Source organism: Acomys russatus, chromosome 14, assembly GCF_903995435.1.
Source record: "Acomys russatus chromosome 14, mAcoRus1.1, whole genome shotgun sequence".
Classification (NCBI taxonomy): domain Eukaryota; kingdom Metazoa; phylum Chordata; class Mammalia; order Rodentia; family Muridae; genus Acomys; species Acomys russatus.
In genome coordinates this window covers 51,929,430-52,001,145 of record NC_067150.1, presented here as the reverse complement: position 1 = coordinate 52,001,145, position 71,716 = coordinate 51,929,430, and the positions used below count along the sequence as shown (strand labels likewise).

The following is a 71,716-nucleotide window of genomic DNA, read 5'->3' as shown; positions in this document are numbered from 1 at the left end:
TGTGTGGATCACAGAGGCTGAACCTGGGCCCCCAGGCTGTCAGCAAACTCCTTTACCTGCTGAGTTTTCTCACCAGCCAACCTACAGTCTTTTGTCACTTAAATTAAAAGCCTAGCCAGTGGAGGCCTCCAAGTGGAGAATTTATATAAATATTAAAAAAGTGACATCACAAATAGCACTCTCCTAAATAGAATTAGGCCATGTGAGAATGTATGGCCAAAAAAAAAAAAAAAAAATGTATTCATGAACTCAAGAAACACTTACCGAGGTCTTATTCCGAGTCAAGTACCGTTTGAAACACTTGAGATTTGCCACAGCATCCAAAGGAGAAGGGGATTTCCCTGGCCCTTCTCAGGCTCTTCAAATATTCCCTTTTCATTGAGTCCCACTTTGACCTGTTCTGTGTTCCCATCCTTGCCTCGACCTCACCAGAGGCCCCGAAGTGGTACCCAGAGTACTGATATGCCTTCTTCTGACACGACACCTAAGCACATTCAGTAGAGCACAAAAAATAAGCCTTGCCAGTGTAACTGCAGCAGAATAAGTGTGGTGGAGGAGGCAGCCTTGAGAGGTATGGGGTAGGGGTGGGGTGGGGTGGAGTAGGGGTTGGGGTAGGGGTGGGGTGGGGGTGAGGGGCAGGCATCTAAATCACACAAAGTCTGCCTGGTAGGATATGGTATGGGCTTGGGGCTTTACTTGGCCGACATCAGGACTTTGTAAGGTGCAATGGTGACTAGATTAATGTGTTGCCCAGACTTTTTTTGCCAACTTGACCCATGCTACAATCATTGTGGAAGAAGAAACCTTGACTGAGAAAATTCCCCACCAGACTGGTTTCTGGGCAAACCTCTGCGACATTTTCTTGAGTAATGACTGATGTGAGAGGGCCCAAGGCCATTTTGCACAGTGCCATCTCTAGGCCTGTGGTCCTGAATTGTCCAAGGGCTTGGAGAGATGGCTCAGTAGTTAAGAGCATTGATTGCTCTTCCAGAGGACCGGGGTTCAATTCCCTGCACCCACATGGGGAATCTGGCGCGCGCGCACACACACACACACACACACACACACACACACACACAGAGAGAGAGAGAGAGACACTAAACAAACAAACAAACAAACAAAAAAAAACCCGCACAAATATCTACACCTGAATAAGCCTTGATAATACATAAATTCTCCAAGATGGAGATTTTGTTTTATTCATTCTGATAGGCTAACTTGAAGCATTCAATTTTCTAGCACAGCTAAGTAAATTACCAAATATTTAGTGGCCCAAAATAACTCAGCGCTATAAATCAGAAGTTTCACCCAGCTGAATTCAAGATGTGGCAAAATGCTCAATTTTCCCAGTTTCTGGAGGTAGGCTCATGCTCCTTAGCTTATGGTCTCTTCCATCCTCAAAAACCAGCTCATGTCATAGCTCCCTCTGGTTCTGATCTCAATCATAAAGATTCTTTGTTTCAAGGGTCATCTCTTCACGACAAGGTCTCAAATTTAGTCACATTTATAAAGGCTTTTTTTCCCCGTCACACAAGGTCACGTCTTCCTAGGTGGGTCATCAATCTGCCTATCACACGCAATGACTGATATGTAAACATGTTTGGAACACAAATCCTATATGGTTTCATTATGGCATTTACAGGTGTTTCCCTTTATTTCACTGTTTTCACAGGAGGGAAGAGCATAAAGGCAGCACACAATAAATACCAGTTGAACAGCTGAAGACAAGCCTAGCCTTCCATGTGAACTGCCTCAGCAGAAATCTCTCTGTAAGTTCATCAGACAATGCCTGCCCCAAATGAGGCTCCCTTGCTAGGAGCACGGTCCGTCTCTCTTGTCAACTTCCGTAGCTGACTCTACCTTTACTTAACTCATCTCTTCCTTCCAGTACCCAGTGAGTTCATGTCACATGCTATGTGAAACTATTCATGACATCCCCACCAGAAGGATGGGTGTTTAATTTTTTAAATAATCTGAGAGTTAGTGAGATGGCTCCAGGGGCAAAGGTGCTTGCTGCTAAGCCTGACTGCCTGAGTTCAATCCCTGAGGTCCACACAACGGAAGGCTAAAACTGATGCTCATAAGTGGTCCTCCAGCCGCCACACTTATGCCATGTGCTCTCCCTCACACCAATGAGTAAATAAATGTAAAGACATTAAACACAAAATAATTGAAAGAGATAATACGCATCTCTAATTTGAATATGCAATACATACATTGAAAAGCAAGTTGGCCTTAACGGTTTATTTCCTTGGCTTTTGAATTGGGGAGAAGGGACTATAATCTAATAGGAATGCTCTGCAAATGCATTTTTAACTGTTTTAGAGAAAAAATGGAATCGTCTTTTGGCAGACGTTTCTGTGGCTTTCATTTTACTTAGCAACAGCTGCTTGGCAAACAAATGAAGACGGTACCTGGCAGGCCGGAAATGCATCACTGAAATGACTAGAGGGAACCACCTCGAGGATGTTGGGGCAAACTCAGTGGCCAGAGGAAGGAATCCCAGGCCAGTGAGGCAGCAGGACTGGGCACCTGGAGAGCTCTCCGTGTGTGCCCGCTGGTCCTATCCAGAGGCTCTCCCAGGAGCGCCTCCATTGTGACAGGTGTTTCCTCTGTCAGCTTGGAGCCTCCGCAGCACATTCCAAGGCTTTTGCTCATATCCTCCAGCTCCCTCAGTTGTTATCTGAAGCCTTTGCCTTTCTGAACTCTCTCCTCCCCAAGCACGAGGGTCACCGTGGCTCTTGGGAGCTCCTGTTGCCTCTCTAGACTTTCTTCACTCATTTTTCTGCATCCCTCCTACACGGGCTAGCTACAGCTGCCATAATGGTAGTTCCACAACCAATGTGTAAGCAATAACTGCCTCCAAGACCAAAGGTCTGACCTTCAGGTGGTGGCAAGACTGCACTCCCTCTTCAAGCCACAGAGGGGACCCCGCCAAGGCTCTCAGAGCTGCCAATGTTCCCCGGACATTCTGTGGAGATGTGCCTCTGGGGCCTCCCCCACGTCATCCCTTGCCTGCCTTCTTCCTTTAGGTCTTCACACAGTCAGTTTACTAAACACATCTGCACATCTCCTCCTTAAGACACCAGTCAGAGTGAGCTGTGCACTCACCCTGCTCAAATGTGACCTCATCCTAAGTAGTTACATCCACAATGACCCTGTTTCCACACAAGGGCACATTCACAGATTCCAAGGCTTAGAACACACAGCTCCTGCCTCCCCCGCCCCCCTCCCCTGGTGTGTGTGTGTGTGCCTGGATATTGAGGCCAGATGACAACCTTGGGTGTGGTTCCCCAGAAACCATCCATTTTGTTTCTTGAGAGCTGAGCTGGTAGACGAGGAGTCCTAAGAACTCTCCAGAACAGGGGCAGCCCTATTCTGGGATTACAAGTGTACCATCATGCCTGGCTCTTGTTCTTAAAAGATGGGCTTTGGGAAACAAACTATGATCCCCATGCTTGCAATGGAAGCACTTTGTCAACTGAGCCTAGTTTTAGGGGACAAACTAAGGGACTAGTGGTCTACAAAGTAAAGTAAGGCTCCTTCAGAGTCTCTGGGACAATCCTTTGTGGAAAGGGAAGAAAATACTAAAGTTTCTATTTCTACTTAATTTGTACTTTTTTTTAATCCTACAGAAGAGAAATGAATTCAGTTTTATTACTATTTAATGTGTGGCTTGATACTGATGACTGCCTTATTGCAGGCTACTTGTTAGAGCCCCATGACACAATCTACTGAAAATTGGGGTCTGGGGGGGACACCAGGCTCTCCTAAAAACACCAGAACCAGAATTTGAGGTTGCACTTTGTTTTACAAAATCTTCAATTTTCCAATTTTGTTAGTCTTTTTTGCGGGGGAGGGGGGTGGTTTCGAGACAGGATTTTTCTGTGTAACAGCCCTTGGCTGTCCTAGACTTGCTTTGTAGACCAGACTGGCTTTAAACTCAGAGATCCGCCTGCCTCTGCCTCCTGAGTGCTGGGACTAAAGGCATGCACCACCATGCCCAGCTTTGTTAGTCTTTTTTATGTTGACACATGAGAAGTGTTCTACTGTGTACTCAGCCTAAGACCAGTTAAAAGGCTGTAGTCATGCTGGTTAAAGGTTATGTCATAGAAACTCAGGTAGAGACGGGCTTACGAGACTCTGCAGTGTAATTGATAGACTCTGATGGCCTATGAGTAGCTTAAGTTTGACTGTCAACTTGACACAGTCTAGACTCACCTGGGAAGAGAACCTCAACTGAGGAATTTTCTAGATCAGGTTGGCCCATTGGCGTGCCTGTGGGAGACTATCTTGGTCTAGATCAGGTTGGCCCATTGGCCAGTGGGAGACTGTCTTGGTTATTGGCTGCTATCAGAAGACCTAGCCCACTGTGGGTGGCACCATTCTCTAGGCAGAGGTTCCTTAACAGTATAAAAGGAGCTACAGCTGGATGAGAGCTGTGTTTACACTCTCTCTCTCTCTCTCTCTCTCTCTCTGTCTCTCTCTCCTCTCTCTCTCCCCCTCGACTGCGGATGTGACACTTTACGTTCCTGCCTTGATTTCCCTGTAATAATGAACTATAACTTAAAACTATAAGCCAAACAAGCCCTTTCTCCTCTAAGTTGCTTGTTGTCGGGATAGTTTATCACAGCAATGGAAATTAAATTAGAACAGCCCATCCAGATACAGTAGCTGAAGATGCAAAGTCAAGGCTGACTTGCCAGTTTTAAACGTGAATACATGAATGAGTAATCTCATGGGGCTTTGTTTTTATTGTTAGAGCACTGGCGATGGAGCCCAGGCTCCCAGACAGGCTGGGCAAGTTCCCTACCACTGAACTACACCCCTAGTGATAGTGTTCTTTGACTAAAAGTGGACACTCACAGAGAAATGAGTTTGTCGGATAGGAAAGGTTTTGTTTGGGCTGTTAGACTAGAGAAACCTGAACCACATCCGGCATCCAGGAAGATGCTTAGTTCTGGAGCTGAAGATAAAAGATTAGATATCAACAGAAGAAGGAATGGCAGGCCATAGGAATCACAGGCAAGCTCAGGAAGTGTGCAGAGACACACAAGCCTAGGACAGAGACTTAAGAGCAGCAGAGAGAGGAAGAGGGAAAACCAACAACTCCAAGGTCACGGAGGCCAAATGGCAGTTAATACGAAACGCAAGTCATCTGGACAGAAGTCAATGGTCACTTTCCTTCTGTCAGCCTCAGATAGTTCTGCTCCTCCAAATGGCCAACAGCACTTCCCAGGCTATTGTCTGCTGGCTCTTCATCTGTGAGAGAGCAAAGATGCCTGAGGCGCCTTTCACAGTGTGTCTGCTGGTTTGCAGACTTGATTGTAGTTATTTGGGATATCTATTTGTTCTGTTTTAAATTAGATTCATTCATTCATTTATTGTGTGCATATGTGTGCTCAAAAGACAGAGACAGAGGGGCGCTGGAGAGATGGCTCAGTGGTTAAGAGCCCTGTCTGCTCTTCCAAAGGTCCTGAGTTCAATTCCTAGCAACCACATGGCGGCTCACAACCACTTATACTGAGATCTGGACCCTCTTCTGGTGTGCAAGCTCACAATGCAGGCAGAACACTGTATAAATAATAAATAAATAAATCTAAAAAAAAAAAAAAGAAAGACAGAGGAGGGTTGGGGGAAGAGAGAGAAAGAGAGAGACAGAGACAGAGAGAGACAGAAACTTGTGTGGAAGTTATTATAACTTTCAGAGGAAGAGCACCCACACTCCTGGAAGTAACCCCTCACCTATGCTACTTAAAGAACCCTAGTAAACATGTTAAGTCAGAGAACATCTGTGGGACTTAAATCCTCTCTTTCTTCCACTAGGTGGGTTCCTGGGGATTGAACTCAAATCATTAGACTTGAGAGTGAGCTCCTTTTACCCTTGGACCCATCTGACTGGCTGTTTTTTTCTTTGTTTGTTCGTTGGTTGGTTGGTTTTTGTTTTCTTATGTCTTGATTCTTAAAAGTTTGACCTAGACAACAAGCAGAAAAGAAGCTGAATGTCACAGCAACAAATCCTCTACCTGACCAAGTACTCAACTCACTGATGGGAGAAGCAAAGATTTATCTAAAGGATCTAGGAGTTTGCATAATGATGTTCACCAAAGAAGCCTAGAGGGACCCTGAGACTCTCAAAGATCATCCGTGCTGATCTCCCTGACAGATATTCTTTCTGGACCCATCTGGGACCAAGGGACCAGGACCTGTTTCCCACGCTGCATGCCACCTGTTCTCTGCTCACCCCTGGAACCTCTGGCCATTGCCATTCCTTGATGCCATCATGAAGCTTTCCTTGGTCATTGTGACGTGTGTCTCTTTTTCCTCCCAGAAGCTTTTGGCACATGCTTTCTGCCAATCACCTGGTCCTTGGTACATGGTGATTTGAATGAAAATGAACCCTATCGTCTCATGTGTCTGAATACTCCATCCCCAATTAGTGGAACTGCTTGGGAAGGATTAGGAGGTGTGGTCTTACTGAAAGGGCTGGACTTTGAGGTTCAAAAGCCCATGCCAGGCTGATTCTCTCTCTCTCTCTCTCTCTCTCTCTCTCTCTCTCTCTCTCTCTCTATTGCTCTAGCACCATGCCTGACTGTTTCCCATCATGATGATTACTGACTAACCTTCTAAAGCTGTAAGCACGCCCCAAATTAAATGCTTTCATTTATGAGTTGCCTTGGTCATGGTGTCTCTTCACAGCACTAGATGTGGTACTATGGAGGCTGATAATTAATGCCACTTGCTCTCATTTCTCCACTTCTGTGGTTTGTCTCCCTAAAGCTGTGTGTGCTGGGAGCTTGGTCCCCACTGTGGTACTGAGGTGAGAGAACCTTTGAAAGGTCAGGACTAGTCAGTCATGACTGAGTCTTTAGGGTTAATCCTGGGTCTTTTCCTGGATCTTGAGTGTGGGTTGTAACAAGAGAACATGACACCTCCCCCACATCTCAGCTACTTCCTTCCTTGTATACATGGCCCTTTCATGAATAGCCATTTTCTTTTCTCTTTCTTTACCATGTTGTGACAACCAAGAAGGCCCTCACCATGTTGGTGGCACACTGCTGAGACCCTGTGGTTACAAGTCCTTTGTGCATTGCCCAGCATCAGATGTTGTGTTGTAACAACACAAAACAGAAACAGAAGGCGTTCTTCAAGACAGCTGCTGTCACAGGGAGAATGTTGAAATCCTTGACATCTTTTGTTCAGACCTTTGGAAACAGTAATCTCTGTCGTTGGTGTAGGATTTGTTATGTAATGGATTTCTAATCATATAATAAGATACAAAACACTGGCATGTAAAGATGATTAAGGCATGTTTAAAGTGTGAAGATGAAAGGCCATCCTAACTAATGAATTTATTCTGAAGCAATTCTTTTTTTTTTTTTTTAAGATTTTTTAAAATTTTATTTTGTGTGCATATGAATGCTTTGCCTACATGTAAATATGTGCCACATGTATGCAGGGTCCTCAGAGACCAGAATAGAACTGGCACACTGGAGACCAGAAGAGGACAATAGATACCTCTGGAACTGCAGTTACAGATGCTTGTGAGCCGTCATGTGGATACTGGGAACTGAAGCTGGGTCCTCGGCAAGAGCAGGAGACAAAGCCAATTTAAAATATTTTAAAAGAGGGTTTCAGTCTATAAATGAAAGCTGCTCTGCCAGAAGCTTTCCAGTTCAGTACGGTTAGCTTTCTTTTCACTTCCTATTGTGAGTGACTGTCTTCCAAGCCATACAGTCATCATCTTGGGGAGTCCAACCATACCCCTTTCAAAAGGACCATCCCAGCTGGTCTTGATGATTCTTTATATCTTCTCATGGAGGGTGAGAGGGCCGTGAGACCCTCACGTGACTACCCAGCCACTTCCTACCACCTGGCATAGGCAACACTGCTTTACTAGTGTGTGGCCTCAAGGAGGAAGACTGGAGTACATAGGCCAGGAAACCTGGGGGGTTGCGGGGGCTTCATCTATGCAACTACAGGGAAACCCTCATCACCACTGGCTGAAGGCTTTCCAAGTGTGGGTGGCTGGGGAGAAGAGCACCCATGCTCCTGTAAGTAACCCCTTACCTACGTTCTGTAAGGAAGCCCAATAAACAACTTGTTTCTTCAGAATGAACTTTGAAGAATAGTGGCTTGGCTTGCTGCTCAGACCTCAAAAGAAGGGGCAGATGTCACTTATGTTTCCATCCTCTAGGAAAAATAATTTTAGCAACATTGCCCATAGCAGTTAGTGCCCATCTAACTCATTTGAAATTAATCTCATTTCTTCTCTTCTGCTATAGAGGCTATCTATCAGATTTTTGTTAAACCCTGTAAATGTGCTTTGTTCCTTTCAAGACCCTGCCAGGTGCCTATAACTAGACCATGATATATGGAAGGTAGCCACTCAATAAGCTCTTTGTATCTCCCCAGGGTCTAGTACTGTGTACTGCACGTGACTGTCTAGTGCTTGGTGCCCAGTTATGGTCCTTAATTGATCAGTCCATTGGCGCTGAATGTACAAACACACAGAAGCAAGTTGGGAGTGGTGACTCACTCTACAGGAGGCCAAGATTTTCCTATAGTATAAAACTTGTCTCAAAAACACCCATCCCCAACTATCAAAGCATATACGGGTATATCCCAGCTCTCAGGAGAGACTCAGTATGACTGGATGAAAAGATCTCACTTGAAGGATTAAGTGCCAACACAAGCAACATCACAAAATCTGTGCTTCATTGTAAATAAATGCAGAAGGACTCTGGTTCCCAATCTTTGAACTGTGGGTCTCTTGTAATTTATGTCAGGTGTCATTACACACACACACACACACACACACACACACACACACACACACACACAGAGGGGGGAGACAGAGACAGAGAGACAGAGAGACAAACAGGGCAACACAGAGAGAGACAGAGAACAGGAGAAAGGCCTCCAACTTCACATCTATAAGCTACAGTTCTCTCCCCTATAGATCACAATACTTCAGGATGAGGGACCACACAGACAGCGTGGAGCCCAGGTGGGCTGAGACCTCCAGTTAACTGACTGCTTTTGAGAGCATCCAGAAAATTAGTAAAGAGAAGAGAAACAGTTCACCCTGGTAATGCATACCAGAGAGGCAGGAACCAAAGCCTTCTAAGTGCCTAAGTGCTGTAGGCAGCTGAGCTGCCCCAGCCACACCCTTGACACTTTGCAAGGGCATATGACACAGAATCGTGTCTAAAAGGATTGCACCTTCAAATTAAACCCAGTCCTTTTTCATTTATCATCACACAAGAATGGAGAGGGAGACACAACCTCCCCGTGAGTCACTTCTCAGACAAGTCGCTTCACTTCTGGATGCTTTGTTGTGAACTCAGCTAAAGGAGCCTAAAGATGCCGTGCTCCTAGTGTGGTGACTGTGGTTAAGGAGAGCCATCTTACCTTAAGGGCTTACTGGGACAACTGCCCCAGTCCTGTGTCCTCAGAAAAGTAGACAAGAGTTGGCTGCCCAGGAAGGGGGGAGCAGGAGAAAGAGTGACCTTCCCACTAGATCTGGGAGAAGCCCCAACAGGCTGGCGTTCCCATAACCCCGTCCTCTGCAGGGGGCAGAGCCTCATACCCCTCCCTTCTGACTTTTCCCTTTAGATCACAATTCTCCAGTCATCTCAGTTTATTTTCCATCTTTGAACTTGAGTTCACTCACATCAAGAATGCTACTTGTCCACTCCTCAAAGCCCCAGGAAGAAAGCATGTACAATGTCTCAAGCTCTTTCGGAAAATATTTTTATATAAAACACCATAGTGCTTATAGTCATTGCCTTTTTTTTTTTTTTTTTTTTTTTTTTAAACCACATAATCGGTCCTATATCCAGTAACCAATCTTTAATATTTTAGTTTAATCCAGATTGGCCTCAAAGGATGAATTTACGCTTTTAAAAATATTCTATTATATTTAGTGTGTGTGTGCACGTGTGAGTGTGTCCATGTGTATCTGATGTGCACGTAGAGAGGTCGGGAGACAATTTTCAGGAGTTGGTTCTCTCCTCCAGTCGTGTAGGGCTCAGGCATGGGGCTCAGTTGCTCAGGGTTGGTGACAAGTACCCTTACATGCTAAGTCATCTTGCAGGGCTCACTTTGAACATTTGGTCTTCCTGCCCCCTGAGTGCTGGAAGCACAGGGGTGTGCAGCACAAATAGTTTATGTGGTGCTGGGGGTTGAGGCCCTTGGTTCAGGGATCCTAGGCAAGCACTCTATCAACTGAGCTACATCCCGGGCCCAACACACATCAATCTTAAGTCATTCTAAATGTAGTCTAAAAGGGTAAGAATGCACACCACTGAGTTACATAATTTGGGGGCTGGGGTGGGGGGTGGGGTGGATGGGGCAAGGGGTGGGGTGGATCGGGGGGGGGGGGGGGGGGGCATCTAATCCTGCTAGTCTAAACATCCACAACAGAGGAACGGCCATAATAGAAATGATGGAACATTGTGCTGAGAAATGACAGAAACAGTTTGGAATTGAAATGTGATGACTATTTCCCAAAATAAGTGAGGGGAGTGGGAGAGACAGACAGACAGACAGACAGCGACTTTATTGTATGGCATGATTTCAACTCAGTAGACAAAACAAGAAATAAATAGAAAAAAAGATACTGAAAAGAAACCTAGTAATGTATGATTTTAGGATATCTCTTGTTCATGTTCATCTAATGTTTTTATTGGTAAGCTTTTATTGCTGTCAGAATTAAATACAGTATTCAAATACAAATATATAGAAGCCTGGATAAAAAAACATCAGTAGTGAACCCTTCTAGAGAGGGCGTAAGGATGTTATTTATTCTCATACAGACATAGGTAGATAGAGGGGTGTACATTTTCCCAATTGAATATTATTTATAGAATCAATGAAAACAATTTAAAAAGCCTGCAGGAAGATCATTGTCACAGCCCCTGCTCAGCTTCCCTGTGAGGGAATGCATGCTTGCTCCTTAGCAGCGAGATGGCCTGCCAAAGTGCTAGTCACTAAGTTTAGACTACAGGTGGCAGGAAGGACACTGGGGGAAGGATTAAAGCTCCAAGGGGGTGGCCTCTCAGGAAGTCTCAAGAACCTAAATCCGGGCTGTGCTGTTGAATAGAAACATCAGCTTCCAAACACCTCAGCCAGCTGCTGCTGCACTGTTGGTCCTGGGGTTGGGAGGCGAGGCCACTCATCTCCATAACAGCCAAGGCCTGTGAATCCTCAGCAGGGCTCAGCTGAGAGTAGGACCCAAGGATGCAGGTGACCACACTCAAGACATTGGGGCTTCCTCTGTTTGCTCCCAAGGCTGGCAGAGCCCACCTGCTGGGAAGTCAGACCCTAGGGACAACATTTGCAGGCAGTGGGAAGAAAACCCCGGAAACACCTGGGCAGTCATCTGTCTTCGCAAACATCTGGTGTCCAGTTAGAGAGCAAAAGCCCTGAAGTGTGAGTCACATAGGCTTTTCTAGCGTCTTACACTTCCTAGTAGGAGATGCTGGGGACACTGATCTGTGCCTCTGTTTCCCCCACTTAACACATCGGATCCAGCACATCTCTGATGCATGGTAAATAAGATTGTATGGTTGACAAGGAGCTGGGCAAGTTGGACCTAGGAAGGCTCACAGGAACACCTCCTTGGAAGAGACAGGGTGGCATTCCCTGTCCTTACTCACCCCCCAACCCTCTCCCATAAACAACCATCTTCCACGGATGTTAAAGGAAATCCACTTTTGCTCATTTAGGCACTTTGCTGACTTTCTCCAAGTAGGCAGGTCCCGATCCATGGTCCAGTCCACTGTTAGCCTTACGCAGCCTGGAAGGGTGTCAGGTGTTGGAGTGGGAAAAAGCAGATCCCTAGTCCCCGGTTGGTGGTTGGTGGGATCTCTGTTTTTCTCTGTGTCTCACAGCCACACTTCCTCTGAAGTACTTCTATCTCAACCTCGACCATGTTATTATATTATCTTTTAAAATGTGAAAAGGCCCCTTCTCCCCAATTCCCACCAGCCTTACCCTCCTCTTCTACCTCTGGTCACAGGCAGAGAGGAGTCCATACTTGGACTCTTACCAACTCCAAGAGTTAGGGGAACCCCAGGAGAGCTCAACATAAAAGGAAAAATAACAGCCTAATCAAGGCATTTCCCAGGGGCCAGCCAACAGAACATGGAAGCCCACACAAACTGCTGAGAGCAGAGAAGGGTGGGAGAGTTTCCTGTGTAGGGGTGTCCTGAGAGGAAAGATAAACAGAAGAGAAGAGAAAACCAGCTTTCAAAGAGGAGGGCACGTGACAGTGGAATCTCCCTCCCAGTGCTGAGTCCTTACCAGCATACCGTGTTGACCCAGAGCCTTGGTTCGCACTGCATCTCTGGGATCTCTGAATACACACGAATATTTGGTGCTTGACAAAGCTGACGGAGAGCCAAGCCCAGTGATCACTCCACAGTGAGAATTCAAGAAAGGGACAGGATACATCATCAATTGCTGCCTGGCTCCCGGGGACTGGTGGTGGGAGAGTTCGCCTTATAGCTGACGAAGCTCATCAGCAGACACTGCGCCATTTGCTGGGTAACCAGCGGGTTTCTTCCCAGGCCAATTTAAGTCATCTGTCTGTTGGAACTAAGTTAAAATGGAATTTTTGTAGGATTCTTATGTGAGAGCTGTGGTTATAGAGAAATTCCTTTGAAATGAAGTCGAGATAAGGCCAGGAAGGAGTGGGGAGGACGAGCAGGAAGCGAGGGCATTTTCGGGGAGCACACCCGCTACGCTGACAGTCCACAGGTTCCTTCTCCTGCTGTGGCTGCAGGGCTGCCTCTGCTCTCCTCCAGCCCACTGGTGCCCGGAAGAGGACTGCCCTTGCAGAAAGCTTGAGCTTGACTGAGTTCTAATGAGCACATCCAGTCTCTTCTTTTTCAAAACGTTTTGTAAGATTGCTTCTTCTCCATGATAGTATTGATCGATGGCATAGGATGAAGAAAATTTTAAAAGTTAAACATAAAAAGGTTCTTGGCCGGAGGGATGGCTCAGAGGTTAGGAGCCCTGACTGTTCTCCCAAAGGTCCTCAGTTCAATTCCCAGCAATCACATGGTGGCTCACAACCATCCATAATGTGATCTGATGCCCTCTTCTGGTGTGCAGGCAGAATATAGTATAAATAGTAAATAAATACATCTTTTTTTTTTTTTTAAAAAGCAGTTTCTTAGAAAGTGCTACTGCTCATTCCAGAAAATGCACGTGAGTGAAAGGAGAAATGTTCAAATGCCCATAACCTCGCTTACTTTAAACAATCATGGCCAATACCATGCTAGATCATCAGAATACTCTATTCAATTTCTAAAATATCTATCTATCTATCTATCTATCTATCTATCTATCTATCTATCTATACACAGACACACACACATGCACAAATGTGTTTGTCTATGTATAATACAAAATGCACACAAGCGTACATTTTCCAAGCAAAACCAGGTTTATCCTGTAATGATGTTTTTGCAATTTTCCCTCTTTGGCTGACCAGTTCCTGTTGCTATGGATACATTTCTCAGTACCACCCTGACAGCTTTCCAGTGGCCCATCACTTGAAGTACTGTACATTGGTATAATGAGCCCTGCCTTTGATAGGCACGATGTGGCAACTTTTTCTCTAAATGTTGTAATCGTGGCTGAGGAGATGGCTCAGTCAGCAGAGTGTCTTGCAAGCATGAGAACCTGAGTTCGGTCCCCAGCACCACATAAAAGGTGAGACATGGTGGTGTGGTGTTTGCAATCCCAGGCCTGGCAATGTGGAGACAGACAGCTGCCTGGTATTCATTGGCCAGCTAGCCTCGACTGACCATTCAGTCTCAAAATTGCTGAAGCTTTTTCATCTCCCGTTAGGAAATTTCAAGCCAATGATCAGCTTAAAGAAGGGCATAAACATTAAAAGGTGGAGGTGGGGGAGGCGATAGAGGGCCTGGACCAATGGACTCCACATAAGTACAGTGTTGTTTTGCCCCATCCAAGGTAAGGGAGGAGGCTCTGTGCCCTCATGTGACAACCAGAAACCCCATCAGTGGGCCTGGGAGCTGCAGCGATAGCTCAGCAACCTGGAAGTGCGGGGCTTCTGGCTGACAGCCCTTGGTGGGAGGGAACCACTCATCTGCTGGAGCCTTGGGTCTGAGACGTTCATGGGATGTGTGCAACAGTATCTTCCACCTGTTGGCACTCACTCAGCATCAGCATCAGCTGGAAAAATAGCTCAGGAGTTAGGAACGCTTGATCCAGGCCTCCCGTCTCGTCCAGGGCTTCAGGTGGATTGGGATATAAAGGAATGCGACTTTGCAGACTCATCCTGACACAAGACTACTTTTCACCTAACATCTCTGCTCTGAGGGTATTTGGGGGGAGGGGAGCAATCTAACGGCCTTAGACAGAAGCACAACTTATCGTATTTATTAGAAAGCAAGCAGGGAACCCCCCAACACCACCTTAGCAGCTCAATTTAAATTGAGACATCTGGGGGCTGGAAAGATGGCTCAGGAGTTAAGAGCGCTCGATGTTCTTGCAGAGGATCAGAGTTTGATTCTTTATGCTTTGTGCCTCACAAAAGCTTATAACACCAGGGGGACTGACACCATCTTCCATCCTCTGAAGGCCCCTGGACACATATGTGCACATACAGAGACATACACAATATGTGTAATTAATAATACAATAAATCTTTTTTAAAAATTAAATTGAGACACTTGGTCGCTAAATCTATAAGCTAATTGTCCTTCCTAAGGAGAGAGTTTCCGGAGTGGCCACCATTGCAGGGCGGGAAGCAGGTTGGTAGGGATGCATTGAGGTGTAGAAGAAACAAGAAGGAATTCAGTGAAACTGAAAAAGAGCCGGCCTGGGCGGGGAGGGGGTGTAGGCTTGCAGTTCTGCCAGTACAGGCTGCAGGGCTTTGAGGAAGCTGCTTTCCTTCTCTCATGCCAGTTTTTAACACTTAAAGAAGAGCCACCACCATCTTTCTCTGGCTTCTCTGTTGCTTCCTCACTCATTCTATAAAATGCTCCCAGTGTGGTTCTCAGAATTCTTTTGTGATTTTTTTTCACAGTGTTTAATGAGTGCAGAATCTTATTGACAGATTCCCAGCGACTGGCCCATGTTAATGCTCTGGGGTGATGGCTAATTGAGCTGTGACCTTCACAGTTGTTAAAATGGGAAACATAAAGGTACACACTAAAAGTCCCGGAGGCAAGGTAGAAGGGTCGCTGGGACTTGCTGGCCTGCCTGCCTAGCCTAGTCAGTAAGCGCTGGCTTCAGTGAGATAGCCCATTTCAAAAAGGAATGCAGAAAGAGCTTGAGGAAGATACCTGATGTTGCCTTTTGAATGCATGCGCGCGCGCGCGCGCGCACACACACACACACACACACATATACACCCATACAAAATAAATAAATGAGCAATGGCCCTGGTCCCCTACTACCAGCACAAAGGCAAGATGGTCAGATCCTGGACTTCCACAGAGTGCATTCTTTCCTGGTTTGATGGCTCACTCATCCAATGCGTCCTTCAATGGTGCTTTGAACTGCTGGCTCACATTTTCTTTGAGTAACGTTGAGCCTTTCTCTTCCGACACAGAGAAGATGGCTGGATTATTCACAGGCTGGAAGTTGACCCTGCACAGAGAATGCACCCTTGTCTGGAGAGAATGGGCTGAAAACGCAGCTCCTGAGATGTTTGATGTGTCCCCATTCACGTGATGACACAGGAAAGCAGGCATAGAAGCGGTTGTCAGTGGAAGTACGAGGTGGAGAGTGGAAAACTCAGGAAGAGCTCGAAGGCAGCCTTCCTGGACTTGTGGATAGCATGCATTCCTGTTCGTGGTGAGCCAGGACCCGGAATCAGAAAGCCAGAGTTCTGCTTCCAACCTTGTCACCACTGAGGAAGCAAATCCTCATCTGGGCCTCAGCTTTCTCTGTTACATTCTGCCCAGCCACAGGCTAGGGCCAGTGGGGTGGTGGGGGTGGGAGGGGGTGATCTGATAAGGGGGTGAGCACGCTTCACCAGAAGGCCCAAGACCAGCATTAGCCGGAGTCGTGGCTGTTTATTCCCTGAGTGAGCTGTCTCTCTGTCATCACGCTAGAGAGGCTTTTGGGTCGTAAGTATTTGACCTCTGAACTTTCGCTCTGGACTGGAGCAGCTGTGGGTGGCAGGAATGTGGGGAGGGAGGAAATGTCAGAGTCAGCAAGCATGGGCCTCCATCTCAGGGTTGGCCAGGCTTCCAGAAGGCCTGGCTCAAGTAGTTCTTTGTGGTCACTGAGCAGACACTCCTCTGATTGTTTTTAGTGTCTTAGAGTCTGAAGAAAAGCCTGGAAGGACTCTTATCACCAGGGAAGCAACGGGAGCTTACTGAGCTTCAACTGCATGCAGCAACATGGTGAGGTCAGGAGACTTTGTCTAAATAACTCCATAGCCTTTGCCTAGCAGACACATAGACAAAGATGCACAGACATAGCAGGATCATTTTATCTGTTGTCTCCGGACAGGGGTCTCAGTGTATTGGGGGAGTCCTTTTCCAGGGTTCTTCCCAATTACTTGATTTTCTTGTGCTCACCATCAAGCTGGATCTGGCTCCTATTAAACACCCAGGGCATTTTGGATATGCCAAATACCACCCTGAATGGGGTGTATTGTTACATCACAGCTGCCAATGAGCCATGCCTTTCTGAATCCCTGTTCTTGTGTTATCCTTTACATATTGGTGCTGGTCTTTGTCACATGATTCACTTTGGCCAGTGGGACCTTTGTACACACACACACACACACACACAAAGCAGAATCTAGAAAAGCATTTATCCACTGGGATATCCCTGTGAAGATGCCTAAGGAGCTGTTAGAGTCAACTGGCCCAGTCAACAGTCTAAAGACCATGTGAGAGACCATTTGACATCCTCCAGTCTCTATACAGATGCCTGATACTTGGGGCCAGGCCGTGCCAGCAGGAGCATGGCTTAGCCCAACAATAGGCTTCCCTTAGAATCATGAGCAAACCAGCCAGCTTGAAACACTTGTAGGCTAAGGCAGGAAGACTGTGAGTAGAAGGCTAGCATGGGCTACAAAAACCAATTTTGACTAAAAAACAATCAAACAAAAAGTTGTTGCTAACTTTTAAGTCAAGAATAAGGAAATATGTCACATTCCATCTACCAATTTTGGTTGGTAGTGCTTTCTTGGAGGGCTTTCTTTTTATTGAGATTGTACGTGTGTGTGTGTGTGTGTGTGTGTGTGTGTGTGTGTGTGTGTGTGTGTGTGCTCAGAGCCCATAGGAGCCAGAAGATGTCATGGGATCCCAGGAGGTGGAGTTACAGGTGCTTGTGAGCATGGGTGCTGGTATCTAAACTTGGGTCTTCTTTTAAGAACAGCAAAAGTTAGCCAGGTGGTGGTGGCACACGTCTTTATTGCCAGCACTTGGGAGGCAGAGGCAGGTGGATCTTCATAAATTCAAGGCCATCCTGGTCTACAAAGTGAGTTCCAGGACAGCCAGAGCAATACAGAGAAACCCTGCCTTGAAAAAAAAAAAAAAAAAAAAAAAAGGACAGCAAATGTTATTAACCATGGAGGCATCTCTCTACCCCCGTGAAGTGCTTCCTTGAGAAGAGCGTATAGGCCAAATAATGGGGAAGAAAGCCACGATTCACCAGATGTGTGCTCAAGCAAGGTAGCCTGAAATAGTGGCGGTGTGCATGCTACAGCTTTCTCATCTGTGTTCCATGTGACCAAGTAGACAGAAGCCAGTTCCTAAGGCAAGCAAAATCATTAACGGAAGAGGGATGACTGGGCAGAGATGAGTGAGTGAGGCCATGCTTCCCAGGAGCAATGGTGATGAAAGCAGAGCTCCATAAGAAGACTTTGTTTATGTCACTGGGAAAACACGGCTACATGTTGAGATTCCTCCCCGAGTCTGTTATTCAGCTTGGCTCTTTGGGATGCCTAGAGACTGCATGAGTTGATTCCCATGGTAAACGATCCAGTCCTCATCCTTATAGATCCGGAGGGTCTACCTTGTGTTGGTACATCTTGAACTGCTATTAGGAAGAGACTCCCTGGAGTCACTCTCCTAACAGCAAAATCAAAGAGAGCCCTATCGTTCTTATCTGATACTCAGAATAAGTGACTCCTCAAAAATGCTAGGTCTCTCAAAGAGGGTGGAACAAGAAGGAAATAGAAAGAGTCCAAGGGAATGTTCCTTCTAGTCAGAAAATCCGCATGCAACATCTCTGCCCTACTGCAGAGTCATCTCCAGCCATGGGAAATCTCTGGCTCCACCCAGAGCCTCTCTCCTCTGCGCATGACTGAGCCACCCTGACCTCGGGAGGACCTTGACTCTACTGCTGTCCCTGCTGCCCCATGCCTTCTGGGAGACATGCGGCCTTAGTTAGGGTTACTGTTGCTGTGATAAACACCACGACCAAAGCCACTTGGGGAGGAAAGGGTTTATTTGGCTTTCTCTTCCACATCTTAGTTCATAATCAAAGTAAGTCAGGACTGGAGCTCACACAGGGCAGGAACTTGGAGGCAGGAGCTGATGCAGAGGCCATGGCAGGGTGTTGCTTACTGGTTGCTTCTCATGGCTTGCTTAGCCTGACCACCAGCCCAAGGATGATGGCACCACCCACAATGGGCTATCCCCTATCAATCAGTAATTAAGAAATGCCCTACAGCTGAATTTGATAGAGGACTCCCCTCAATTGGAGTTCCTTCCTTTCAGATAACTCTACCTTCTGTCAGGTTGACATAAAGCTAGCCAGTATGCATGCTTTCCCAGACATGTTGCCACTTTTCTGTTCAGAAACACTTTGTAGAGAATCTACAATAACCAGAGTTTCATTTTCCAAGTTCCTGATTACCCATCTCCTCCTTGATTCCTAAGGCGTGTTACCTCTTTGGGGATTGACACAACGTGTTTGATTTGATCTATCAGAGGTAAGTAGTTTGCAAGATTAACTTAGGAATCCAGTATTCTCACCTGCTTTGAGCTATGTACAAACACCCCTTGACAAATGAAGCAACATATCACCTCACCCTAGCAACCCTAGTAACTCCCTAGCAATCCCCTTTCTGTGGTCAAATCCACCCAGGGACTAGGGAACTGTGCCTATGCAACCTGGCACTGGTTTAGGCCACATGCATAGTAAACTGTGTCCTCTGAGTTAAAATTTAAGGGAAAATCCCTACCTACCATCTTATATATGTCTCTGAATGATCACAAATCAGATACATGATGGGAAAGGCCATACCCAGTGAGCACAGACTTACATAACCCAAGTCCATCCATCAAAACACAAAACCACCCCTAGGAATCGACCCCGTATCCTCCTGGACCCACAAAGTGGAGCCAGAGATGTAAGCAGAGGCTCTTGAACTACCTTGCCAGAGCACACTGTTCCCTGGGGTTGTAGCTAGCATGTGCTTTCACCTTGCCTTTGAATAAAGTCCCTTGCTGCTATGATGTTTGGTTGCATCTTAATCGCCTCATGTTGCTGTGATCAAATACCCCAACAAAGAAGGAAGAGGTTATTTGGCTCCCAATTCTTGGTTGTAGTTCATCACTGGTGGAGAAGACAAGGTGGCAGAAACTTAAAACAGCTAGTCAAGAGCAGAGAGAAAGGAGTCGGTGCACAAGCACTAGTGCTCAGTGAAATGCCACTGTCACACAGTTCACCTGCCACCTGTAGCGGGGCAGATCTTCCCATCTCAATTAGCATAACCCCCAACAGATGTGTCCACAGGATAAATGTATCTACAGCAATGGTTCTCAACCTGTGGGTTGTGACCCCTTTGGAGATTGAAAGACCCTTTCGAAGGGGGTGCCATATCAACTATCCTGCGTATCAGACATTTACCTTGCAAATCATAACAGTAACAAAATTACAGTTATGAAGTATCAGTGAAAATAATTATGGTTGGGAGAGGGTAGGTCACCACAACATGAGGAACTATATTAAAGGGTTGCAGCATCAGGAAGGTTAAGAACAACTGATCTTGACAATCCCTCATGGGGATTCTTTTTTTTTTTCAAGATGATTCTAGATTCTGTTGACAATTAACAGAGACTATCCTGGACATTTCTTCAGCTGAATAAGATGCTTAGAACCAGGAAACACCTAGTCCAGTGACTACTGGTAATCCATCCAGCCATTCATCCGTCCATCCAAAAATTACTCATCCTGTGTCATCTATTTCGTCAGTCAGTCTTGATTTGCACTCAGCTTTTAAGAGTCTCAAAGGTGACAAAAGCTTCAGGAATCCAGGTAAGAGACTAGAACCTAGGAGAGCAGAGGTGAAACGGGAAGAGAGGCAATTTTGATGCTTTCAAGAGTCTCGAGGATGATAAGGGATTCAGGAATCCAGGTGAGAGACCAGACCTAGACTAAGAAATGAGGATTGGCAGAGCAGAGGTGAGAGGGAAGGAGGGATTGGTTGCAGAGAAGAAGGGATGTTGAAGATAGAAAAATGGATTCGGTGGCTACCTTGTTGGTGGACAACGGAGGAGGAAGAGACCAGGACAACACACACATGATTATCAACAACTAAGTATTTATCAGTGCCAGGCTCATGCTTATTAGTAGCTGGCATTTATCGTCCCCTTTTGGCAGGTCAGGCATCATCCTAGTTACATTATGGACCGAACCTCATTACCCCTCACAACCCAGTGAGGTGGGAACTGTCCCTGTGTCCACATTTCAGGTGAGGAAATGGAGACTCGACGAGATGAGTCGCTTGTTCTAGGTGCTGCAGCTAGTGAGTGGAAAGGGTGGGGTGACTCTTGGGTGTCCAGTTCAGTGCCAAATGGGTGCCTCCCTCAGACACAGGAAGTGAAGGAAGAAGGACGCACAAAACAGATGTGCAATTCGAGATGCCTGAACTCACGCTGGGGAGAGCTCGCGAAGGCAGTGTGTGCCTAGGCAGGAGGCCAAGGAGAGCAACTGCACTGGAAATATCAGTTTTGAAACATCAACTTGACCATGTTGGAGGCGGAAACCATGGCCTGGGGACAGACTGCCAAGGACAAAGTCAAGGACAGGACCTGGAGAAAGCCCAAGAGCAAACGGGCCCGTGGAGGAAGTGGAGCCAGATACAGCTTGTGGAAAGGAGCGGCTAAAAGTCTGAGGCAAGTACCAGGAATTGGGGACGTGGTGGCACAGTTCAGGGCAGAGGAGAGGGTCTCCACAAGGGGACAACATTGTCTGCGTCAGAAACACCAAGGGGATGGTCGTACTGACAAGAGCTGTAAAGCAGCCACTGAGAGTATACACTTGGGGTTGAACACCTGGAGGTCCCACTTCTGAAGCCTGAGTCAGGGTTTCACACTGGGGCGACTGACTCTTGAGTGCTTTATGAATGTGCCGATTCCTGGGGCCTAGCCCTAAGGCTTGCATTCATCAGGCGTGGGGCTCGGGCCCAGGGATCTGAATGTTTAACAAGGCAAAGGCCTGAAGATGGTATTTGCTTCCCCCACCTGCCCTAGATTCTGGCTTCTTGTTAAATGATCCGTGCTCTCTGCTTTGGGAGATCAGCATGTGAACGAGCAACCTTCTCAGTTCATGCCTTCCCCCAGGGCCATGCCTTATGGGCTGTAGAGGACAGCCGTATCCAAAGACTACAAAGAGCAACATATTTGTCTCTCTGTCTCTCTGTCTTTCTCTCTCAGACACACACACACACAGAGACACATACACACAGAGACAGACAGACAGACAGACACACACACACACACACACACACAGAATCGCAGAGAAAGCTACTTGCTTCCAAAGTAAACAGGCATCTACAGCCATACCACCCTGAATGTAGTAATTTTCTTCTGCTCCCAGAAGCTAAGCCAGATTGTGGTCATGGTTAAGCTTGGATGGGAGAAATAAACAAAACAAGTGCCCATAAGCACAGCTAAGCCAGCAAGAGGGAGAGGGGGAGACAGAACCATGAAACAGTTCTAGGCCACTAGAGTAAATATAAGGATCTTTATTCTTAGCATGTAGGCGATACAGAGGGAAAGGATGAGAACTGTGGGGAGAGAACAAGAGCTGGGAAAGCGGGGGTCAGGGGGGAAGGTGGGGGGCCAGTGGGGGGAGACAAGCAGATGGAACAACCATGAAACCAGTGGCAGAGTTCCTGGACCAGCTTTGGAACATTTTCCATATAAGACAAGGAATTTGGACTTGATCTTGAAGAAATGGAGAGACAGCTTGGTTTTGAAGTAAGGACTCTATATTGTATTTTGGAGAGCTCAGGAGATCAGCTGTGGGAAGCTGGGAGACCTCTCAGTCTCCTAAGGCCTCCGGCAGAGGAATCACCCTCAGAATCAGAGAGCACCCCGGTGTGTACCTGGGACCGGCAAACATAGGACTTGAAGATTGTCCCTTCTAAGCTGTGGAAGCTGAAGACCACAGTGTGGGAAATAAAGGGTGGATAATGATAAGGGGAGGGGGAGGGAACACACCACTCAATGCAACTCCTCAGCTGGAGAAAAGGTGGGGAGGGAGCATTCCTTTCCTTTATCTAAATATGTATTTAACATAATCACAGAAAATAAGTTGAGTTTCTGCAGGCTTGGTTATGGGAGGAGAACCAGAATGTACAAAACCCAGCAAAGTAGGAAAAATAAGCAGAGGAGAAAAGAATATAAAAACAGGAAGTCTGCAGGCAGCAATTCCCCCATGAGGTCATCAGCAAAGGCCTCAGAGGCTGACTCTCTCTCTCTCTGCAGGCCACTGGGTGTGGAAAGGAAAGCAGTTTTGTGAGCCTTCTCTCCAGCCTTGGGCACCAGAACGGGGCAGAACAGGGTCAATGCTGCAGGCAGCTGCAAAATGTGAAAGCTATTTGTATATGGGATGGGTGTGGGGTGGCCTCCAGGCTATCCAGGCCTGGAGTGGGAGAAGTGGAGTAGGAAACAGGCAACAGAAGGTCAAAGTTAAGTCCCAAGCCTGGGTTGAACACTGAGGTTTTGGGCCCACTTACCTACCTAGGATTGAGTATGGTTAGGCCTCCTCAAATGGTGGCCTAGGGGGACATACTAATGATACCAAGCTATGACATCAGTAGGACCTGAGACCAGGAAGAAAGAGTAGTTCTATCTATCATTATCTATCTATCTATCTATCTATCTATCTATCTATCTATCTATCTATCTATCTATAGCTATCTATCACCTGCCTTTTTGAGACAGGGTTTCTCTGTGTAACAAGAGCCTTGGCTGTCCTGGACTTGATTTGTAGACCAGGCTGGCCTTGAACTCACAGAGATCCACCAACTTCTGCCTCCCAAGTGCTGGGATTAAAGGCGTGAGCCACCATGCCCGGCTGTGTTTTGTTTTGCTTTCATTTATAGCAAACCATTGTCCTGACAGCCAAGCTCAGAGCCTGCAGGGTTGTGAGAGGCTCTTTTGCTCCCTCATACAAGGGGCTTCGGTGGTGGCTCTGAAGTGAAGGGGCATCGAGGCACAGGGGGCTGGAAGGAGGGACAAAAGCTGAGAGCCCTAATGTGAATAAGGAGCTAGGACTTCCTGTGTGACAGTGCGTCAAAGGACCAGCTTGGTGTCGTTCCTCAGGGACCATTCATCTTCTTCTTTTGAGACAGGGTCTCTCATTGGCCCAATGCTCAGCAAGCAGGGGAGCCAGTGAGCCCAGGGATGCATGTCATTCCCCAGTGATAAGACGCCAGGCACGAGCCACCAAGCCTGCTTTTATTTCATGTGAGTGCTGGGGTGTGGTAGCTCCCTCTCTTTGTAGTATCAGGGTGCACGCATGCGTGCTTGCTGCATTCATGCATTCATCCAGTGTGTGCTCTTCTGCAGATCCTAGAGGAGGGCACTGAGGATGGTCTTATCTATCACTTTCTGATAGATCCTCTTTCAGACAGAGCCTTTTTGTTGTTGTTGTTTGTTTTTTGAGACAGGGTGTCTGTGTAGCCTTGACTATCCTGGACTCACTTTGTAGACCAGACTGGCCTCGAACTCACAGCGATCTGCCTGCCTTTGCCTCCCGAGTGCTGGGATTAAAGGCGTGCGCCACCACCACCTGGCCCAGACAGAGCCTCTTATGAGCCAGAGGCCCAGTCTCCCACAATGCTGGGCCTATGGTTATGTATGCCACTCCTAGCCTTTCACACACGTGCTATGAATTCAAACTCAGATCTGCTTGCTTACTTGGCTCTCTGCTTCTTCTCCATTGTGAGGCAAACAGCCTCCTTCACACCGTTGCCGCCATGATGTCCCTCCCCAGGGCATGGGGACAACCCACCACAGAAGAGGAGCCTTATGACGCCAAGAGCAAATTACAGGGCTTATTAATTGATAAAACCCCAAACCCCGATGTCTATACCCCCACAAGTCAGAGTTGCCTACTTGGTGGGAGGTCTGAGGGAACGAGATGGAAGTGTAAATATTCTGGCTAGGGATTTGTTTGCATAGCACCCCAATGGGGCTGCTTACTATCTTTATGGACAGAATATTTTAGTTCTCAGACCAAGCCTAACTTTCCAAGGGTCAGTGACCCAAGATGTCAGTCGAGAGCCTTTGCTGAGCTCAGTTTTTTTCAACCACTTTTCATGTCTGTGATGCATCTACCTAATAAGGCGAAAGGCCAAAATAAAAACAAGAACAAACTCACCCATGCTTCCCTTTCTGTTTCCAGGTTCAGCTACTGACCCTTCTATCTTTTTGAAAAGGTCCAGGCCTGAGCCTTGCTCTAAAATCACCTTTGATGTTTCGCCATCTGGTGGTCTCAGTGGTAACTGCATGTTTGTGCTTCAAGGCCCTGCATTAGCGGAGGAGTGTCCACTCTGTATCAGGCACTGCACGGTGGTAATTGCGGTCACTTCTTCGCACTGAAAATAAGGCTCTGCCTATGTCGCTGGACGCTTACCTGGAATAGTGGGAAGTGCGCTACACATGCCCCATAACTGCTGTTATAGGAACCCATGAACGTCACGTGCAAAGTAACTTGGGGAAGAAAACGTTTGTGTGACTTACATTTTCTTTTTTAATGTGCATTGATGCTTTGACTGCATATATGTCTGTGTGAGGGTGTCAGATCTTGGAGTTACAGGCAGTTGTGAGCTGCCATGTGGGTGCTAGGAATTGAACCCAGCAGTCAATGTTCTTTATTGCTGAGCCATCTCTCCAACCCTGTGACTTACATTTTCACATCACAGTCCGTCACTGAGGAAAGTCAAGGAAGGAACCTAAGCAGGAGCATGGAGGGAAAAACTGAAACAGACACTGTGGAAGAATGCTGTCTCCTGACTTGCTCCCTCTGGCTTGTGCTCAGCTTGCTTTCTTATACAACCCAGGACCACCTGCCCAGGGACTGGCACCACCCAAAGTGGGTGGGTGCTCCTAAGTCAATTATCAATCACAGGACAATCAGGTGGAGGCAGTTCTTCAATTGGCACACCCTCTTCCCAGGTGTGTCAAGTTGACAACCAAGATGCGCTGTCACAGCAAGCCTGCGTCAGACATCATCCTGCTCGCTGCCATCGTAACTGGAAGGATTATCTTTCCCTGCACAGATGCAAACTAAGACAGATCTCTGCACACTCAGCACATGGAGACAGAAACTCAGAAATAGCTGGCCCCATCTTCTGAGGACCTTAATAGTTTTCACATTTCCAGAGAGTTTCTGAGTGGCGATAGAAGCTGTTGTTGAAGGAAGGAAGGAAGGAAGGAAGGAAGGAAGGAAGGAAGGAAGGAAGGTAGGGCTGGGCAAGATGGCTCAGTGGGTAAGGAACCATATCCAATCAAGTCCCAGCACCCACATAAAAATCCAGGCATGATGGTGTGTGCCTGTAACCCCAGCACTAGGAGGCAGGGGTTAGTGACAGCAGATCCTGGGTGCTCGCTGGTCAGCCAGTTTCGCTGAACCAGTGAGCTCCAGTTTCCCTGAGACACCGGCCCTCAAATGAAGTGGAGAAGCAGTTGAGGGAAACATCTGAAATTGATCATTGGCCTCTTGCTGTGAGTGTGTGTGCGTGTGTGTGTGTTCACAAGTGTGAACATTTATCATGCATGTGTATACATGTAGAAGTCTGAGGACAATCTCAGGTGTTATTTCTCAGTGGTCATATACTCACTCTGTCTGTCTGTCTATCTATCTATCTATCTATCTATCTATCTATCTATCTATCTACAGGATCTCTTGCTGGCCTGACGTTTGCTAATTAGGCTAGACTATCCAGCCAGCGAGCCCAAAAGATTTGCCTGTTTCTACCTCCTCAGCCACATCAAGACTTGCCTCTGTGTGGTGGGTGGGGAGGAAGAGAGAGACAAAAAGAGGAAGGGAAAGAGAAGGAGGGAGGGAGAGAGGGAGAGAGGGAGAGAGAGGTACTGGGAGAGAAAGAGAAAGGGATGGAGAGAGAGGGAGGGAGAGAGAAAAAAGGAGAGGTGGGGAGTAGGAAAAAGGAGGAGTGGGAGAGGTATGTACCCATGGAGGCCAGAGGAGGATGTCAGATGTCCTGCTTTATCACCTCCACCTTAAGACAGGAAACTCACTATTTTAGGCTAGGCTGATTGGCCAGCAAGCTCCTGGTTAAGATCTGTCTCTGCCTCATAGCACCAGAGTGCCAGGCACATGTGGCCATGCCCAGGTTTTTTGTTTGTTTGTTTGTTTGTTTGTTTTTTGTTTTTATTTTTGTTTTTTTTAACATGGCTACTGGGGATTTGAACTTAGGTCTAGTAGATAATCTCACCCACTGAACCATCTCCTCAGCCTCCCCTCCCGCTCCCCCCAGCGCTTGACATGGACTCTGCAGATCCTACCCAGGTTCTCCTGCTTGCTAAGCAAGGCAAGCACCTCAAGGAGAGAGCCATGCCTCCCCCCACCCCCCAACACGTGGTGTGTGGGCAACACAGTCCAACGACAGCATGCCATAGAGAATGATTATTAAGAAGACTGCCTCTCTGGGAAGCCGAGGGCAGCTCAGGTGTGCCCTATCACAGACACCACTCTGTGCAGTTTTCCTTGTGAGCACCAAGAAGCTTGGGGCTCGCTGCTCACGAAAGCCCTCCCCCTGTGTGTTTGACTATCATCTAGCACCTAGGGAAGTGGCATAATCACCCTGGGGTGGGCATGTGAAGAGAGAACGCTCCATAGCTGCCTTCTCTGCGCATTGACAGGAAGACGCAGGCTGCTAGGGTGGCCTAGCGATCATCTGAATTGCAGTCCACACAGAACCCAAAGCTTCCAGAAGAGAACAGAACATAGAGGGAGACAACCCAAGGGAAATTCAGGCGGGGGTGGGGTGGGTGGTGAGTGGTGAGGAGGTGGGAGACAACCCTCCTCCCAAGTGCAGAGGGACATGGCCCTAGAAGAAGAAGGAAAAGCTGCCATTTAAGTCTCACCATAACCTGCCCCTACCACAGTGAGAAGGAAGGGGAAGGGACTGACCAAGAAGGGCAGTCTGGAGCATAATTGCTGCTCAGTTTGGTTTGGGTAGCAGTGCCACATTTGAGCAGGGCCTTCTATGAGCATAAGGTCACAGCTAATAAAGATGGGAAACCTATAGAGACGCCTCAGCAGTTAAGACTGTTTGCGGCTCTCCCAGAGGACCCATTCAATTCCCAACACTCATATTGGCAGCTCACAACTCACATGTAACTCCAGCTCCAAAAGATCTGATGCCCTCTTCTGGCCTCTGAAGGTACTACACTCATGTGCACATGCCCACACATACCCATACTTAAAAATACAATTTTAAAAAGAATAAAAAAGAAGATGGGAAATAACTTTTTATTTTTGGTTTTTTGAGACAGGGTCTCTCTGTGTTAGCCTTGGCTGTCCTGGACTCACTTTGTAGACCAGGCTGGCCTCAAATTCACAGCGATCTGCCTGTCTCTGCCTCCTGAGTCCTGGGATTAAAGGCATGCGCCAGCATGCCCGGCTGGAAATAACTTTTTCTAAGGTTAAGGATGGACCTTACAGGCCTTGTGCATGCCAGGCAAGTGCTCTGCCACTGAGCTACACCCCAGGCCAGAAGGCAGAAATCTAAGAACAAGGTACCTACACCCCGGAGAGTAAGGCAGCATGATACAAAATCCTGGTGTTTAACTCACACTTGAGGAAACTAAGACCCAGAGGTGGGTGACAACCACAACAAGCCACTGGGGTCACCATGGCTGGAACCTGCTTCTCCTCACTCTCCTCTCAGGTCTTATTTGTACTTTCAGCTTCCCTAGGTGTCTCCCTGACCCTGGGAATTTGAACCTGGGCTGTGGTAAATACATGAAAGGCAACTCGTGGGAAACTCCAAGGAACTCACCGGCCTTTTATGGGGTTTTCAGAGCCAGTTAAAGATAAGTTTTATTATCACTCCGTCTCTCCCTCCCTCTCTTTTTGTGGAAGAGCAATTACCAACGTTAGTGTAGACAGGGGTTGGGTCTCTGGGTTAGAGTTCTTTGCTTTGTCTATGCCTGTCCAGACTGCAGGACTGTGGGCTAGGCATATCGAATGATTTCCCTTGAAAGGAGAACTTGAAACGGATCCCCTGGCTTGGCTCTGGTTGTCATGCTAGTGATGCCAGTGGGCCACGCCCCAGCCCTTCACTGACAAGCCGTTGCCCGCATCCAGGTGGCCAGGACACATTTGAAGAAGAGAAAGAGCAGGAAAGAGGTGTGGGAACTTTCCAGAAATCAGGCTCAAGGGCCCCTTGGAGCGGAGACTAGCAAACTCCACCTTCATCTTTAAAGAGGGGCCAGCGCAGACTTCTATGCTCTCAAGCTGGAACATTTTTTTTGTTTTTGTTTTTGTTTTTGGGTTTTCAAGACAGGGTTTCTCTGTGTAGCCTTGGCTGCCCTGGACTTGCTGTGTAGATCAGGCTGGCCTCGAACTCACAGCGGTCTGCCTGCCTCTGCCTCCCAAGTGCTGGGATTAAAGGCATGCACCGCTACCGCCCGGCTATTGGAAGATTTCTTTTTACCAACAAGAGGAATGGCTGTGCGGCCAGTTCAGCCATCTCCAACTGGGCATTTTGTGTGACTGTGAGTGCATGAGCACGTGTCTACATGTGTATGTTCCTACATGTTTTGCCTTCATATATGTCTGTGCACCACCACATGTGTGGAATGTCTATGGAAGTAAGGCGAGCAAGTTGGGTTACCTGGAACTGGAGTTACAAATGGCTGTGAGCCTCCACGCGGATGCTGGGAAGCCAACCCAGGTCCTATGCAAGTACATCCGGTGCTCTTAACCACAGAGCTATCTTTCCAGGGACTTGACTTTTTTTTTTTTTTTTTTTTAAAGTCAAGTTCTGGGAATTGAGCTCAGGTCCTTTTGTGCATTTTCACCTCCAGAGCCGAGCCACCCCTCCAGACCTTGACTTTTTGTTTTTCTGTAACCTGTAGGTCCAGCAATCACCTTGGTGACTGTCCAGTCTTTCCACAGTGGCAGCCATCACATAGCCCCACCCCCCAACTCCGCCTGCTTGGCGCTGACACTCACAGGGCCTCTACCAGTCTTGACCAAGCTCACTCTGCAGTGTTTTTCTGAGATGGTAGGTAGTACCCTGCCAGTGAGGCACCATTTTCCCCTTTAAGCCCCATTGTTCCTGGGGGAAGGCATAGGAACTTGCCCTTAGAAGTGTTCAAACTTGCCCTGGCCTCCTGTGCCCGTGTTTACAGCACGGCCCCCCACTGGGAGCTGGCAGCAGGATGGAGGTGGGCTCCTGTGGTATGGATCATGTCACCCTGTACCCAAGACCCTCTGAAAAGCCTGGAGACACCGCATTTGTTTATCCCAGGACAGAAGGTCAAGTACACACATTTCTGAGAACTCCTGTCCCTGCCACTTTGAAATTAACCAAACAAGGAATTTCTAACCACTAGCCAAAGTGCACTGGTGAAGCAAGGCAGCTTTCCTCTCCCTCCCAGGCCTCGGTCCTGCTCTAGTTTTCCTGTTAATGGGACTTCTTTTTGGAGGCATGATTGTGTTTGCTTTTCTGCTTGGCCATAGTTTTAAAATGTAGAAATAGTGGTTCTTTTCGTCACATAGTAACCAGAATGATCTTTGAGAAGCAGGTTCCTTGCCCGGTGTTTGTAAGGTCCTCCAGGGGTTGGACCCACCTACCTCTCAAGCTCTTACTGGGTGACCGCCTTTCCCCGAGCTCCACCCAGACTGACATTTAGTTTCCTCACCAAGCTTTTTAGCAACATGCACAGATGGGTCAGGTTGCACACACGCCTGAAACCCCGCTCATTCATTATTTTATTGTTGTTGTTGGTTTTAAGCTTCATTGCTGCTGTTTCTGTATCAGTCTATAGCATCCCCACACTCCCAGATACTCAACCCCACCAGGCCACAAAACTCTTCTGCTGCCCTCAGCTCTGTTACAGTCTGTTCTTGCCCCTCCACTGGCACTGCTAACCTAGTCTCTGGTTCCATCGTTTTGCTCTTTCCAGATTGCTCCACAAGTGGGAAGCTGATGAAAAGATTCTCTCTGTGCGTGTGATATGTACACAGGAGAAGCGGGGAGTTCACACATGGAGCAGCATACATGTGGAGGTCAGAGGAGAGTCTCCGGTGTTGGGCTTCACATAGCACCCCACTTTAACGGCTACTCTTCTACACATACAGCTTCCTGACCCACAAGTTTCAGGGGAGTCTCTTGTCTCGAAGCCCCAATCTTTCTTTGGTGACAGTGAGGTGATAGATACGATTCTGGATCCAGCTTTCACAGTTCTTGGGGTTTACAGTTAGGCCCTCATGGTTTTACAGAGAGGGGTTTGCCCACTGAGCCACCTACGTAGCCCCAGACACTTGTTAGCAACTGAGATTTAACTACATTGGTATTTCTAGCATCAGCTCATTCCTTTTTTCCTGCTGCATGATATTCCATTGTATAGACATACCACAGTGTGTTAAGCTTTTACTGGCTATTAAATATTTGTAGGACTTTTAGTTTGGGTGGATTATGCTTGGTGCTGCTCTGAACATGTGTGATCAGGCTTTCATGCGAATGTGAATTGCTGTTTCTCTCTAATAAGCACAAATTTTACATATGGGTTGAATGGTAAAAATGTATTTAATTTTTTTTTTAAGTCCTCAGGTGTACTTATTAGGGCCCACCCTCCCTCTCAGCAAAGGTCCCATCACACCCTGCAGTGTCCAGGAAGTCCCAGGGACACAAGTCTCAGAAGTTCACTTGCCCTTCTTGCTTCAGCCCTTCCTGGACTACAGCTTCCTACCAGCACCTGAGAAGGGTGGGTCCCAGGCCATTGCCTTGTTGATCTGCCCCTCCTGGGTCTCCTGCTAACTTTGTAAACAAAACAAAACATTCACACAGTTAGGTTTTTTTTTTTTTTTTTTTTTTTTTTTTTTTTTGTCTTGTACCACTTTTATGAGCCATGTATAATGGCTAGTCCATCTTGATGTGAGGCAAGATAAACACAGATAAGTATAAAAATTCTTAAAGAAAAATGGATCTGACTTCTACCCAAGGACAAGACTTAGTGATGAAAAATGAAAAAGTCAGTGACCAAGGTAAATCTTGAAAAATACTGTTTTTATTTTAAATTATGTCTAGGTATGTATGTACAAATGAGTGCAGTGCCTGCAGAGGCCAGAAGGAGGCACTGACTCCCTTGGAGCTGGAGCACACAGGCAGTTGTGAGCCACCCGACATGGATGCTGAGAACCAAACTTGGGTCCCCTGCAAGAGCAGTAAACAGTCTTAACCTCTGAGCTGCCTGAAATAACACTCTGCTGCAACACTGAAAGACAGGCTTAGCACTATCTATTGTCCCCTTGTGTTTGTCTCCAACCGAGCCAGTACAGCCGCACTGCTGACCCCGGCTGGATCTAATGATCATTTTCAGGACCAGCTCTGATGAGCACCTTATAGAAAAGCGAGGGACAGAAGAATGTGTCTAGTGTGAGAGGAGCTAGAGGACCTCTGGCTTCCTCAACAAATAAATCACAAGATAAGAAGCAAGAGCAAACACACCTGGGACATCAGAATAATAATTACACACGTGTGTTCCTTTTATGACACTCTTAAGCAGTGAGATAAAGTCATAAAGGTCCCAGCAAAGATGAAAGAAAAAGCACTTATAGTAAGTTACTTAGCTCAGGTGATTAGGCAACACACTATTTGTGAAATTTTATTTCCAATGTCACTTTACGATACTCAGCAATTTTTGATATTATTATAATTATGTTATGTAGCTATAAATTTAATGACTTTTGGGTTACAAGACACGGTCAATAAAAGTATAAATATAAAAAATGTACCTACACAAAATTTCAAAAATTTGTCTACTCTTTTATTTATTTATTTATGTTTTTAATTATTATTATTTTTTTAATTTTTAAAATTTTATTTTGTCTATTCTTAAGTTATTAATGAGAGACACTAAAGTGCATAGGGGAAAAATGTTCAAGTGTGGAGTCTGTTGTAAAGCGTTTTAACAAAGGCTGAAGAAGGGCCCAGAGAGATGGTTCAACAGGTAAAGGCACTTGCCGCCAAGCCTGAAGACCTGAGCTCAGCTGTGCTGTGTGTGCCCACATGTGCATGCTCACACACACACACAAAATGAAAACACATTGAAGAAGAAGGGAAAAGAAGTGGAGAAAGATGAGGAAGAGGAGGAGAAAAGAGAAGGACCACGTCACATGACTATGTGGAAAACTGCTCACTGTCAATCTGGAGGCCCGCATTAGAGCTTGTTGTATTCTTTACTTTTCTATTACTTAAAATGTTTCATAATGATTTTAATAGCTCTCTGCCCTACCTGCCGTGGTCCTCTATTTGGTCCTGATGAGGCTTATTTAGTCCTCTCAGGATACAAGCTCCATCAAAGCAGGAGGCATCAAGTCTTCCTCCTCCTCCAGGCTTTGTATCTGTGCCACTGTGGCTCAAGCTTTCAATTAGAGGGCCATGCCTTGCCTTTAGCCTGACCTCTCAAACAGGGCCTACTAAAGTTGATAGATATTTTATTTCTGACATTATTTTTTGTTTTTTTTTGTTTTGTTTGAGACATGGTTTCTCTGTGTAGCCTTGGCTGTCCTGGACTCACTTTGTAGACCAGGCTGGCCTCAAACTCACAGCAATCCACCTGCCTCTGCCTCCTAGGTGCTGGGATTAAAGGCATGCACTACCACGCCTGGCCCTCTGACATTATTTTTAAAATAAAAATCTCAGGAAAATTCCCCTCTTGTCTCAAAGGAATCCCAACTCTTTCCACAGGTGACCCACACAGGCTCCCCCATTTGGATGCATGCAGAAACCAAATCCCCACTGTGGGTTCTTTTCAGTCACCTTGTGGCCCCAGTCTGGGGATCTGTCCATCTGTGAAGGTGGTAAAGCCCAGCACGTCACTGTCACCTGCTGATAAGCTCAGCATGAAGCTGTTAATTTTGAAGAAGTTTGTGGTTTTATAACCTAAACAAAGGTCAGACAAAGATGCCATCCGCCACCCTGAAGTGCTGGCTGCTCTTCAGTTGTCAGAGTCCCCTGTTTTATGACTAAATACAATAAGTTCCTATCCTAAAACTTAGTGCCTTCTAGTATGTGTGTGTGTGTGTGTGTTTAAAAGTGAAAACTTTCTTCTTCTCTGGCCCGTTTATATTCTTTTCATGATTGCAAATTCATGGCCATGAGATATTAGAAGGATCATTTGGGGGAGCAGCAAGATGGCTCAGTGGATAAAGGCACCCACTGCTGAGGTCATCCTCAAGACCAAAACAGGGCAAAGAGAGAACCGACTCTCACAAGCTTCCCTCTAGCCTCCACATCTATTCTCATGGCGGCACCCACACATGACAAACACATTACAAAAACAAAGGAATCCAATAAAGACTTTAGAAAAAGGAATAATCGTTTTCGGATGAAGAACATACTGATGTTCATAACAGTCTCTGTTCTTGGACATGTGGGAACATGAAACTCACATGGTATTGTGAGATGTCTGTGGGTGGTGTACATATGTGGTGTATGTGGGGGGCATGTGTATGTATGCCTGCTCATGAAGGCCAGAGGGCTGATACCCAGTGTCTTCCTCAATGGATTTCCACCTTACATATTGAGGCAGCATTTCTCCCTCTTGAACCCAGAGCTTACCAGTTTGGCTCCCACACTGCATTATAGACAGGCTGCCGTGTCTGTGTACTTGGGTTCATGGTTCTGAGCTCCAGCTTTCGTGGTTGCATAGCAAACACTGTACCAGCACAGCCATCTTCCCAAGCCACAAAGTATTGGGTTTTTGTTTGGTTGGTTTGTTGGTTGGTTGAGACAGGGTTTCTCTGTGTAGCCTTGGCTGTCCCGGACTCACTTTGTAGACCAGGCTGGCCTCGAACTCACAGAGATCCACTTGCGTTTGCCTCCCCAAGGTGCTGGGATTACAGGCTTTCGACACGGTGCCTGGCTCCACAAGGTATTGTTAGTGTCAGGGGAAAATAATCTTCTTCTTCTTCTTCTTCTTCTTCTTCTTCTTCTTCTCTTCTTCTTCTTCTTCTTCTTCTTCTTCTTCTTCTTCTTCTTCTTCTTCTTCTTCTTCTTCTTCCTTCAGCATCTTCTCAGCAAACATTTTCTGAGCTCCCATCTCAGGCTGGACAGTCTGCGATGAGACCTGGCATCCTTTTCCTGCATCTCACATTCTAGCAAGGAAATGGAGCATAAACAGTTGACAGTGGCACGAGGTGACAGCTGCTCCAGATAAGGTCTCCCCAGCCTTATGCTTTACAATGCGCTTATGGTGGAGACTCTTAGTGGTGATCTATTTTGGGAGAGCGGGCTTTTTTGGTTTTGTTTAGTTTCGTTTTGTTTGTTAGTACTGTGAAATAACTTCCAACTTACCTACTCTTTAATTCTTACAAGAACACAAATGGTGCAGGATGCCGCTTCACAGCCAAGGGAACTGAGGTTTAAAACGGAGGGTGGCCCCCGCCCCACAGTTTGGCAAGCGGCATGGCTGGGAATTAAAGCAGGATCTTTTTTTATCCCCCTGCAAAGGGAGTGCAAGCTTGGTGCTTCCGTGCCAGGCTGTGGTCCCTTTAGCACAGCTATACTCCAGTGTGGACACTAGAGGGCGATGAGAGCAAAGCAGTGAGGCTTTCCCTCTGGGGCCACAGCAAACAGACCTTCCCTCATGCATCTTTGAAGGTGGGTTAATAATAACTGTGGTGTCTGCTATATTCTGCAGAGACAGAGGAAGACAGAGATCACAGAACTCATCTTCCACTCAGGCAGCTAACGCACAGTATTGAAGTGCTATGCTTTATGCAGAGCCCAGCTGCTTAAGAAGCCTGGGTCTAGAGCTCCAGCTTTGGTGGACTCTAATTCAACGTCTGCGCATAGTTGTGGGCACAGGGTTGCACAACTGGGGGCTGCTGTTCTCATCAACTGTTCAGGAATAAAAGTTTTCTGAATGTGCAACAACCCAAAATTAATTCCAAATCAAATGTGTAATAAATCAGCAGGGTTTCTGGCAGTGCCCAACAGCCTGGAATTTCTCAATTTCACTGTAGCCTTTGTTACGAGCATAAACGCACACTTGGCCTGCCACTGTCACTGACAAACACCCCAGGTCCACTCTGACCCTATGTATGCTGTGAGTTGCAATGCTTTCAAAGTATACCAAGGTTTTTTGCTTTTATGGGAACAGAGTGGGTTAGTTATCAGAAACAAAGACTTCAGGTATATTTTTCTTTATTATTATTATTATTATCATTATCATTATTATTATTAGTTTTTTGAGACAGGGTTTCTCTGTGTAGCCTTGGCTGTCCTGGACTCACTTTGTAGACCAGGCTGGCCTCTGCGTCTCCAAGTGCTAGGATTACAGGCATGCGCCACCATGCCCGCCTCAAGCACATTCTCCATCACCTACCAGACTCTTGTATCTTTGAATTGTGTTGTGTTGGGGTATTTAAGTTTTTTTTTTTTAATTATTGTCTTGACTAGATTTGATTTTCATCTTAAAATCATGAGATAAATTAGTTTGGGATTAGGGCAGGATTTCCAACATATACTGAAATGACCCACACATACTCCTGGCACTTTGCATTATGATTTTAGGGTAAGAAGTGTTCTCAGCACCGACAACAATAAAATCAGAATATTGATGAGCTCCAAGAAACATTGAAGATGCTCTCTGGTGATACAGCATCAAATATTCAGTCAAGACTTAGTTCTTGGCTGGATGTGGTGGCGCATGCCTTTAATCCCAGCACTTGGGAGGCAGAGGCAGGTGAATCTCTGAGTTGGAGTCTTAGCCTGGTTTACAAAGAGAGTTCCAGGACAGCCAGGACTACACAGAGAAACTTTGTCTGGAAAAAAAAATTAATTCTTTACATAAAAATTGACAAGCATGTCCATGTCATTAGTATGACAACTTAAAGTCAGTGTCAGTAAACGGTAAATCACATGGTCACCAAATCATTGGCTTGAAGCGAATTTCTTTATGATTTATTATCAGCAAGCGTCTGATTCTTTATCTGTTTTAGATATCTATATCAAATTATAATATAAATTTCTCAGGTGAAGAGAGGTCATAAGAGGACACGTTTAGGAAGTCTTGGCAAGGACTCTTTTTGTTTTGTTTTTGTTTTTTGAGACATGGCTTCTCTGTGTAGCCTTGGCTGTCCCGGACTCACTTTGTAGACCAGGCTGGTCTCAAACTCACAGTGATTCACCTGCCTCTGCCTTCCGAGTGCTGGGATCAAAGGAATGCGCCATTGACAGCCCGCATGCCCTGTATCCCTGCCATCACTCTGTTTATAGTACTAGTGAAAAGCATATTCTTTGAAAGCAGAACCTCAACCTGGCTCCATCAGGTTGGCCTGTAGGCAAGTCTACCAGGCATTTTCTTGATTAAGGATTGATGTGGCAGGACCCAGCCTAGAGAGGCTGGTGGTCCTGCGTTGTAAGAAAGCAGGCTGAAGAAGCCATGAGAAGCGAGCTGGGAAGCAGCATTTCTCTGTGACTCTGCTTCCACGTTCAATGCCTTGACTTCCCTTCATGACAAACTGATTTGGAAGACACAGCCAATGAAGCCCGAATCAACGCTCTCTTCCTCAAGTTGCTTTCGCTTGTGGTGACTTACGGCAGCAAAAGAGAGTAAACTAAGACAAGACACACGCTATGCACCCTGCTCCTGCTTGTCTTGCAGCTGGATCCACTTCCGGGGTGGTGTGCAAACAGCTGATTAATTAGAGCCTGGTCTAAGTGACTGTAGCCAGCTCACATGGGGCTTTCTGAAAGCACGCACTCACGCGCGCGTGCGCTTTCTCTCTCTCTCTCTCTCTCTCTCTCTCTCTCTCTCTCTCTCTCTCTCTCTCTCTTTCTGGATGCCCCAACCATAACACTCATTCCAGGTCTCTGAGCAATGAGTGTCCGCCATGACTCCCACTGTCTCCCACCTTACCAAGTCACAGAGAGCTGATGGGAGCACACAGCCTGAGGAAGAATGACAAAGGCTGCTGCCTTCAAGTTTTTTCGTCTGAGAGGAAGATGCAGAATTTATATCCTTGTTGAGAGTAAACCTACATCCTACTGTCTCAGAGTTTTGCTGTTCTGTTTCTGGGTAGCATTTTACAAGGAATGGGCATCAAAATTACTGGGAAAGGCTACTTTGTGATTTATGGAAAAGAAGTAAAAATAATGGAAGAACAATTCGTCTTGTAAGAGGTCTTGCTGGCATGTTTTGTCCCTTGTGGCGGAAGCCAAGCGGAGCTGTTTTCAAGCCAGCCACACCCTGGGGTGTTGCCACAGCAAATGAGACACAGCCAGGGACGTGTTTTGGGATACGAAGCCTGTGTGCCAGCTCAGGACATCACCATGGGTTCTGACAGGATATGGCTTTACCAAATAATGCTTAGAGTCTTCCCCACAGGACAGCAGCATGGTGGGATGTTGGTGGTGGTAGCTGCTAGGCAGCGTGGGCTTAAAAAAAAGAAATGTACAGACAAAGACAGGCAGCTTTCTTTTTTAAATAGAGAAGTTAAACAAACAGAATTGTCTTTCAGTAAGATGACCTTGGTGACAGGATGGAAGGGAGGCAACGAGTCCTGGAGACACAGAGCTGGGCAGATAGCCTAGTCAGCAAAGTGCTTGCCTGGAAGTCATGAGGACATGAGTTCAAGCCCCAGAATTAATATAAAAATAAAATAAATAAAAATCTGGGCATAATGGTACATGCTTATGCTACCAACACTGAGGATGTAGTGGCAGGTAGATCCCTGGGGTCCATTGTCCAGCCAGCCTCACCCATTTGATAAGTCACAGGCAACAAAACAAGGTGGCTGGTGCCTGAGACACAATACTTGAGGCTTCCTCTATACCACACGTGTACACCCCACACCTATACACATGTGCACCCATACATACATGAACACATGTACACATGTACATAAAAATAAAACAAAATAGATCTAGGGGCATGCAGACCTCAGAAACTTATAGAGTAAACCAACACTGAGCAGAGAGGATGAGGAAGAGCCCCTGGAGGACCATGGGAGAGAAGGCACACCCAGGGCAGCCTCGAAACATTTGAGCAGTGACCCTGAGCAAGTTTTTTGTTGTGACATTAATTTCAAACAAGTGTCAGGTGTCGATCACCGCTGTTCCCCACCGGAGTGAACCGGGGCAGGAGAAAGCTAAATCATTTGGATTTGAACCCAGAACTAACCTTCTGCACTTTGGCTGCATAGCCTCATTTCCAGTGTCAGTGCCTGGAAAAGGGTGACGTCACTTGTTGGGGAGAGCGATGAGGAGAAGGAGCAAGTAGGGCCTGTGAGTGAAGGCAGGATGGGCAGACAAGGTGGTCATTTGGACACGTGTTGAGTGTCGATGTTCTGCCAGCACCTTAAGGGGACATGTCCAGCGGACTCCGTGTTCCAGCCCAGAAAGGGAGCTGGTTTTCATTAAAAAGGGTGAAACATCTGTAAGATTATGATTGGCTGAGTTTCCTGCTCAAGCTGTTCAAGAAAAGCCAGCTGTGGTAAGGAGCAGGAAGGCTGTGACCCAGCTGCGGGGCTGGCCAGACAGAAAGACAGAGCAGGTCTAGCGAAGTAAGTGCTCAGGCCTCCGGTGCATTGGGACTATGCAGACATCTACAGAGGAGACCAGGACCAGGCCTTGAAGAAGAGGAAGGATCGGATGTCCCTCAAGCTCCACTCTCATCAGTGCTGCCTGCCCACCACAATCATCCAAGGAGCCTCACTCCAGAACCGTGTAAACCAGACCATCACAGGGATGAGCTCTGCAGGTGATGTCAACATGAACCAAGCTCAAAAGCCTGGGGAGAAAGGGCAGGCTGTCTTTGGAGATGTCAGGAAAGCGGGCCATGTAAAAATGCTTACAACGCACTTTCAGGTACTAGTGTTAAATGTAGGAGCGGCTACCTGATTGTCCTCCGCTGTGGGGAAACAGGAACTGAGTACAGACACAGCTTGTTCAGGTCAGTTATTTACTGGGAAAATCCATGACTAGAAACTCAGACCTGCTGAACCCACATTCAGGACTCCAGGACAACAACCCACAGAGTGGTTCCCCGGAGGGGAGGGTCGGTCCGCCTGGATTCGTGTATAAAGATGAAGGGCTTGAAAGTAGCTGTTGGACACTGGAGTTCATGTAGAAGTAAAGTCCAATGACTGTGTGGGAACAGAATGGTGTGGGATGGCACACACACGGAACGGCACCCACGTGCAAGAGCCTGAGGGAAGAGCTGAACCCGGGAGCAGAGGGGTGCCTGCACAGAAAGATCAGGCATCAGTGATGGGAGTAGAATTGGGCGATGAGACCCAGGGAGTGGCTGGAGAGGAGCTGTGACACTGCACAGGGTCAGAAGGGCTCACACTCTGGGGTCTAGACACAACTCTGTACCAGGTAGCTGGAAAGTGGAAAAACCTAGTCCATACGAATTCTGAGCCTTAAAGGGACTACCACCTTCCTGACCAGATAATCATCTGCTAATTTGGATATGCCTGTGTAATTTAAAGTACACTCTTGGGGGGTGGGAGTGGATCTCAGTTGGCAGAGTGCTTGCTGGGTTGATTCCCTGGGCTTGCATAAAATCACACACAGTGGTAGTGTGTGCCTGTAATTCCAATATCCCAGAAGTCTAGAAATGGAGCCAAAAGGATCAGAAGTTCATAGTGACTTTGAGGCCAGCCTGTCTCGAAACAAAAGCACCCCAAACTTGTCCTTTTCCATTTCCACAATTGTCCAAGGTAAGCATTAGTTTCCTACTTCTGCAGCTTCTTGCGTAGTTAACCAGTGTAACAGTTTGTGGGGAGGCTGGGGACAAGGGACATAATGTATCTAAGAGAAAGCCCAGCACACTGGGAACTGTCAAATTTACATGTGACTGCACCATGTGGTTATGAACGGTAAGCAGGGCTCAGCGATGTCAAAACCACTTAGTGGGGCCAGCAAGGTGACTCAGAGAGTAAACATGCTTGCTGTTTAAGCCTGGTGACTTAAGCTTGCTCCCTAGAACTCACCAGTGGAAGGAAGGAACTGACTCCTGCAGCTAACACCTGAAACTCTTCTGACTTCCACACACCAGCTCTACAGCGTGACCTGACTGCACACTGCGAGCACATGTGTATGCGCACGTGCATGAGTGCACACAACACAGACACTAGCAACAACAACAACTAATAATAATAATAATAATAATAATATTAATAAACATTTAACGCTAGCTTGGGGTGATGGTGCTTATGTAGCTTCCCTCGTCTGAAATTGGAGTATTGGGAGTTTGAGGTCAGCCAATGCTACAGTGCAACACTGTCTCAGAAAATAGTCCCATCACTATTACCACCACCATCACCACCACCACCACCACCAGCAGCAGCAGCAGCAGCAGCAGCAGTAGCAGTAACAAAATGAGCTCCCAGAACCATCAACCCAGCTACTAAACCTTGGGCAGGTTACTCACATGGTTTTTTGTTTTTTGTTTTTTTCTTCTTTTTAAAAATCTGGTATAATGTAGCTCCAATACCTGAATCTTTTTTTTTTTTTTTTTTTTTCCCTCCCCATATTGGTTTTGGGATGATTTAAATGAGAAAGTGTGGGAAGCTTTTTATCGAAGCTTCTGGAATACAGTCAATACACACTTCTTTTTCCTCCCCCCCCCCCCAACTTTTGTTTGTTTGTTTTCGGGACAGGGTTTCTCTGGTTAGCCTTGGCTGTACTTGACTTGATCTGTAGACCAGGCTGGCCTCGAACTCTCAGAGCCTCCCCAAGTGCTGGGATTACAGGTGTGAGCCACCACACCTGCCTGTCACTACTCAATTCTTAACAAGTCCTAAATCCCCCAAATGGCCCATGGATAAGCCAAGGCTGGAATCTAGGCCAGGGCTCTTTGTCATACACCACAGTGGCTTTGAATGGTAACAGCAATGAAACCCAGAGAGAAGGAAGCGGAGCCTTTTATGCAGGGCTGGCAACATTCCACATGACTGTGCAGCAGAGCATGTCCCAGGGGTACCAGAAGGCGAGAAAGTGTGACACCAAGTCACAGCATAGGAGTGAGAGGTGTGGGATCTGACTGGCAGACGTGGGGTCCTATAGCTTTGGTCACCCCCAAGGGTTCTCACACTAGCACCTATCATCTGCAGGGCTTTTTAAACTCCAGGACCTGGGACTGGGAAGATGGCTCAGAGGTGAAGAGCACTCGTGGCTTTTCTAGAGGACCCGAGTTCAGTTCCCAGCATCCATCCTGTGAAGCTCCAACCTCATCGGATCTGATGCCCCATATTGGCTCCCACAGGCACACACGTGGCCCATATATGTAAATTAAAAATAAGAATAAATCTCAACCATCTCTGGCTCTTCCTTCCACTTTGGCTGGAGCTGAGCCTCTCACATTTTCGAAACTGGGCCCGACGTTCTTCTGGAGACAGGACATTTGACACTGAGCGATATAAACGGTTTGCGACCAACACCAAGAAGTAACTCTATCAGGGAGTTACAGCAAAGACATTTTGTAAGGATGAGGGGGCACCTGTCTGCAAAGCACACATCCTTGGAGGAAAAAATCTTTTAAAAACACACACACATATCTCTGAGGCCTGGAAATGTGCATTTCTAGCAAATTCTCAGGTGATGTCAGTGCTATTGATCTGGGATGCTGTGGAGACAGCAGGAACGATGCTACCTCTCCAGGGAGACTCAGCAGCGATGAGACCAGGGCTGCTAGAAGCCTCCGGGAGAGTTCAGGAGTGTCCAGGGGATGCACCGTGGGGTAGATGGAGGAAATACATCTTTATTGGGTTCCTTATCAAAAGGGTATGGGGTATGGTCTGTGACCTCAGATATTGGACTTCCGGTGGGTGTTTTATTATTTATTCATTTGACAGGAAACAGACACTCAGTCCTATAAGACACCACTCTATTGACTGAAGGATTCACCATTGAGCAAAACTCCTTTGTGGCTTTAAGAGGAACCCCCCTGCATGGCCTGCTCAGTCATTACAGGAAAAAGCCAGTCCCGCATTGCTAGATCTTCCCAGAAAGCCTCTGTCCCACAGCCTTCAGAGCCGTCACACTCACACATCGTTCTCAGCCAGAAGACGAGCCTAAAACCATGGCACACTGGACAAGTCGTATACTTTACAAATATATAAATTAAAAGGTCTAGATGGATACAAAAGCTTTATAAGGGGACCGAACTCCATTCTCTGTCATGCTAGCTATTTGTGAGGACCTGAAAAGCAAAGATTGTTTTCAGTGGAGCTAGTACTAAAAATCGAAGGCGTTATATACAGGCTCGGCTTCTCTCATGTCCGCCATGGAAGCCCCTGGTGTTGTCAGGGCCTCTGGGCAGCCTCAGCACCCCCACAGGTAACCCATCTGCCGTCTGCATCTTCCGAGACAGCAGGGGACTCGCCCCTGGACTTTTCTCCTGAGTCCCCATTTCAGCTTGGCGACGTCTGCGAACCCAGGGGCTGCCCGAGGGAGTCACGCTGCTGTCGGAAGAGTAATCCATGCACTTCCGGAAGATCTCGGGGCTGGTGCTGAAGCTCAGTCTACCTTCTTCAGCCAGTGGGGATTTTCTGGAGACGCCCTTGCGCTGTGCCAAGGGGCTGCTCCAAGGGCTTGAGCATGGGGAGGCATTTGGGCTCAGAAAAATATTCTGGTGGCTAGAAGGGCTGAGCTTGTTGGTGGCCGCATGTCGCCGGCCAGCCATAGGAGAGGTGGGATTGCTCTCAGGGTCAGAGGAGCTGTTGGCGGAAGACTCATCCCCCATGTACTGAAGCTCCTCCACTCTCTTGTTCAGGGACCTGCTTAGGTGGGTACCTGCCGTGGGCTCGTCGTCATGGTTTTTATCTTTGAGGGGTTTCTTTTTCGGTGGCTTCATCCCAATCAGGACAGCCTTCATGTTATCTCGGCCCTGAGATTCAGTGACCATGAATTCATGGGCTTTAATGGCTGCATCCACCTCCTCGAACTCTACGATGGCGCACTCCTGGTTCCCCACCTGGCTGTAGCGGCTGCTGATCCTCCGGATGTCGGGGGGCAGCTCTCTCCCGGGTTTGAGGATCCTTACGGATGAGATGACTCCAAAAGTTCCGAAGAGCTTGAGCAGTTGTTCCATCACCTTTTCCTGCACCCTTCCGTTTTTGTGGGGCGTGGCCTGGGCCCACAGCTTAGGAGACAGGTGGAGATCGTACACCAGCAGCATCTTGCTGGGGAGGTTCTCGTTGGGGAACAGTGGTACAGGGGTGGTCCTCCTAACCTTCCGGCGGTCCTCATTCAGCTCCAGGGTGACTGAGTACTTCAAGGCATGTGCGGTGGTCCTCCAGTCCCGTGTGAGGTGTTTCACCTGAGGAACACAAAAGCGGGTCTGAATGGTACTTCCTCTCTTTGTCTATATCTGTGTATGCTCTGTCCTCCCTCTCCCTCCCTTGCCTCTGTAACATCCATGACTAGAATCATACCTAGTACGGGAGACACTCAAATACCAGTTAGAGAGCAAGTAAATGAAAAATTTCTCCAACCACTTCTTCAATGGTTTCTTTTCTTTAAAAGGTTTTTTGTTGTTGTTGTTGTTGTTTTGTTTGTTTGTTTTGTTTTTCGAGACAGGGTTTCTCTGTGTAGCCTTGGCCATCCTGGACTCACTTTGTAGACTAGGCTGGCCTCGAACTCACAGTGATCCACCTGCCTCTGCCTCCCGAGTGCTGGGATTAAAGGCGTGTGCCACCATGCCCGGCTCTCAAAAGGTTGTTTTTTTTTGTTTTTTTTTTAATAATAAACTTTATTATTAAAAAAAATTACAAGAAAAGAAAAGAAAACAAAACATAAAACCACACACTGAAATTTGCCAGACCCTAAGTCTACGTATCTCTCTTGTTGTTGTGTTTGAGACAGGGTTTTTCTGTGCAAAATAGCCCTGGCTGTCCTGGGACTCTCTTTGTAGACCAGGCTGGCCTCGAACTCACAGAGATCCGCCTGCCTCTGCCTCCCCAGTCCTGGCATTAAAGGCGTGCACCACCACACCTGGCTAAGTCTATGTATCTTAAGACACAGTGGGAGGCACCATTCTGAGGCTGTGGGACTTCACACTGGAGCTTATGACTCTACTATCAAACGTATTTTGTGCAGTGACCTATCACCAGGACGGAAAATCTCACGGCAGAGTTAGAAGTGCAGCCAGTCAGCTTGAGATCCTGTTTCCTAACTCATGCCCGTCACCTGCATCAGTCTTGCCTCATCTAAAATTCAGCCTTTCTTGCTCTCTTTAATCTTTGTTCTCCAGTCGCATGCACGTTTGTTTAGAAATATCAGCTATCCTGCATGTCAGATAGTTACATTATGATTCATAAAAGTAGCAAAATTACAGCAGCACAATAATTTTATGCGTGTGGGAGGGGGCGGCCACGACAACATGAATTGTATTAAAGCATTAGGAAGGTTGAGCCACTGCGCTAGGGACTACAGGGTCTGACCTGCAAACTCGGGCAGAGTTTCTACTGTCGTACAGCGTTCTACTGCCCAGCTCCGCTCCACACCTACTGTCCAAAGCTGAAGCTGAAGGAAGAAGGGCTGGGACTGTAGCTCATTGGTAGAGCCTTATGTGCACAAAGCCCTAGGTTCCATCCTCAGTATTTTCAAACAAAACAAAACAAAAATAAAGAGGCAAAAGTGTGGGTGGAGGCGAAGTTTGGGCCCCATGTACGTAACAGGCTGAGAACTGCTGCTTGAAAACAAGGCTGTTACACACGAAGCCCCGAGCTTCACCTCCAAGCACTAGTAAGCTCTGGAAAATTATTTAGTCTCACAGTACCCAGTCTCCTCATAAGAGTACTAAAAATATGAAAAATGCCTACTTCGCAGTGCTGTCACAAGATGAGCTGAGGGGTTGGGGAGACAGCCAAGTGCTTCTCACACAACACGAGGACCTGAGTTTGACCCCCCCAAACCCACGTGAAAAAGCCAGGCAGGGTGGCATGTGCTTGCAATCCCAGCAGTGTGGAAGCAGAGAGGCTTGCCAGCCAGCCACCAGCCAGCTTAGCCTACTGGGCTAGTTCCAGGCCAGGGAGGGACCCTGTCTCAAAAAACAAGGTGCTTGGCTTCTGAGATCTCCACCTACCACATATCTGCACTTACATGTGTGTGTGTGTGTGTGTGCATGCACACACACACACACACACACACACACACACACACACACACAAAATATAGAGACACATTTGCACACAGAATTTGAAACCGCATTTCACTCTCCAAGAATATTAATTAACGCTGTGCTATCACTGTTTCAAACCTCTGTGTCCCAAGGAAGTTTAGGGCAGTGCTGAGGGCTGAATACAGAATGCCAGGTGAGCAGTCTTCTGTGAGCTACAGCCCCAGAGCAGATTTGTTGTTGTTGTTGTTGTTTTGTTGTTGTTTTTTTGAGACAGGGTTTTACTCTCTAGCTCGGGCTGGACTCAAACTCATGATCTAGGCCCCCAAACGCGGGGACTGTAGTGGTCACCCCCGAATATGCTACTACAGTGAAAGGATTTGGAGAGTCTGACAGTCTCCGATTCTGTGACTTACAGTTGATGATGAGGACCTCCCAAAGGTCCTCTCTGTAATCTCCCCCCAAGAGGAACAGGCGCAGACACCACGTGGAATTACATTGATTTGGGCCTCTTGAAAAGTGGTGAAGCAACCCCTCCCATGATGGAAATTGTGCATATTGGTGCAGCAGTATATGAAAAGCTATATTTATTTCATAAAATGGCAATTTTGCAGAGGCCCACTTCCAGAGAAGGGCATGCTAGGGAGATGAGTCACCCCAAGAGTTGGTGGATGTGGGTGGGGTGTGTAACCTGAGCCTGCAGGGAGGAATCACCCATAATCCTCTGAGGCCCAGGCCTGTGAGGAGGCTGAGGAACTCCCAGTGCCCCTGGACCTCCAACAGAAAAGGCACAGAAAGCAAGATGAGGAGGCTCGCTACCTGGGCAGTGCAGGGAAAACCTCTGAAGAGCTCCACGTCCTGACACACTGCTGGAGTGTGTGCACTGTCCACTCTGGCTGTGGCCTCTCACTCTTAGCAGGGAAAAACCCCAGGTCACCTACCCAGAGTGACTGGGGTGGTCACTATGCCACAGAGAAGCAGACCTGGGCCTATGGCTGGATGTCTGGTGAGCAGTCAGTCAGCCAATCAGTCAGGAACCCAGAAGGAGCTGAGATGAGTGAAGGTCCCTGCAAGGTTGTAGGAAAGCCAGGGCTTGGCATGATGGCTCCATTGTAAAAACAGCTGGGAAAGGAGCATGCAGGAGAGGCAAAGCCATCCCTCCTAAGCCTGGAGTCAGAGCAGGAACCATGTGCTGCCATACCCGGGAGGGTGAGGAGTAAGGGAGGGCTATGCTCTACCAGAGGAGAGATGCAGAGGACTGAGGAACACACAGAGGCAAGAACCAGGTCCCCTGAGAAAACTTGGCTACTCTCTGGCCACCTCAAGTCTGTTTGTGATCTTTTAGGATGTTTCCAGGCACCGCATGAAGAAAAGGAAACAGGCATTGGAGAGCTGGCTTGGGGGGGGAAGAACACTGGCTGCTCTTGTAGAGACTTGAGTTCAATTCCTAGCACCCACATGATGGCTCCCACTACTCACTCTATAGAAACTCCCAGCGCAGAGGATCTGACACCGTCCTCTGGACTCTGAGGGCACTGCATGCACATGGCACATATACACGCACTGACACGCACATCAGATAAAAAGTAGCTTTCTTTTAGGGAAACAGACAAGGAGGTTTGGCCTTGTGCAACCTCTAGAACTTTATGAGCCTGTCAGGAGCTCTGTGGGATGATGAGTCGCCCTTGCTGTCAGCCTGGCTGGATTGGGAGTCCCTTCAGAAGCACACATCTGGATGTGTCCCTGAGGCTGTTCCCATGAAGGTTTAACCATGGCCGGAGGATGAGCTCCAAATATGGGCAGCGTCACCTCGTGGTTGTGGTCCTGACTGAACAAAACAGAGAAAGCAAGCTGGGCAACAGCACTCATCTCTCTGTGCTAACTTCCCCTGTTCCCCACTGTGGGTGCCATGTGACCAGCTGCCTCACACTCGTGCTGCCATGCCCTCCTCACGATGAGGCAGTGCACCCTCAACCGTGGCCTAGGTATTTTGTAACCGTGACAAGAAAAGGAACTATCACTTTGCCATCTCTCTGTATTGGTTGCCTTTCTCTGACATGTTTCTCATCATAATTAGCAGGGAACTTTCTAGAAGGAAAAGACTCTCTGCTCTGAATTTGGGGGGTGTGGATCTGGGGGTGGCCACCTTGAGGCTGGTTTTGAAGAAAGAATGCTCCTGAGTGGGTCTGTACGTGGCAGATATGAAAGGAAAGAAAACCAGGGTGACTCTCTGAAGTCAAAGGAGATCACAAAAAGGAGACTGTGCAGAGGATCCCACTGACTTTATATATATATATATATATATATATATTATATATATATATATATATATATATATATATATATATATATATATATATATATAATGGCTTTTTGAGACAGGGTTTCTCTGTGTAGCCTTGGCTATCCTCGACTTGCTTTGTAGACCAGGCTGGCCTTGAATTGAGAGGAGATCTGCCTGCCTCTGCCTCCCTGAGTGCTGGAATCACAGGCGTGTGGCACCCGGCCCGGCTTGGCTTATTTTACTTAAGGGTTCCCAACCCTAGGACTATTTTTCATGTCAGAGCTTGTTCTCTGGACATGGAATATTTCTTCTCTCCTAGAGCTTGCAAACTCCTGTTCATCTTCCAAGACCATGTCCCAATGTCACCACTCCCAGAAGAATTCTCTGGTCAGCTGGACCCCCAAGTATCTTGGCGCCTCCCATCAGTTTGCCTGTGGTCCCCTGTAGCATTTCATAGCTCCTTTATCTTGTGTTCAGCTGTAAATGTTTCAGGGAAAGACGGAATGCTGTGTTTGTTTTGTATCTCATGTAGTTAACACAATGCTCATCAAACACAAAGAATAATCTGTTCGGTGAATGAATAATGAAAAGAAGAGTCAGGCCGGGTGGTGGTGGTGCACACCTTTAATCCCAGCACTCGGGAGGCAGAGGCAGGTGGATCGCTGTGAGTTCGAGGCCAGCCTGGTCTACAAAGTGAGTCCAGGACAGTCAAGGCTACACAGAGAAACTGTGTCTCAACAAACAAACAAACAAACAAACAAGCAAGCAAACAAGAGTCGGAGAAGAAGGCAGAGTTCACCAGGAGCCGGGCAGAGAAGCGCTCCAAGATACAGGGCTTCTCTCCGATGCTTTCTGATAAAGTGCAGAGACATCTTGGCCAGGACCCACTCCTTACACAGACCCACTCCCTACGGAAGGGGTTGTCATCCCAACTGGTTAGCCAATCCTCTGAGAGAGCCACGCGTTTAGGGCCCACGCTCTACACCTGTCCACAGCAAGAACATGCAGTCTCCTGCTTGGCTGCCAGTGAGCCCTGAGCACCTATCACTCTGCTACGCAGGGTTCTCCTTGGTGTCAGGCAGGGCAGAGCATGCTGGGGTCACGAAGGAGGCTCACCTCCCTGAGTTCTGTGTGGCCTCTCCCATCCCATACTGACTCAGCTTAGTGGGTGGAAAGCTTGAGTGGGTGTCAAGCAATTCTAGACCAACAGGCATCTCTCAAGGCCTCAAGGACCCCCTGTTCTGGTGTAGCAGCCTCTGGGCATTCATGTGTCTGACAAGAGTTCTAAAACTTTACTGAGAAGAAGTCACAGGATTTGTTAATAGCCACCAGTTGACATTTGTCCTAGCTCTCAAGACCCTTTTCACAACAAGTAAGTATATTCTCAAGAATGCTCTCATACCCTGTGTGTGTACATGCATGTCTGTCTGTGTCTGTCTGTCTGTCTCTGTCTCCATGTCTCTCGCTGTGTCTCTGTCTCTCTCTATATCTCTCTGTCTCTGTCTCTATGTCTCTCTCTGTGTCTCTGTGTGTGTACGTCTGTCTGTCTGTCTCTGTCTCGATGTCTCTCTGTGTGTCTGTCTCTGTCTATCTTTCTCTGTCTCTGTCTCCATGTCTCTTTCTGTGTCTCTCTGTGTGTACGTCTGTTTGTCTGTCTGTCTGTCTCTCTCTCTCTGTTCACATGCTTGCATATTTGGGGACCAGTGTCACCCTTGGGTACTATTCCTTTTAGGATCTATCCACCTTGCTATTTATTTGCTTATATTCAAGACAGAGCTTCTCCTTGGCATGAAGCTCTCCCAGCAGACTAGGCTGGCTGCCCCTTTAGTCCCACAGATCTATTTTTACCTCCCCAGCTCAGAATTATAATTGTGGAACCAAGCTTGTCTTTTTTCCTGAGGTTCTGAGCATCAAATTCAGGTCTTCCTGCTTGCATGGTAAACACTTTATGGACTAAGCTAGCTCCCTGGCTCCACTAACTCCCTTCTCTTGATATTTTTTCTGTTTTTTTTTTTTTCCAGGCCTGCCTCACATTTAATTGAACATTTTCTAGGCAGGGGGCCTGTGGTAGGGGGGGTGGGGTGCAAAACAAAACACCAAAAATACTTAACACCACAAGGTCCACACCCTGGAGATGCCCTGAGCAGCCTTTGAGAAGGCAGCCAGCCTCACCTTCTTAAAGGAGGTGAGCAGCTTGACGCTCACATAGCCCAGCTTGTTCCTCCGCACGTGCTTGAGCAGGAAGGCGTCCTTCTCCAGGTTCTCATCAGAGAAGTAGAACTCAATCTGATCCACCAGCTTCCTGATGAGCTCCTCATCCGGGACCTTCCACTCTGGCTCCACGTCCTCACGATCGTTCTCCGCCCCGCTTGTCGTAGCGCTGCTGTGGCCAGAGGGAGACAGTGAGTTAGCTGCTGCTTGAACCGTCGCCCCCCCCCCCCCCCCGCCAAATCCATATATCGAAGCCTCAGGAACATGTGACCTCATGTGGCCACTGTGGATACTAACATGAGGATGAGCCCATCGCAGAGCAGGACAGCCCTGACCCCAGGCAGATGAGGGTCCTGGTAACAGCCAGGAACTTGGATACAGACACAGACAGGGACATGTAGGATTAAGGTGATACACTGGAAATCAAGGAGGCTAGGACAGAAGCCTGCCAGGTCATCCCCCAGCACCTTGATAGGGAGCAGGCCTCGTCTCTTCTTCCTCCTCTCATTTCTAAATGCACATATTCTCCAAACTTCTATCCTTCAGTATACATTGGATCTTATCTGACCTGGACCCCTCATTTCAGACTTGCAAGATGATGATACATCTCTGTTGGTATATACACCATCTAGCGTGCACTTGGTTGTCATAACAACCCTTGGAAAATAAACTGACCATCTCTGAGCTGACTTTCTCAAACAAAGTTGGTGACATGACCATAAAATGCTCGGAAGGGTCTGTCCTCAACCACCTGAGAAGTCAAGTTTTTGTTTTGATAAGTAGAGGAAGATCTTGAAAATAATAACAGAGGGCTGAGGAGAAGGCTCAATTGGTAAAGTGTTCACCGCATAATTATGAGGACCTGAGTTCGGACCCCCAGCATACAGGCAAAATGCCAACAGATGGTAGTGCCCAGCTGTGGTGCAGAGACCACAAGATCCCTGGGTCGTTGTTCAGCAAGGCTAGCCAAATTGGTGAAGCCCAGGTCCAAAGAGAGGCTCTGCCTCAAAAACGTAAGAGAAGAGGGCAATTGAGGAAGATGCCAATATTGACCTCTGGCCTCCACGTGTATACATACAAACACATCTGCACAAAAGTAAACTTTTTTTTAAAGGGGGCATAAAAAAAAAGTTACACCCTCTGCGGATGCACAAGTCCTGTCTTCCCTCCCCACCTTCCAATCTCCAGATGTGTGTCTGCATCTTAGGGCCTGACTTGGAGCCCTGGGCTTTCCAAACCCAGCTGTGCCAGAGATCATCCATACTTGCCATAAACAAAAACTTGGCCCGTTATCTGGCTCAGGAAAAAGTCTCCTCCTTCATGACTATGTAAGTGACAGCCACCGAGGAGTCCAATTCAAATGAGATGCAACCCACGCTCAAGGGTAGATGTTTGGAGGATGTGAACAGTTAGAGATGGGAGGAGAAAGAAGAGACGGAACAGACAGATGAGCGGGGATGGATCCAGAAAGAGCAAGTCACCTATGCCTGGAGAGGAGAGGTTATGGAGAAGGTGGACAGCGCTGTTAAATCCTGTGGCGAGGTACCAGAGGACCAGATGCAGCATAGGAGTCTGTGCAAACATGCTCTGGAGGGGTGTCTCTGGAGGGGTACTGCACAGGGGAGGCCTGGCTCAGCTCCATCTTCCCAGACCCTTGTCAGGTGGGAGACAGAGTGCCATGCAGGGAAAAAGCAGACACAGCTGGCCTTGGGATGCCCAGGGCTTCCGGCTAGGTCCTGTGAGACAGAGGCTTCACTCACTGCCTTCTCTCCACCTTGCTTTGTTTATGAATTTACCTTTGATTAGGAACCAGCCTCTCCAGTTTGGGAGGAGAACTTCCTGGTCTGCCCTCTCTCTGCGTAAGCCATTTGTAGTAAGTTCTATCGTTTGTCAATGCACCAGAGTCCATCCAAAAATCTCCACTGGCCAGCACCATTCACCCCATCCTGTCCTCTGCTAACTGACATCTTTTATTGGTCCGGCTCAGAATCCCCAGGTGTTTACCATCACTTTCACTGGCATAGTGTCTGAAGACATCTCACTATAAAACGATGATTGAGAGTCACTTACATCCCATATGGCTTCTTCTTCCAACGTTAAAATCTTTAATTTACTGTTGGTCTTTACTAGCCCCCTGTCTGGCTCTTTGGGGATTTTCAGACAGCGTTTCATGTAGTTCAGGCTAGCCTTGAACTCACTATGTAGCCAAGAATGACCTTGAGCTCCTGGTCCTCCTGCCTCCATCTCCCATGTGCTGGGAAGGCAAGTATGCACCACGAAGCCCAGATTACACAGTGCTGGGGACCAAGTCCAGGGCTTCACGGGTGCGAGGTAAGTATCTTGGCAACAGAGCCACTTCTCAGATCTGTTTGCTTTTGGGAGTACATTTAAGATGGCTCCTTACCTCACTGGTATTATTTTAATTGCTGCTCATTATATGGATAGGCCCTGTATCATCCTACCTTGCTGTCTCTCCTTGCACTCCTAACCCTCCAGATTTGAGCAGAAGAACTGCTACTCCATTTCGCCACAGTTCATTACGTCACTCTATGCTGCAAAATAATATTCCAAGCACGGTCCAGAGATAGATATGAAAGTTGAAAGACAGTCTGTTTTATTATTGTGGCTATGTTAACACACCCCCTGTGGGGCAAAGTTATTTGCCAAGACAACATTAGTTTAAGTGCTGGGTGGGGCTCAAATCCAGGGTCTTGGGCATACCAGGCAAGCACTCTCCCACAGAGGCACACACCCATCTCTTTTGAGATAGTTTTTATTTTTTGTTTTTGAAGCAGGCCATATAATATAGATAAGGCTAGCCTGGTGTCACTGTGTAATTCAGGCTGGCCTTGGATAATCCAGATCTTAGTGTCTCTACCTTATGATAAGCAGTGCTATGCCCCGCTAAGACTGTTTATTCTCTGCCCATGTCAAACAGTTGAGTGACCATCTGACCTGATAGTCTGCACTGATCCTTTTCCGTGTGCCATCTGTCTTTGCCTTTGGCTTTGATTTTTACATTAAGGGGGTGTCGCTAAGATGGTTAAACATTTGGTGGTTATTCACTCAGTACCTAAAAATAGTTTTTGATCCTCCAAACCTTCTTTGCACCTGCCTGTGTGTGTGATGTATGTTCGTATGCATGTGGGTACACGTGTGTGTGTGCTGGGTTTATAGGTGGGCCACCACGCCTGCCCAGCACGGATGTGGGGGTGCCGAGGGAATTCATGCCTTAAAGCAATCACGATGAAGGCATCAGAGAAACTTCCATGGCAAGACGTTCTACAACACACATACCTAACTAGAGCACTTCAACCCTGGAGAAAACCACAGCCAAGAGGGGCTTCGGGAGAAATGTCGCACAGCATAGGATGTGGTCCCCTAGGTGGGACCCCTAAAGTATTAGGGGAAAATGAACCAAGCCCAAACATAATCATCATCTTGTTAAGAAGTATACTGCAGTAATAGGAGATATTAATAATAAAGAAGCCTGGTGTGGGGCACATGGAACTCGCCGTGCTAGTTTAATAACTTTACTGTAACTCTAAAATGATTCTAAAATAAGCTTATTGAAATTATAAACGACAACAACAAAAAAGCGAATCACTTGTTAGTCACTTGAAGCAAAGCGCTAGCGTGAAAATTAGTTGGAACAGGTGCCAGGGACCATGGAGGTGCTAGTTTTGGTTTTGGTTTTGTTTTAAGTCAGTGCTTCGTGGGCTGGAGAGATAGATGGCTCAGAGGTCCTGAGTTCAATGCCTGGCAACCACATGGTGGCTCACAACCATTTCTACTGGGATCTGATGGCCTCTTCTGGCCTGCAGGTGCACGTGCAGATAGAGCACTCACATACATAAAATAAATCAATAAATCTAAAACAAAACAGTCAGTACCCTAAGAGGGAATTTACGGTACTGCATCCTCCAAATAAGAGCAGGATGCTCTCAAAAGGGAACTCTCTGGGGCAAGGGAGATAGCTCCGTGGACAATGCACTTCCTGCACAAGCATGTGGACCAGAAGCTGGGTCCCCAGCACCCCAATCAATGCCATGTTGCCTGAGTCTCTTTGCTGGTAGACAGAGGCTAGAAAACAGGTCTAAACTCAATTACCTTACAGATAGTGCATCTCTTTTTATTCTTGTATTTTCATGTATTTGCCAACCTGAGCCTTTCTATGGTTCTATCTTCCCACCTCCTACCACCTCCTGTACTGTATTTTGGGCTCCAGCCTCCTCCACACAACGCCACAGTAAGCACATACTGTGAAGAGGCCGTTATGATACACAGCTGTTCTGCGTCAACAGTATTACTGCTGACTGCCACACCGAGCGCAACCTGAAGCCCTTAGCCCCATATTCAGATGCCCTGAGAACCTGCCTGTCTCCATCTGGCAAGCTCGTTTCTGTTTACTTCCTTTTGCACCAAATGAACAGAAAGACCCTGTGCCACAGGCTTCCTCAGTTTACACCTTTGCACACGCCAATCCCGACTCCTTGAACAGCTTGCCCCCCATCACCCAGGCTCCTCAAAAGTGACTGCCCTCCTTTCCTAATGCTTGTCTGTATTTGGATCACAGCCCCTCCTGTGCTCATGTCATCGGCACTCTGAATCCTACACTGAAGGTAGGGCTCACACTGGCTTCTGTTATTCTAGTGCCATCTAAGAGGTTTGCGCATAGTAGGGGTTTTTAAAAAGTATTTGTAATATAAAACAAATAGGTTTCGTTGCGGTAAATCATATCTAGAGACCCTTTGTTGTTGCTCTTGTTTGTTTGTTTGTTTTTGTTTTGTTTTGAGACAGGATCACCGTGTAGCCTTACCAGTCTGGTCTTGAACTCACAGAGATTGACCTGCCTCTGCTTCCAGAGTGCTGAAAGGAAAGGTGTGTGCCACCATACCCAGCTCTCAGGAAGGATAGTTATGGTAACTACATCTGAAGTCCTCTTGAAGAGGACTTGAGGGCGTGGACGAAGCTCAGCTGGACGCGTTCTCACCTAGCCTATAGGAGGCCTTGAGTTTGATCCCCGCACCTCCTAAAGTGGGTATGGTGACACAGGCCTGGAGCTCCAGCTCTCGAACAGTGATGGCAGGAGAACCAGAGTTCAGTTATCTGCAGCTACCAGACAGTTCAGGCCAGCCTGGGTTATGTCCGGCTCAAAAACAAACAAACAAACAAAAAAAAAAAAGTAAGGTAAGTTTTAAGGTTTATATCTAAACGTTGCCATTCACACGAAACACTGCAATTTGAGAAGGTCTTTTGCTATGGCTGCAATTTGGTCATTTGTTTGAAATTGACACAAAGGGTAGAAGAAATAGGATAAAAACAGATGACTGGCTTCCAGGAGCAGCCCTCCAATATTTATCACTTTTGTAAGGGATTTTGAAGGGGAAAAAAAAAAAATGAGTGAAACCTCCCAAGCTGTTTTTCTCATTTAAAAAAAAAAAAATCTCAGACTAATCTGAGTGTGTTGACTCAGTAGTTAGTCCAAAGACATTCTGAAACAGGGAAACACCCACATGCACAGAAGGTCATCACTAGGCCTTGCAGGCCAGGAGAGAGTTTGTGTTCATCGTTGTGTGTGGGTGAAAACGATCTATTAGCGTGCCTGGGCCCCAAAGACAAGGACATTGATGAACAACAACAGGAGGGCATTGAACGTAAAGAAGAAACATCATGTATGAAAACTACTTCAGTTCAGAACTGTGTGTGTAGTGGTTTTTTAAAAAAAAATTCACTTGTACAATAAGAGAATGATTCAGAGTTAGTTCAAAAGAGGGGACACCAACGTGATTAAAACCACACAGACACCAGGAGACTGTAGGCTGAGGAAGTAGCTCAGTGGTAGAGCACTTGCCTAGCATGCACAAGGCCCTGAGTTCAATCCCCAGCACTGCAAAAGGACAAAACAAGAAATAACAGGGTTGAGGAGATGGCTCTGCAGCCAAGAGCACTTGGTGTCCCTGCAGGGAACACCACTGGGGAGCGCCAGGGAACCTAGCGCCCTCTTCTGGCCTCAGATGCCACCTGCACACGAGTCTGTCTCTCCATTTCTCCCACACACATTAAAAAAATGAATCTTTTCTCTTTTTCAAAGATAGTGGATCTTCACTGAGATATGCTGAAAACATCTGGATGTGCTCTCAACTTTGGAAAAAGTGTCAAAGGAGCCGTCATGTTTGAGACGCCATTGACGAAGGTGGTGTGCCGTACATGTGTGGTCCCGCCATTTCTCATATATTATTACAGACATCACAGGGAGCCAAAATTCTCCGTGTGGAAAAAAAAAAAAAGATAAAGGAAGTAAACAGCCAAGTCTCATGATGCTCAAATTGAATTACTGTGCAGATTGGTTTTTAAAAGCAGTCCCGTGCCTGGAAAGACCCTGAAAGTGATGGCGCCCTAGTAGAAACGAGCACTTTTAATTTTAGGTCTTGATTCCTAAAAACTTTCTCACTTGTGTTTCAAAACAAAAACAAAAACAAAACCCAAAAGCCTATGGATTCCTGTGGAAATGGCTAAATTCCATGACTGGAGTAGGAGAAATACAAATTATGGAGTTCCCTAAAGTGAGGGTGTGCTCAAAACGAAGCAGACACGTCCCCAAAGGATTCCACTGATGGCAACATGAGGGGGCACCCCAGCTACGTAATAGACACCCCCAATAATCAAAAATAGCAACTGTAACTAATTAGGACAAAAGAAATAGGTAAAAATCCACGAGGGAAAGTTTAAGTTTGAGGAAAGGCCTTTATTTCAAAGGTAAAATAATTAACGATTTCTTCTTGCCTCATTGGCAGGAGCCTCAGCCAATCCAGATGATGCGGCAGAGCTCTTTCCTGAAGGAGAGGGGCTGGCGAGGTGGCTCAGTGGTTAAGAGCAACTGCTCACAACTGAGTGTTAACTCCAGATCTGTGTGTCTGATCCCCTCTTTTGGCTTCCACGGGCACTGCATGTATGTAATGCACAGTCACATAAAATAACGAAACAAGAATAAATAATAAAAATAATGAAACAAACAAATAATAATAAAATAATGAAACAAGATTTTAAATTAAAAACAAGTATCTCTTATTAAAGAAAAAAAGACTGATTTAATGGCTTCGCTGCTGACTTTCACCAGAAATGAATACAAACTCATGCCCCAACGTTGGATAGAATGAAATATTTCCAAATTCATTTTACAAGTATTAATTAGTCCACTATTAAAGCCAGACAGGGGCACTACAAGAAAGGGAGTTACAGCCCAATACACCTGAAGGGCACAGATGCAAACAGACATATTAAAATTATTATTATCCAGTAATTAGAGTCGACCTGCAGTCCTGGCTACTTGGGAGGCTCCCCAGCTACTGTGATCAAGGTGACAGACCACCTGCACTTAAGAGTTCATCAGCCTGAGCAACATGCTGAGATTCCATCTCTTAAAACTAAAACAGTAAGCCAGGCAGTGGTGGCGCACGCCTATAATCTCAGCACTCGGGAGGCAGAGACAGGAGGATCGCTTGAGTCCAGCCTGGTCTACAAAGTGAGTCCAAGACAACCAAGGGTACACAGAGAAAGCCTGTCTCGGACCTGCCCCCAGAATAAGCAAAAAACAAAAGGGCTGTGTCTGCAGAGACAGCCCAGCAATTCATAACATGTACTTCTCTTGCAGAGGATCAGTGCTCTGTTCCCAGCATCCAGCAGAGGACCAGTGCTCTGTTCCCAGCACCCATGTCAGGCAGCTCACAACCGCCGGTAACTCTAGCTCCAGACAGATCTCACCCCCTCTTCTGGCATCCAAGAGAACCTACATGCCCATATACACACAACTAATATGAATTAAAAATAAATAAAAGTATCATCCACCACAATCAAACAGGCTTTATCCCTGGAGTGCAAGGCTGGTTCGACACATGGAAAAAAAAAACTGTGGCATATCACATTAATAAATGAAGGACAGAAGAAACACTAAGGCAGAGCTGTATGGTGGAGAAATGCCTTGAACCAAATAGTCACACTTAGCATCACAGATGGTGAGATGATGTCTCCAGAGGTGATGTGAGGAGGTGTCAAGGAACAGCCTGTGGGATACTCTGGCTGAAACATTTAGTCCAAATTCAACAAGCCCTATAGCCCCTAACTTCAGCATCTAAAGGAGTCTATGACACAAAAGAATAAGTTAATGAAATTATGAAGACTGATCTAAACGTGAGACATTTGAAAAAAATTTTCTGGCCTTATATTCTTAAACTATTAAATCATTAGCAAGAAAGAGGTTAAGAGTGTCAGATCAGGGCTTCTTAAACTTTCCCCTTAGCAACTCCTTTTTGCCTCAAAATTTTTATATGGCCTCAGATATACAGGTGTATAACTTAAATATTTATTGATGATAAACAATAAAGAAATGTACTTTAAAACAATCCCTTGGCAGCAATTTTTGAATTTTGCTTTGCGCACATGGGTATTTTGCCCGCATGTATGTCTGTGCACCATCTGCATGCTGTACCCACTGAAGCCAGGGGAGCCCTTGGAACTGGAGTGACAGACATTTGCGAGCTGCCACATGGGTGCTAGGAATCAAACCTCTGAAAGAGCAGCTGGCACTCTTAACTGCTGAGCCAATACTCCAACTCCCCAATTTATCGTTTATTGAAGACAAAACAAATTGGCCCAACAGTGAGGTGGACACGAGCGCGTTGCATAAGGAGCGAGGCCTTGGCTTCTATTTGGTACCGCAGGATGACGGGCATCTTCCACCTTTTGTTTTCGGAGATGACTAATACTTTGATTAATATTGTTTTCATTGCCAATGCTGACAACACTGCTTCGCATAAATACATAGTGCAAAGTAGCAGGAAGATGTCTAGAGCCGTTTCAGAAGCGACTGGAAGTTCTGCCAAGCCAAAAGGCATTTTAACATTAGCTTCGTGAAGCTCAAGTCAGCAACCCAGATAGTGATTTTTTAAAAATCAGCCAATCCCTCAGGAGCTGGAGAGCTGGCTTACAGGTTAAGGGTGTTTGCTGCTCTTCCAGGTGACCTGAGTTTGATTCTCGGCACCCATTTTGGCCAGCTCACAACCACCTACAAATTCAGTAGCAGGGGACTGGACCCCTTTCTCTGGTGTCTGTGGGCACTGGGACTCACGTATAACCCATAGCACAAATAAAAGAAAAATTTTAGAATTAAACAGTTAAAAATAATTTGTCTACAACAAGGGATGACTGGGAAAATATAGGAAGTCCATGTTCTTCATAACTAAGCCACCACGTTTCTATGAGCACAGAAAACTCTGTACACACAGCAAAAACGCAGCAATCAATACTATTCCACAGTGTCATATCTAAGCTGAGGTGTTTCTGGCAGCATTTGCTGGCATTGGGGCCAGTGGCAGCATACACAGGACAAACTGTGCACACTGTGCTCCGAGCCAAGGCTGTAGTGAAGTCACAACATGAGTGACCATGGCCAGAGACATGTGACGTTCACCATGAACTTAATTTTGGATTCACTTTTGGTCACTGTTTGTTCAGAAGCCTTTTGTTGTTGCTACATTGTTCAGAACATTGTCACATTTTGGGAGTAACGTCCTCTTCTGGCCTCCATGGGCACCTGCATGCCGGCGTCTCTCTCCATCTCTCTCTCTCTCTCTCTCTCTCTCTCTCTCTCACACACACACACACACACACATACGGCGTCTCTCTCCATCTCTCTCTCTCTCTCTCTCTCTCTCTCTCTCTCTCTCTCTCTCTCTCTCTCTCACACACACACACACACACACACACACACACACACACACACACGGGGAGTCTGGCTCAGCAGCTGTCTTCCCAGGTTCATCATTTTTAAGATGCTGAACTCTCCATCACCAGATTTTTCTGAACCAGCACTCTAGGCATATTCTGCCTGAACTGACCGCCTGCTGGTGTGAGGATAAAAGACGGCTGTAGAAGGCGACTGCGGGACGCTAAACATGGAACTTGACTGTTTAGATGATCTGGGAGGTTATATTAGGGAGTTTGTGCTCATTTTCCAAGTTGACAATGGTAATGTTCCCTGGGGAGTGTCCTTGTTAAGAGTGACAAGACGAAGGGACTCTGTGTATAACATACTTTCACATGGCCTGGGAGAGATCATAACACACCATGTTCATCTAATAAAAACAACACTATAACAACAGTAAGTGTTCATTTATTTCTTGTCCCCAGGTTATAAGCCAGCTATTGGATTAGGTACTATGGGTGTAGGAACGGGCTAAGACAAAGCCCCATGCCTTCAAGGGTCTCATAGAGGGGGACATGTGACAGTTCACCCTATGAGGTGAGTGTACAGGATGCCCGGTCCATTCTGTTGCTGCGCAGGGAGCCGCAGGCACAGAGCTCAGGGGCCTTCGAGGGAAAATGTGACTGTGGATCCTAGGACTGTGAAAAGTGTTAGTCTTAAGATGCGCAGAGTACCAAAAGCAACACGGAGGTGAGGGACACCTATCTAGCTCGCTCAGGGAGGGGCAAGGCTGACTAGAAATCCAATAGAGAATGGGAACGTGGGAGGGCAGAAACACGAAGACGCCCCCCCCCCCCGCCCGCCCCCCCCCCCCCCCCCCCCCCCCCCCGCAATCTCTGTGCTCAGCGAGACAGTGCCCCAGAAGTAAGACAGAAGGCAGCTATGGGCTGAAAAGATGAAGTAGGTGGGTGTTAAATCTTAAGCAGAATTGGGAACTGGAGCTCCTTCAGGCCCTGGGAGCTAAGATTATTCATAGAGGATAGCTGCTGCCTCACCAGGCTGGGCCCAAACAGGGGACAGTATTATCCTGTCCCTGACTGAATCTCCTCAGGCCCGACGTGTCTACCCAGCAGTCTCTGTCAGTTGCACTAGTCTGAAGAGTCCCAAAGAATTTCAGGGGTCAACTCCTTGCCAGTAGACATCATAAAGTGTGTCAGCCGAAGGCTCTATGATTCTTGAGCCACTAGAGCTGAGATTGAGGAAGGGTGACCCTGGCTGGAGTGACCAGTGCCCTGGGACAAGGCAAAAGGTCCCGGGGATCAGTTCCTCCTAGGACTCCAGAGAGAATCTTCCTAGTACCAAGAAATAAGTGGAGCCTTCACTTTGGCTGTTTGGGAGGGAGCGGGGTTTTTGCTGTAGTCACAAAGTCATACGGAAAGCAACGTGCAGGTATGTTGCATGACCTCTGGAGTTCTATGGTTCGGTGGCTGTTTTCACATACTCGTCATTTTTATCCTGGGCATAGAGAGAGCTTTTTGTACATATAAAGCCGGTACACTGACATTCCTGCCCTAAACTGTGAGACAAGCCTTTGCTCCTATAACAGCTGCCTCTGCTGATCTGGCCTGAAATTCTGCGTTCCTGACTCTTTTAACGGGCGGGGGGTGGGGGGGTGAGGCAGCTCCCCCCTCCCCCCGGCTTTGGCCCCCCAGTATGCTCCCATGCTGGAATTGAGCCCTCCTCTCAGCCATAGAGAAGGCACTTCCACAAAGCCGTCATAGCTGGCAGCCCGTGTACAGCATCTCGAAGGAGGGCTCTTACCAAAGGCCTCTTGGCATTCTCTAGAATTTGCTAGTGCCAATGTCATTTTCTCATCAGCTCCATATGGGATGTCTCTTTAACCGCAATAAGGAAACCATGATTGTGAAGGGCCTAAACATTAGTGATGAGTGTCTGGCCCAGAAGAAAGCTCACGGCCCAGGGGCAAGGTCAGACCAGTGCTATACCAACTACAAGTCACTCATCAGTGAGCCCCCGGACACAGAAGGCAGGCAAGCAGACAGGCAGACACAGGAACCCCCAGTCTGAGGGAGGCAAAGCAGCAAAGCCCTCAGCCATCTCAACTGAGGGGAAGAGCACTCTCCCCACCAGGAAATCACCCCTTCCTGGATGCCCCCATCAGCGTGTGTCAGCTGTGCCTGGCCTGCGCCCACCAGAGGCCAAGTGAAGGCACTGGATTGATGAGCAGAGGTGATGATGATGATGGTGGTGGTGGTGGTGAAGGAGAAGATTTTTTTAGGACCACTGTCATCTGCAGAAAGAGGAGCCTGAGCCTCAAGAGGAACTCCAGGCTGGGTCAAGTGTCTAGTGGGGTGCTTCTACCGAAAGGGGCGTCTCCTTCAGAAGTAGGGATGGAGAGGATGACCCATGCAGATCATCCTTTTTGCATCCCAGAGCACTCCCGCCCCAAGTCCAGGTCCCTCAGATCCCCACCCCCAATCTCAGAAGCCTTGTCAATCAAGAATCAAAACCTGCTGAGGGTTACGGTGCAGAGTGCCCCCCAAAAGCGGGTTCTGACTCAGTCTGCAGCCTCCGTGGCGGGCTGAGTCAACCCCTCTCCTGGCGAGTTGTCGGCGCACCGGAGCCACGGGTACCCCTGCCAGGCCCACGCCACCGCGCCTACCTGTGTCCGCGGCTTGGCTCCTCCTCGCTGGCGCTGCCCCAGCCAGGACTGAGGTACCGGGCTGGGTCCCCCGCTGCCCGCGCCGAGGTCCTTTCATCGTCCTCCTCCAGATCCTCCACGTCCTCGGCCTCCTGGATAGCGACACGGATCTGCACCGTGGTCTCGGGCCCTGGCAGAGTCTGGTCGCCTAGCTGGGCCATGGCTGGCAAGGTCCCTGCGCTGTGAGGCCGGAGCCCGTGATAGCGACGATCGCGCGTGGGTGGCGCGCGCGCGGCGGCGACTCGGCCCCGGGGAGGGACGGGGGGTCGCGATCCGCCCCACGCCGCGCCGCGGGCACCGCCCTGAGCGCTCGCGCAGGGACGATTTACCCGTGCTCACAGGCCTGTCCCGGGGTAAATCCCAGACCAGGTCCCTCCCTGCGTCCCGGTCTGGTGATGCCCCAGCCCCACAGCTCCCTCCTCCCTGCCGCGCTCTGGCTCTGGGCTGGACTAGCAGAGCCAGGCACAAGTCAACAGCTCCCAGGTTTGTCTCCCTGACATACTGGCCAAAGTGAGGGAAAACACAATGTTTGCCGTTAGTTCCTCTAGCATAGCCAACTTAAGGTTAGGGTGAGTGTTAGGATGTTTAGAGCTTGATCTCTTCCATGTCCTGTCTCCTAAACAGCACCAGACACACGGGGCAGTTGTTCTAACACCAAATTGTCAGGCTCTGTGCCTGAATCGGGATTTGCATCTTAAGCAGCTCCCAGAGATGCCAGAGCATCCTAAGTTTCAAAACCCACTGTTGGATTGAGATAGTGTTGAGACACTCAGGTGTTTATTGGGTGACTAAAGGGACTATTTAAATGCCACTATATTCTAAAGGCCAGTCAAACATTCACAGTTAACTTTAAGATGAATTCCATCTCAGCTGCCTTAATACCCAGAAAGCCGGGAGATGATAAGACCTGAATTTGCATCCACGAAGTTCTTCACTTATAACAGTAGCCACACCAGGACACCAAAGAACAGATCCTTTGGCCCACGTGTTTGTTTGCTTTGCTGTAGGACTCCAAGGCAGAGATACTCAGGAATCCCGGTTTTTTGTTTTGTTTTGTTTGAAGGCAGTGTCCCGGTAAAAGGGCACCATGCGTAGAGCCTTGGTATCTGGGCTGGGGCCAGGAGAGACCTAATGTCCCAGAAAGGAAGTCCCTCCCCGCCTTCAAGGCTAGTAATGGAGCCCAGAGTCTCAGGACAATCGCTCTGTCTTTGAGCTATATCCTCACTCTCATGATCCCTCTTTTGGAGGTTTGACTACATCTGTCTTCCATTGTAAGGTCTATTTTATTTTAACTTCCTTCATTAAGATAGAGTCTCACTGTGTAGGCCTGGTTGGCTACAGACTGAATTCACAGACATCTGCCTACCTCTGCCTCTCAAGAGCAGGGATTAAAGGCCTGAGCATGCTCCCTACCCCACACACAACATTACCCCATGTCAGATCTCTTCTGATAAAAAGCCCTGGAGTAAAAGAAAGAAGAGAAGGGCGCTGGAAGTGTCTTTCTCTACACTAGACGTTCTGCTCACAATTTCTGGGAAATGAGCTACTCTGACAAAGAGGCAAATAGTCAAAATATTGTTCCCAAAGCTGTAGAGATGACCCAGCACTTAAGAGCACTGGGTAAGGCAACCCAGTAGGAGGAAAAGGGTCCCAAACTCAGGCAAAAAGAGTTAGAGACAGCCCACGTGGTCTCACTGTTAGGAATCCCACAAGAACACCAAGCTGCGTAACCATAACATATATGCATAGGACAGGGCTGGTGATGTTCCTTCGGTCTCTGTGAACCAACTACTTAGCTGATTCTGTGGGCTGTGTTCTCAAGGTGAAGCCTCTGGGTCCTACAATTCTTCCCTTTCTTCTTCACAGTTCCCCTGGCTCCACCTAGTGTTTGGAGGCCTCCGCATCTGTTCCCGTCAGTTGCTGGAGATGACCTCTCTGATGACAACTGGACTAGGCACTAATCTATGAGTGTAACAGGACATCCTTAGGAATCATGTCATTGGCTTTCCCCCCATTGTGTTTGGTTCTGTTCCAGGTCTCTGGGCTGTCCTGCCTCTGGTTTTTGGCCAGCAGTGTTGGTAGTGGGCTCCCTCTCACTGCATGGGCCTCAAGTTGAACCCGTAATTGGTTGGCCACTTCCATAATTTCTGCACCATCACTACCCCAGCACATCTTGCAGGCAGGACAAATTGAAGGTGGGAGATTTTGTTTCCCAGTCTTACTGTTGGAAGCCTTGCCTGGTTATAGAAGATGGCCAGTCCAGGCTCCATATCCTCTATTACTAGGACACTTGACTAGGATCACTTTCATAGATTCCAGGGGGTTTCCACTGCACTGAGGTTCTATATTGGCCCCCAGGAACCCCCAGTTCCAGTTGTCCTTCCCACCCCTCACCAGATCCCCTCTGTTCCCATCCCCACCACCCCCAGCCCACCTGCAAATTCTATTCTATTTCCTCTTCCGAGGGAGACCTATTTGTCATCCCCCCTCCCTTTGAGCCCTCCTTGTTACTTAGGCTCTCTGGGTCTGTGTTTTGTAGCATAGTCCTTTACACTAATATCTGCTTATAAGTGAGTACATGCCACGTTTGTCTTTCTGGGCCCAGGTTACCTCACTCAGATTGATCATTTTTAACTTTATCCATTTGGTACCATTGTTTTTAATAGCTGAGCAATACTTCATTATATAAATTACCACAATTTTCAATCTTTTTGTTGTTGTTGAGGATTGTCTAGGTTGTTTCCAGCTTCTGGCTATGAATAAAGCTGCTGTGAACATAATTGAGTAAGTGTCCTTGGGTATATATGCCCAAGCAGCCTTTGGGTATATGCCCAAAAGTGATACAGCTGTGTCCTGAAGTAGATCAAGTCCCAATTTTCTGAGGAACTACTGTATTGATTTCCATAGTGGCTGTACAAATTTTCACTCCCACTAGCAATGAAGGCGTATTTGTCTTAGAGGACTGTATGAATAACAAACTCGGAGTGGGAAATAGCCTTCTCATCGCCTCCGGAGGATAACACGGGATAGGCAAGTGAAGCACCGTGGTAGACTGAGGTTAGGTTGAAGCCAAAACTCAGCCCTGCAAGGTCCTTCCCAGTACATGAAAGCCCGTTGTTTTTTTTAATCAGTTAAAAATATTTTCACGGCATCTGGCAGGAGAGTTGTAAACCAAGGATGAAGGACCAGGGAATGAGATGTGAATGCAGCAAAATTGGAATGGCTAGGTGTTAAGGAGAACTCACTCAGAGGGCTGAGGGTATTTTTATGGACTCGATTTATCGTTTGTTTAAGCACGTGTCAGATACCAGACCCTGGGCCACACTCAGTTTGGCAAAATGACTGAGGCATAAGAAATGAATCCCTGGAGATGCAGATTATAATAAGAAGAATGCATCGAATTCACAAAGCACCATAACAGATGCCTTGAAATGTAGCTTTATTACTATTTGTGTACATGTGTACATGTTTATATGGACAGGTGCACATGTGTATAGAGGCTTCATGTTACCTTGGGTATTGTTCCTCAGGAGCTGTCCATCTTGTTTTATATTTGTTTGCTGTTGGTTAGTTTCTTTTGAGGCAGGATCTCTCACTGGCCTAGGGCTTACCAATAGAACTAGGCTGGCTGGCTGGAAGTCCTGCCTCCACAGCACAGGGCACCAAGGCCAGGCTTTATCACAGGCATACTGGGGGACTGAACACAGGTCCTTATGCCTGTCCAGCAAACACCTTATCAACAGAACCACCTGCCTAGCCCCTGAAGCTTACTTTGTGAGTGAGCTCATGAGCAGCAGTGTATTAAGAAAAAGCCTTCACTGTGGTATCAAACAGGCCTGGCTCAGACAGATGCTAGCCTAATCAATTCTTAGCTCCATTATCTCTCTGTTTCAGTTTTCTTGCCTGTAAAATAGCCTGAATGATCCTTATCAAATGGAGCTGGACATATAGATTAGAATGAGATGATTTGTTGAAAATGTCTAGCCCACAACCAAGCAGGGAGATGCTTAGTATATAGTAAGGGGGTGTGGCTTCCCAAATACAGCTACACTAGGGAACCCTTAGCTGGAATTGCATGCGCAAACATTCTCGCTTCTTTGTCTCCATCTCCCTCCGTAGTAAATTAAGAAATTATGGTTCTGGTTAGGTGGTGGTGGCAAACACCTTTAATCCCAGCACTTGGGAGGCAGAGGCAGGTGGACCTCTGTGAGTTCAAGGCCATCCTGTTCTGCAGGATAGCCAAGATTGTTACAGAGAAGCCCTGTCTCAAAAACCAAACCAAACCAAACCAAACCAACAATACATTACGGTTCTGTTTTTTGCTATTTTGGGATAATTACCAAACTGTTACAAGTTAAGTCAGCCATTCAGAGTCAACCTAACTGCAAATTCACTGGCAAAGTGAAGGATTTCTCTGAGCTAATACCCAGCACCTTCCTGTAGTTTATTCCCAGCTTCAATAAAGACTGAGATATACTTATAAATAGCTGTGAGGTTTCTTTTTTTGCTTTAGGAAAATATTTTACTTACTCTTTGTCAATTTCATGTATGTATGCAATGTATCTTGACCACATCCACGTCCCCTTTCCTGCTCCTTCCACACACCTCCAACAAGAACCCTCTCACCTTTGTGTGTGTGTGTGTGTGTGTGTGTGTGTGTGTGTGTGTGTGTGTGTGTCGTGTAGCCCCCTGATCCCACCCTAATCCACTGAGTCCAATTAGTGTTGCCTGCTGGAATGCTGCCTGCCTCATCTGGCTTGACTTTTGTGGGGGTGTTGTGAAGGCAGCCATAGCTGTGAGGAGTTCGTGAGTGGCACAGCATGGCATGGCCAGAGGACAGCGTTCCACAGCACCCATCTCCAGTCTCTGGCCCGTGTATGCTTTTCACTCCCTCCTCCAAGATGTCCCCTGAGCCGTAAGAAGAGGTTGATAGAGGTGTCCCGTTAGGGATGGGCACTTAAAGCTACTTATTCTCAGCAGTTCTAATACTAACTGTTAACCAATATCTAGTCTCTTTTATCTAATTATACCCAGCTCCAGTTTTAGATAGATACATGGCCAACTAATTAGCAGTTATATCCCTCCCATTGCTTTACATATTGCTGTAGCCACCTGGCTAACGTCTGGGGGTTTTTTGTTTGTTTGTTTGTTTGTTTGTTTATTTGTTTTTTTTGACATTCCTGGAGATTCAGATATGCTTTCCCAAACATTTCCCTCCACCCATTATCTAGAAAAGCCATGTCAGGCGCAGAGATGGAAACCTCTTGAGCTAAAAGAAAGCTCTGGACTTATCTGTGTGTTGTAATCAGAGCCGTGATTTGGGAAAGAACAGACGAAATTCATACCTTATTTAACCCACTGCATTTTGGGGTATCTTTCTTACAACAGCTCTGATCACATCTTAGACAACGCCTAGTGTTAATTCTAATACTAAGGTGTAAGATTAGTACTAAAGCTGAGTGGCACAGCAAGGAAGTGCCTAGCTTAGGCCCAGGATACACTAGCTGCTCAACAAATCAGATACTGGCTTTCCAACTTCTAAAATATGGATTTAAGAAATTTAATAATCTAACAATTCATTGTATGCCTAAAGTATGAACAGGGTATGATAAGAACGATGCAGGATTCCAAAAGGAATAATATGGTTCTTCTGCTAGAGCAAGCAACTAAGTTCTCAAGATGGACTAGGGTCTTTATTTCCCCATCCCCTTTATAAGAATCGCATTATCAGTATAATCAATGGAATTCCAGTCCCTGTTGCAAGCGGCAGAGATGGCTGTAGCTTCTGGAAGACCTTTGGTCACTGTCGCCCATTCTCTTAAGTTTGAGGAATCTTCCAAAAAAAAAAAAAAAAAAGTAGCATTGTCCCATCATTTAAAAAAATAACACATTGGGACCAATGAGCTGGCTTGGTGGGTAAGGGTGTTTGCTGCCAAGCCTCGTGATGACTTGGGTTGGATCCCCCAGATCCCCCAGAATCTACAAGGTAGAAGAAATGAATTGACCCTGTATGCATGCCATGTCACATGTGTACCCTCCTCCACTAAATAAATGTCAAAATATAAACAGCACATTTCTGCTAGAGCAGGTGTTCCCTCCCTAGGGAACTTGTGTGTTATGGTTTGTATATAACATGTCCCCGTATGATTGAGTGAACATGTTATCCCCAGTTGTTTACACTGTTTGGGGGAGGAGGTGGGATACAGGTTTAACTAGAAGAAGACAGTTTCTGGAAGTGAGGGGCATCATGAACCATAGGAAGCCCCTGTGTCTCTTGACTACCCTGTTGGTAGCTGTTCTGGAATTGACCCATACATACCACCTTGCCGTGTCACCACAACAGACTATATCCCTTCCAATCATGAACCAAAAGAAGTTCCTTTCTGTCAAGTTGTGCTGTTGGGTATTTTGTCCCAGCACTGAGAAAAGCCACTGTTGCAGCATAGAATTGTACTGTTTATCAATACATCAGAACATGTTTTCAGACTCTGACTGCAAGTTAAGGACTGGTTGACCAAGCCAGTAAATGAAGTCTATAGGCGCAGGGGTGAACACCTAGGCAAAGGAATTCATTCTTTCACTGAGGGAAAGCCTGAAGAGCATGTACAAACCTGAATCACATAGATCAAGAGGAACAGCTGTCCACTTTAGTCAGAAAGGAGATGCCCACCAATCCCTATGAAAACATACAAAGGTCAATGTTCTGCCTTGATCAGGATAGGGCTTTGTTAGGTCAAAAATCCATGACTCTGACTGGACATTAGAATCACCTGGGAAATTTAAAATATTTTGAATACTCTGTTCAGTTAGACTCTTAGGGCGAGCTACAGGCATCACACATCTGGCCAGGCTTTCAAAGTTCCCCAAGTGGTTCTACGTACAGACAAGTTAAGAACATCTGTGCCAGCCAGGGATTTCATGCCCACATTTTCTACACATCTGGTATTTAGCTATTGGTTCTCCATACTACAAAATGCCCCTAACCAGAATAAATTCAAGCCCAGGGTCTTCTTAGAGTTTGCTGAGACATTGGGACATTCCAGAATGAATTTCTCAAGTATATTACATCACCTTTGAGAAATTACAGGATCAAGTAAAAATCCCATCCCTGGCCGATAACATGGCTTGGCAGATAAAGGCACATGCCTCTAAGCCTGAAGACCTGAACTAGATCCTGGGACCCATGTGGCAGACAGAGAGAACTGACTCCCATGAATTATCTTCTGATTTATACACACCTGCTATGACATGGACACACACACACAGCACACACACACATACACACACACACACACACACACACACACACAGGGGTGGGGGGATGGAAAGGGGGGAATTAAATGTAATTGAATTAAAAAAAAAAATCCCATCCCTTCTTCAAGTATTCTACTGTAGTAGAAACAACCCAAAACTGCAAGTGACAGGAGGCATCCAAATTGTGACCTTGGCTAAGGTCTACATTGGATCTGGCATCTCCAGGGAACCAGTAAGCAGATTCTGAAAACTCCACGAGAGACACTGAATACTCATCCCAGGGCTATGGGAGGCAGGCACCATAGCCTGACCCTCTAACAAAGCCTCTACTGTCAGAAAGGATGAATGATTTGGGGCTCAGATCAGTGTCTGACATGTGCTTGTTTGCCTGAGGGCCCGGCCAGGCTCTTGTCGTTTACAGCTGGTGGTTGTAGATGTGAGTCCCTTTGGAGCCGGAGGAGACAACATCAAAATGGAAAGTGCTGTTTCTCTATAACCTTTACAAATGTACCTAACAGAAAGGCCATGACTTTGGAACTCCAGCAACTGAGCTTACACACGGACGAGCATCCTCGGCTGATGCAGGGAACAATGCCACAGAGCTTTGGTGCCTCCCGGGTGCCTGTGGACACAACTGCACCTAGTGCAATGTAAGAAAGGCTCAGTGGACAGGCAGTTGTCTAGCAGAGAGGGTGGGGCCAATTAAATTAGTTAAACTTGAGCACTTGTAACGGGGATGGCCACAGATCCCTGGGCAGTGCCTAGGAGCCTGGCTGGTGTTCTAGTCTCCTTTCTGATGCTGTGAGAAATGCCTGGACCACTAAGAGCAATTCAGGAGATGAAAGAGCTTATTTCTGTTTACAATGCCAGTGTATACAGTCCATCATTGAGGGAAGTCAAGGCAGGAACTCAAGGCAAGAAATTGAAAGTGAGCATGCTTGCCATTCCACAGAGCATTGCCTCTGACCAAGGAATTCACTCCACAGCCTAAGAAGTATGGTAGGACCCATGGAGGATCCTACCTGCTGGCCAATAGCAGGCAGTGCAAGTGGCTTTTGTATATATCCCAGGACTTAAGGAATGGTGCCTCCCACAGTGGGCTGGATTGTCCTACATAAATTAATAATCAAGAAAATACCCCCCACAGAGTTGCCCGGGTGCCAACCTGATCTAGGCAATTCTTCAATTGAAAGGTTGTGTCAAGTTGCTGGTGAAAGCTAACTAGAACAGATTGTAATGTGACCAGGCGAGAAAAGTTGGAGGGAAGGACCTAAAACTTGTGAAGACAGACTCAAAAAAGCAAGCGCCTCCTCATTTGTCTTCAGGCTCTTTGGATGATTGGTCTCAGAGGATGAGGAGATGTTTAGGTTGAGAAGGAGGATGGAGTTGGTCTGAACAGGTCAACTCAAGGGCAAGTCTGACCTGCAGGAAACCTGGCCTGGGGATTTGGTGATAAGCTTAAGGAACTGTGAGGTTCAGCTGGTGACAGGTCTAGGCTGGATTTTGAGGAACGAAGAGCAGGCTACTCCATCTCAGAGTCTGCTCTCCGCTTCCTTTCTCCTAATTCCAGAGGATGGTCCAGCCGGGATACAGACCCAGTCACATAGGCCCGACTTTGTGAATGCAATCCTTGTTTCAGCTCCCCATTAGCGAGGCTGTAAGGAGTACAGTGAGGTATCAAAGCAAGACAAGGACGCTTAGACAAGTGCTTCCTCATAGTGGAGGAATGCCCCAAAGCATGATGGGATTTGTTTGCTCTTTCTGAATATCAGTTCAGTGGTGTTGTTCCCCTCCCCCCCCCCAATGCAGTAGGTAGGGAGCTGAGGTACTGAAATGACACTGGAGCACTTCAGGGAAGAAGATGGAAATGGCCATTAAATGTGGCCTCCGTTCCTCCCTGCAGCTGTCCCAGTAAGATCTTGTTAGGAAACTGAAGCTCAGCAGATCTGAGTGCTGCGTGGTTTTTT

At 47.1% G+C, this 71,716-nt stretch overlaps 1 protein-coding gene across 2 annotated transcripts; it reads right to left on the bottom strand.

The window, feature by feature from the left end:
* Positions 1 to 42,236: 42,236 nt before the first annotated feature.
* On the bottom strand, positions 42,237 to 62,768 carry Larp6 (La ribonucleoprotein 6, translational regulator). Of its 2 annotated transcripts, none has more exons than XM_051156586.1 (3): positions 62,457 to 62,768; positions 50,032 to 50,239; positions 42,237 to 43,775 (listed from the first exon to the last, which is right to left on the bottom strand). In XM_051156586.1, the coding sequence occupies exons 1-3, from the start codon at positions 62,654 to 62,656 to the stop codon at positions 42,708 to 42,710; spliced, it is 1,476 nt and encodes a 491-aa protein (XP_051012543.1). In that variant the 5' UTR covers positions 62,657 to 62,768; the 3' UTR covers positions 42,237 to 42,707. The 2 variants fall into 2 exon arrangements, with proteins under 2 accessions (XP_051012543.1, XP_051012542.1); XM_051156585.1 differs by having other exon boundaries at positions 42,238 to 43,775; positions 50,032 to 50,242; positions 62,457 to 62,767.
* Positions 62,769 to 71,716: the final 8,948 nt, after the last annotated feature.

Coding starts and splice junctions, on each gene's coding strand:
- Larp6 (XM_051156585.1), bottom strand. CDS start 62,656: ATGGCCCAGCTAGGCGACCAGACTCTGCCAGGGCCCGAGACCACGGTG. Junction 50,243..62,456: donor GAGCCAAGCCGCGGACACAG/GTAGGCGCGGTG, acceptor CTCTGGCCACAG/CAGCGCTACGACAAGCGGGG. Junction 43,776..50,031: donor TGCTCACCTCCTTTAAGAAG/GTGAGGCTGGCT, acceptor TGTGTTCCTCAG/GTGAAACACCTCACACGGGA.